This window comes from Tuber melanosporum, assembly GCF_000151645.1.
Source record: "Tuber melanosporum whole genome shotgun sequence assembly, scaffold_149, strain Mel28".
In the NCBI taxonomy this organism is placed as follows: domain Eukaryota; kingdom Fungi; phylum Ascomycota; class Pezizomycetes; order Pezizales; family Tuberaceae; genus Tuber; species Tuber melanosporum.
The window spans coordinates 215795-269096 of NW_003298807.1; the positions used below are offsets into that span (position 1 = coordinate 215795).

At 48.6% G+C, this 53302-nt stretch overlaps 12 protein-coding genes; 5 read left to right on the plus strand and 7 right to left on the minus strand.

Annotated features, from left to right (window-relative positions):
- Nucleotides 1-14150: 14150 nt before the first annotated feature.
- GSTUM_00002951001 (uncharacterized protein) lies at nucleotides 14151-15579 on the minus strand (the record flags this gene model as incomplete). XM_002836510.2 has 2 exons in its annotated part: nucleotides 14151-15397; nucleotides 15470-15579. The coding sequence occupies 2 exons, from the start codon at nucleotides 15577-15579 to the stop codon at nucleotides 14236-14238; spliced, it is 1272 nt and encodes a 423-aa protein (XP_002836556.1). The 3' UTR covers nucleotides 14151-14235.
- Nucleotides 15580-15864: 285 nt separating this feature from the next.
- GSTUM_00002952001 (uncharacterized protein) lies at nucleotides 15865-17903 on the minus strand. XM_002836511.2 has 7 exons: nucleotides 17824-17903; nucleotides 17466-17753; nucleotides 17205-17383; nucleotides 16827-17151; nucleotides 16627-16770; nucleotides 16355-16573; nucleotides 15865-16302 (listed from the first exon to the last, which is right to left on the minus strand). The coding sequence occupies exons 2-7, from the start codon at nucleotides 17683-17685 to the stop codon at nucleotides 16148-16150; spliced, it is 1242 nt and encodes a 413-aa protein (XP_002836557.1). The 5' UTR covers nucleotides 17686-17753; nucleotides 17824-17903; the 3' UTR covers nucleotides 15865-16147.
- Nucleotides 17904-21235: 3332 nt separating this feature from the next.
- On the minus strand, nucleotides 21236-23907 carry GSTUM_00002953001 (uncharacterized protein; the record flags this gene model as incomplete). XM_002836512.2 has 6 exons in its annotated part: nucleotides 23182-23907; nucleotides 22719-23091; nucleotides 22423-22664; nucleotides 22268-22366; nucleotides 21415-22217; nucleotides 21236-21353 (listed from the first exon to the last, which is right to left on the minus strand). Exons 1-6 carry the CDS (start codon nucleotides 23620-23622, stop codon nucleotides 21236-21238), a joined length of 2076 nt encoding a protein of 691 aa, XP_002836558.1. The 5' UTR covers nucleotides 23623-23907.
- Nucleotides 23908-24450: 543 nt separating this feature from the next.
- GSTUM_00002954001 (uncharacterized protein) lies at nucleotides 24451-25483 on the plus strand. XM_002836513.2 has 2 exons: nucleotides 24451-24733; nucleotides 24956-25483. Exons 1-2 carry the CDS (start codon nucleotides 24717-24719, stop codon nucleotides 25296-25298), a joined length of 360 nt encoding a protein of 119 aa, XP_002836559.1. The 5' UTR covers nucleotides 24451-24716; the 3' UTR covers nucleotides 25299-25483.
- Nucleotides 25484-25771: 288 nt separating this feature from the next.
- GSTUM_00002955001 (uncharacterized protein) lies at nucleotides 25772-31287 on the minus strand. XM_002836514.2 has 5 exons: nucleotides 31124-31287; nucleotides 30453-30924; nucleotides 30134-30386; nucleotides 29902-30072; nucleotides 25772-29850 (listed from the first exon to the last, which is right to left on the minus strand). The coding sequence occupies exons 2-5, from the start codon at nucleotides 30801-30803 to the stop codon at nucleotides 26693-26695; spliced, it is 3933 nt and encodes a 1310-aa protein (XP_002836560.1). The 5' UTR covers nucleotides 30804-30924; nucleotides 31124-31287; the 3' UTR covers nucleotides 25772-26692.
- Nucleotides 31288-31943: 656 nt separating this feature from the next.
- GSTUM_00002957001 (uncharacterized protein) lies at nucleotides 31944-32933 on the minus strand. XM_002836515.2 has 6 exons: nucleotides 32763-32933; nucleotides 32495-32561; nucleotides 32331-32411; nucleotides 32223-32269; nucleotides 32144-32173; nucleotides 31944-32088 (listed from the first exon to the last, which is right to left on the minus strand). Exons 1-6 carry the CDS (start codon nucleotides 32827-32829, stop codon nucleotides 32063-32065), a joined length of 318 nt encoding a protein of 105 aa, XP_002836561.1. The 5' UTR covers nucleotides 32830-32933; the 3' UTR covers nucleotides 31944-32062.
- Nucleotides 32934-33072: 139 nt separating this feature from the next.
- GSTUM_00002958001 (uncharacterized protein) lies at nucleotides 33073-34404 on the plus strand. XM_002836516.2 has 5 exons: nucleotides 33073-33403; nucleotides 33479-33672; nucleotides 33729-33842; nucleotides 33894-33964; nucleotides 34016-34404. Exons 1-5 carry the CDS (start codon nucleotides 33192-33194, stop codon nucleotides 34052-34054), a joined length of 630 nt encoding a protein of 209 aa, XP_002836562.1. The 5' UTR covers nucleotides 33073-33191; the 3' UTR covers nucleotides 34055-34404.
- A 30-nt stretch (nucleotides 34405-34434) lies between these two features.
- On the minus strand, nucleotides 34435-36616 carry GSTUM_00002959001 (uncharacterized protein; the record flags this gene model as incomplete). XM_002836517.2 has 7 exons in its annotated part: nucleotides 36328-36616; nucleotides 36136-36234; nucleotides 35876-36007; nucleotides 35524-35696; nucleotides 35294-35394; nucleotides 35200-35241; nucleotides 34435-35150 (listed from the first exon to the last, which is right to left on the minus strand). Exons 1-7 carry the CDS (start codon nucleotides 36364-36366, stop codon nucleotides 34435-34437), a joined length of 1302 nt encoding a protein of 433 aa, XP_002836563.1. The 5' UTR covers nucleotides 36367-36616.
- A 133-nt stretch (nucleotides 36617-36749) lies between these two features.
- On the plus strand, nucleotides 36750-38598 carry GSTUM_00002960001 (uncharacterized protein; the record flags this gene model as incomplete). XM_002836518.2 has 5 exons in its annotated part: nucleotides 36750-36914; nucleotides 36944-37090; nucleotides 37155-37240; nucleotides 37479-37674; nucleotides 37897-38598. 5 exons carry the CDS (start codon nucleotides 36750-36752, stop codon nucleotides 38341-38343), a joined length of 1041 nt encoding a protein of 346 aa, XP_002836564.1. The 3' UTR covers nucleotides 38344-38598.
- Nucleotides 38599-38871: 273 nt separating this feature from the next.
- Nucleotides 38872-40285, plus strand: GSTUM_00002961001 (uncharacterized protein). XM_002836519.2 has 4 exons: nucleotides 38872-39110; nucleotides 39178-39641; nucleotides 39695-39933; nucleotides 39997-40285. The coding sequence occupies exons 1-4, from the start codon at nucleotides 38941-38943 to the stop codon at nucleotides 40138-40140; spliced, it is 1017 nt and encodes a 338-aa protein (XP_002836565.1). The 5' UTR covers nucleotides 38872-38940; the 3' UTR covers nucleotides 40141-40285.
- A 4921-nt stretch (nucleotides 40286-45206) lies between these two features.
- Nucleotides 45207-47956, minus strand: GSTUM_00002962001 (uncharacterized protein). XM_002836520.2 has 6 exons: nucleotides 47139-47956; nucleotides 47054-47077; nucleotides 46644-46994; nucleotides 46335-46381; nucleotides 46202-46281; nucleotides 45207-46150 (listed from the first exon to the last, which is right to left on the minus strand). The coding sequence occupies exons 1-6, from the start codon at nucleotides 47340-47342 to the stop codon at nucleotides 45648-45650; spliced, it is 1209 nt and encodes a 402-aa protein (XP_002836566.1). The 5' UTR covers nucleotides 47343-47956; the 3' UTR covers nucleotides 45207-45647.
- Nucleotides 47957-48547: 591 nt separating this feature from the next.
- Nucleotides 48548-50947, plus strand: GSTUM_00002963001 (uncharacterized protein; the record flags this gene model as incomplete). XM_002836521.2 has 4 exons in its annotated part: nucleotides 48548-49477; nucleotides 49550-49716; nucleotides 49778-50184; nucleotides 50240-50947. The coding sequence occupies exons 1-4, from the start codon at nucleotides 48633-48635 to the stop codon at nucleotides 50945-50947; spliced, it is 2127 nt and encodes a 708-aa protein (XP_002836567.1). The 5' UTR covers nucleotides 48548-48632.
- Nucleotides 50948-53302: the final 2355 nt, after the last annotated feature.

Below are 53302 nucleotides of genomic sequence, written 5' to 3' on the forward strand. Positions count from 1 at the left end.
AAAAAAAGAAGAACCTGCGGAAACCATTAATGGAAGCCAAACTCGAAGCTAAGGGAAAAGCCTTTCAAGAAGGAAACAGATCCGGAATGCTTCAGGACGGTCCGGCCAAGGACCACCAAACACCCCATACCGGCTTTGTCCAACGAAAACGGCGAAGTGGTAGGGGAACACGGGGACATCGCTCAAGAAATCCACACGGCCCTGTACGGAGGAGAGAGGAGACGGGCCAGGGAGCAAATAAACAACGAACCCGGGCCACTACAAGTAGAGACCCTAGATGCCGCCATCAAACAATCACCGAACGGAGCGGCAAGTGGACCAGACAACATCACCACCAGGCTCGTTAAATGCCTTAGGAAAATACGAGAGCCCCTATTCCTAAGAATGATGAATCGGGCATGGAGAGAAGGAATCCCAGATAGCTGTTAGGTCAGTACCGCCGTAGCAGATGGGGTAGGGGTAGGGGTGATGGTGTTGGACTGTCTAGCCCTTAGCCTTATTTCCCCGGTAAGCCGTTCCTCCATTGCTTGCATCTGTTCCTGGAACTTCTTCTCCAACTGATGGATGAAGCCAACCATGATGCCAACGGTGACGGAGCGTTCTAGTTCCTCTTTTTCTTTTGGTGTGAGCTCGACTTCCGTCGATTCATATAGGGAGGAGGGGGTGGTGGTGTGGCGGTTTTGGGTACGCGAGGAGCTCGGGTCGTTTGTCATGTTGCCTGTTAGGGTCCCCGGGATTTCTCTTGTTGTGGTCAGGGGAGAAGAGAATCGTACCTGCCTTGGCGCATTCTGGGGGGCCGAGCTCTCTGGCACTTCGCTTGGTCCGTGGGCGTGTTGGCTGTCTCCCAGTCCGGTTTGGTCTGTGTTTTTCCCGTTTCCCAGGGACATTGCTACGTCTTGTGTGTCTTGCGTCTCGGTTACTCCGATGTCTTGAGACTGGTCCATGGGTTCATTTATTTCGCCCAGTGGCGGGGAGGAGGCCAGTACCTGCGGTATCTGAGATACTGGTACAGGGCTTTCTTGTGACGGGTGGTAGGAGGAAGCTGCTGCTGCCAGGAAAGCTAAGGCGTCGGTGTCGGCTGCGTTTACCGCTTCATTGCCGAAGATTTTCTGGAGTGTGGTCCTGAAACCTGGGAGCTCCGATTGGGGTGCCGCTATGGTAGGGGCTTTCGTGTTTCCCGTGAGGAGGACATAGCATGCATTCGTGCATCCTAGTTCCTGTCTGACCTCGGGGAAGGTACTTCCCCTGGCCACGATTCTGTTTCCCACGTTGATTAAGGTGTTGGGACAGCCTCTCTGGTGCCTGATGGTGGCAAACATGGGGAGGGTCGAGTTGAGGGAAACTCCTTGAGGGGAGCCAGGCGGGAGGAGGCTGGGGGAGTTGACCCTTGGGCTTTTGGTGGGGCTTCTGGGTCCCCCCAGGGGAGAGGGAGAGTGGGGAAGATGTGGTAGGGCCGGGGACGAGGGTTGGGAGGTCATGGTGAGTGAGTAGGATGGTCTTATGGCCAGTGTCCTAAACTCTCAGAGGAAATGAAGCCTTAGAATGGAGGGCTGTGATTGGCCACACCACCTAAGGGAGGAGTATCGTGAGTGAGGGGGTGGAGTAGTTCTTTGAGTGAAAATTCTGGTTGTACCGGATAGAAAGATGATGTGTACACAAACAAAAATAAACTTGGTGTGGTTGCAGGAATGCCCCGCTAACTGTACCGGAATTTCCGAAATTTTTCTCGCTCCGTGTGTGTGTGTGTGTGTGTGAAGAGAGTGCAATAAGTTAACACCAGCCTTGAAGGGGTATATATATATAAAAGAACAGATAATCTAAGTCGTTTTCGAAAGGAGAGAGAGATGGATAGAGAAATGACTACGCCGGTGATGAGAAAAGGACGTCCCCCCCAGCCCTTTCCCCCCGATTCAGCTGTGTGGACTCGAGCTCGCCTTGTAATGTACGGTATGCATATTGCATCTCCGAGCAGCTAATTGAAACACACCCCACCCTCGTCGCAGTCCTGTTCGGCCGAGGTTGCAAGACGCGAGTGATTCCTTGTGATTGAGATTGGAGCTTTGGTAGCTTATTTATATATCGGATGGGTTCAGTTGACGCTCGAAAGATATCGTTGGTATCGTACCCCCCTTCTAGTGGATTATGTGGCGGTACCAAGAAATCCGCATACATCTAACGATTAGTAGCTGGGTTTGCTACTATAAAAGCGGTCTTCAATCTTCCTTCCTTCCTTCCACCCCTTGTCGAGGACCCATTTCCAAATCCACTCCCTACAATACCGTTCACAATAAATAACCAGTGTGGGAAATGTGCGCTAGGAAATTGATCGATCAGTTCTTGACCACACCCCCGCAGGTAGGTAGGTAGGTAGGTAGGTAGGTAGGTAGGTATTTACGATAGGTATTTCACTTCACGGAATGCAATCAGTACTAGGAATGTTATATATACCCTACTTGATCGAGGTAGGATTTTTCAATAATAACGCGTCGAGAGCCCCAGAATGGAAAGAGGAAAATGACATCGTCATCATCGTCCGGCGACAGACAGGACGTCTTCGTGTGGATGGCACAATAATAACTTATAGCTTATATAGAAATATCCGTGATGGGAAATACAGTATTTGCCGTCAGGGGGGGGGGGGGATGAAGGAGGGAAGGGTATTAATACGTCTGGAGAGCGCCGGGGCGTCGGCGCATCGACGAGAGTTCATGATTTTCGATATCCACACCGCTTGGGATGAGCTCGGTTCAATTGCTGTGTGGTAACTCGGACAGCCTGTCGCGCTGTCGGGGGATTGTGCTTCCGGCTCCGTCCTATGATGGGTTGAAACCCCTTAGGACCTGTGGTCTATTGTATCGTACAGGCAGATATTATGATACTGATATCAGATAGCTGGATAAAGTCACGTTGTGACAGACCAGCCAGCCAAAAAAAACTTGCAAAACACGATACTGGTATCATAATATTTGGAATGTGGGTTAGTACGATAGCTTATATCATACTCCACATAACTCTTCAGGGAGCCGGGGTGACAAACTCGCAGAGAGGTGGGTGTTCCTTAGCGAAGATGGGTCGCAAGCCAGTATAGGAAAGTATGATAGTATCACGCACCTGAAAAAAAAAGGAAGAAAAAGAAAAAGAAAAAAGAAAGGCACACTTTATGTCATTGCGCTACTGTCTAAGCTGTTGGTGCTATATATACATACACTATGCCGGGACAGTGAATCCAAGTGGTCGGCCCGTCCGGGTTTGGGTACTGCCAGACTGGCCTAGGCTACGGAGTCAATGGATGGCATAGCCAGACTACAAGTACAAAAAAGTGGCTTTTCAAAACTAAAGCCCGGCCTGGCTTGGGCATCCGAGCTACCGCAAGGCCCCATCCGGCGGCTGCCGACAACCTCGACCGGATTGACTCAAGATTTTCAACGCCATGGCCGGACTGGCCGCTTGGGATCTCTAGTATGCCCTTGCATGTCTATGATACTGGAATGGAAAGATGCAGACTAGTTAGCACGCACCCTGCTCGTCTGCTGCGGGTGAACAGTTATCGAATGGGTCTCTTTTCATGGAGTCTCCCTTGCTGTGATGCTCACTCCTCCGATGGGATTTGGATCTGGCAACCGTTTCGTCGTGGATAGTCCAGCATGTGGGTAAACCGGTGATGGCTCTGGGCACGGTAACGGTGGTAATTGGATATCCCCGCGCCCGAGTTATAAAACATCTAGCAGTTGAGAGTTATGTGGGTGATCCTGAGCCTGCCCACGTTTTATCATGATGGGGACAATCATTTCCAGGAGAAACTCGATATCCCGAGAATCATGAAAATAAATACAATCATATATCTGTGCAAAAAAGCCAAGAATTCCACCCCTCCATAACAAATGAAAAGCTGAAATGCCAGTACTAATGCCAAATCTATCAAAGCACCACCCAATCGGGCCTAATGTACAAGATGGCATTGAAGAAAGAAAGAAAGAAAAAAATACAATCTCGAAGCAGCTCAATCACTCCTGCTTCTCCCCATGCTCTTCTCCTCAAACTCCTCATCGGGCCAACTCCTAGGCTTCTCCCTGCCTCTATTGTTCAGCTTCTTTACCTCATGAAGAATGAGCTTCATGTCCTTCATGCTCTCCTCTAGATTTCCGATTCTTGATAGGACCATTCGCCCTAGCATAAGGTCTGCTACGCCACTCCTAGCACCTGTCGCCATGGCCATCTGCGTTGCAAAACTTGAGGGAAGTTGAGGTTCTTCCGGGTGTTGAGCTAGATCCAGAATTGGTGATGGCGATCTTACGTGTTCGTCGTTCGGTACCATCAGGTGTAATCCTTCTAGGTTTGGGAGCGACTGTAAAAACTTTCTCGGTGTGGTGATTACTCTTGCGCGTGTTGCAGTCTGCGGCCTTGATGAGCGAGGTGAATGCTTTTTCCCAGATGATGCATTATCCATGGCCCATACTGCTGTGCGCTCACTGCTCTGGCGCGAAAGCCGAACAGGGCTAACCCTTTCCAATTCATCTTCTGATGATTGGACGATCGCAGGGTTGAAGGCATTTTTTATGGTCTGTGAAGAATTCGTTCGAACGTGGTTACGGGAGGCAAATTGCTTTCTCAGTGCTTGTTGGGTGAGTTTAGTGAAGGAAGGGTCTTTGGGAAGGCCCGGTGTGCTCTCAGTCGACGCGCCTTTTGTTGGTGTATTTTCCTTGTCCGTTTCCTGTTCCGAGCTTGGCGCTTCGTAGTCGTTGCCCTCTGTATCGTTGGTGATTTCCTCCTCGTCCTCTTCGTCACGAGAGTTCGCTTCATCATCTCCATCGTTGCCATCGGTTCTAATTATACCCAATGGCTCGGGCTTGGCATGGCCCTCCTCGAAGGCTCCTAAGCCTTCCATTTCCCCTGTGTTGGTGAACTCCTCAGGATCTGAGATCACCGATCTAGTCGGTTTTCTCAGGGCGGCATTTCTCTGTAAGTCTTCGATGGTTCCATAACTATCTCTCTTTGTGAACCTGGCAAGGCCAGATCTTCCCTTCGCCATAGTTCTGGTGCGGATATTATTAAATCCATCCTCGAATTCTGTTGGCGGAGATCCCGTTGGTGATACTACCCCTTTCATCCACGAAGTTACAACACCACCGGGCACGTCCATCTTTCTCCCACTGCGGATCGACAACTCTCCCTTGTACGGTCTCCGGAACACCTCATCCAATGCTCTGTCTTGATGATGGCTCGCGACTGAACCGGCGCGAATCCTGCGAGATACTGAGTTAAACATACCCTGATCGAGCGGATCGAATGATTCCTGGACAGTCCTTCGCGTGCGCTTCTTGGAAAATACATCCGAATGCTCGAAGATAGAGTTCCCAAGGATAGTTCGCTCATATAGAAATATGAGTAATAGAATCGGGAAATGAGTGATTTTGATAACCGTCCGGTTCAACCGGACAAACTGACGGAACGGCATGACATGGCGTAAAGGATGAAGGACCCAGCCGAGAAGGTTCAGAGGCGCCGTGTATGAAAATAGGCTATCGGATTTCACCAACGATAGTGTGTTTACGGCGACAAGAAACTGGTGCTCTGCTTCAAGATTAGTTTTTGCCGGACGCAAGGATAGGGTCTCAATTACCTTCTTGTGAATTAGCAGCCACTGCCGCAAACGAGTTCGTTAGAACCGTAATTAAAATCGTCACGATCAAAAAGTGACAGATGATCAGAAAAGCCGAGAGAAGAGCTTTTCCAAGGAGCTGCACAAACATTAGCACATCTGCTAGCCCTAGGAAAAAGTCACGGAATGATAGCGTACGTTATACGATTCCCATGACTCCCAAGCCTAGATCCAGAGATCAGTTTTATATGTCCAACAAGGTCGATCTAAGATCATACGTACTGCAGGTGTAAATCCCATCAAGATCTGGAAGAGCGCATAACTATGGATGGGCGAGTGATTAGTTGTGACTTGCAAGCACTCATCACTGGTGATCACTCACCAGATTTCCCTCGCAGAATAGGAGTCTCTAGCAAATGAAGTGAAGGCAACGAAGAACCCCGAACAAGAAATCAAAATCAACACCAGCAACGACACCATGTCTACTGCCATGATCTTGAAAGCGATAATGAGCTGGCTGAAATATCGGTAGTGATCTCTGTTGTACCAACGTCCATTAGCATTGAACTCTTCATAACGAGACACTAGATCGATGCTCCCGCATCCCCAGGGGGCCTTACAATACTGAGAAAATCCTGGGGAATAGGAAAACGGCACATGAGGCCAAGATATCGTAACTCCAGCCCGTCATGTAGTTTCCTTTCCCAGGGATAATAATTCCAAGAAACCGCAAAACATAGAACCTATCGATGTGTTAGTCTTCGAAGTCTCGGGTGGATTTTGTTGTCTACGAACGCTGTAAACAGGAGGTATATTCCCATGTCGAATGAATTCCAGAGTGACATAAAATACAGTGAAACACCAGCTTCGGTAAAGCCAGCAATCTCGTCCTATTGACATTTAGAACCCGGATCGTTATGAGTCTCCCTCGTGAAACCTACCATCATGAATCCAAACGACCAAACCCAGAACACAGCCTCCAGTATAGTGATTTCGTACGACCTGTTAACCAAAACCATCACATACCTTAAAACGAACGTTAGCATTTGAAGGGCAAGTGACCCCATACCAGGGGTAGTCTCACAGGAGTAGTAAAATTGCAAGTGAGAAAGTCGATGTGATATGCTTGTATCTCGGGACTCTTAATCTTGAGAGTTTGAACAAGCTCGCATCGCATGCGTCATAGACCGTCGCAGCCCTCCTAAATGACATTAATTGTGTCAATCCGCCAGGTGAGGGCCATCGCTTGTCTTGTTTTATTCTATGTGCCTGGTCCAATGCGGAATGAAAGACTATATTGCCGGTCCAGATTGCTTCAAGCTGTTTCATGACCAACGGGTGCGAGAGAAACTTTTTGGCCTATAAAGGTTGAACCCATTAGCGCCTCCAGAGTCACTTGGGCTAATTCTAGGGGCAATCCTCATGGGTAGCCAAGAATCTGCCAAAAAAACAAGAAAAAAACCTGGGGACCGTACCTGAGCACGGACTGCGATTTCTAATGCCGAGATCCTGCTTGCTCGTTGAAGTCTAATAGGTGCTGGCGCAAAGCTGATATGACCAACAGCAGTTGGAACCTCCGGAGCCGCCGGAGGTGGCATACCCTGGAGAGGGTAAAAGTCGTAGCTCAAAGCATCAATCTAATTCAGACATTAGCACCTATTTTTCAAACCAATTAAGGCCTTCTCTAGGGCCTCACCAACTCTCTGTTTGTGAAATCCTTCAATAGCTTTACTGCTAGAATCTCTGCCAGTAATGCCCTGGTTTTCGAGACAGCAGCTATCCCGGGGTTTTCATATGCCTCCTTCGAGAACTGGAGGCAATTCGCCATAAGACTGTACAGAATACCTTTCGAAAGCCTATTTGGTCCACGCATAAGAGAGCTTAGGATCGGTTTTACCAGAAAGCTTGAGACCTGCGGGGAGCGCAATTGATCCCATGTTAAGCTGGTATCAACCCGGGAAATAATATCCGAACGGATACTATGAACCAGAGTATAGACTGGTATTGAGTCTACAGAATCCCGTTATTATCAAGGCCAAAAAACTGCGGAACAAGGGGTAAGGGCAAATTCCTCATACCAAGCTGAGCAGCAGAGAATATGGGAAGCAAGGGATTATTTTCATTCTCCTCGTCCCCAGAAGACACTATCGACGAAGACTCGACAGAAACATCATCACTCCCGTTGTCATCATTATCACCACCGTCTCCCCGGTCAACAACGGTATGTCTCTGGAAGCAATCACTCCTCGTCTCGCCGTACGCTGACGAGAAAGGTGAATGCTCAATACGCCCCTTCTCCCCCGATCGTAAAAGTGAGGATAACATCGCTGCTGGATCGAGATCAATCATTCAGACCAGTCAGGGTTTGAAGTATGGGGGAGACAGGGAAAATCCCGCTCTTATCCAACACGATTTGTGCGGCTGCTTGGGATCCTTATCATGGCTGGAGGGGTGGCTATGGTAGCTGGGGGGAGGGGGGGGGGTAGGGGGGGTATCAAGGTAGGTGTGGGAAGATACCGTAGGGTAGTGAAAAAAAGAAAATGGCAATTGCCAGTGAGAGGTGGTCAGTAGAAAGGGAAGCGATTGATTGACCATATTTGTAGCCAGGGAAGATATCCACTAGTGGAATGGAGGAGGAAAGGAGGTGTTCTGGGGAGTCTCCCCGCCCCATCACAGAACAGCTATGGGTATGGATGGGCTACGCGTACGCTTGCTTGGTGTGGAGAGCATCTCGGTGTTATGCACTCAATAGTTGCTTTTCACCCCTCAAATGGCTACGAGTAAGCGTAGTGGATGAATGAGTGAGTGAGTGTGAGTGTGGGATGAGTCGAGATGATAGTGATTTCGCCTCCTGCTGAATATCAAAAAAACAAAATAGGGTGCAAGGAAAAGGTAAAGTTTACTGCAAGCCAGTACTGCTGCAAGCTGCACCGGTGCTGTATCCTGTGGCTATCCTCCTGCAACCAGTACGAGTAAACGGCTCCTCTTCCGCTCCTCGCCCTCATCTCATCGTCAATCCCTGAGAATGGGTGGCGGATCCCTGATTGAAAAAAATTCCTACAAGTACCGTACGAGTAGTGGCCACCAATCCACCCACGCCTACATCCGCACCTGCATCGGACTGCTTTATCCAGGACTCTCGCTTGCTGGCTTCGCTCACCCTCGCAAACCCTTTCAACAAGGCAGGAACAACCCACCAAGCGCCTCAAAATCTCAAATATCAGCCCTATCGGAATTCTACGGGTTAATTGCTCGTTTGGCGGTGTGAAAGCTCGAGTCGTTATTGTGGGGATCGCCACCGCACAGTACCAGTTTGGAGGGTAACTTTGCATGAGAAGTTTTTTTATCAAGCTTCTAACTTGGGTCTTTTGACCGAATTGGTGGTGAACCGCGATGCTACTGCCGTTCCCCCTGCTTCTTGCTATCTGGTACTGCGTGTTTCTCCCGTTATTATTCCCACTCAGAATTGTGACGTCCTTCTCTCCCCGCTTTAGGACGAAAAGCACTCGCTGCTTACTCGCGAAGATCGCAGATTAGTGGGTAAAACCCCCGATTTGCAGAAAAACAAACCATTGTCAACTCTACGAGTAGTCTATCCGACCGAAACCATACGAGTACTCGTAGAGGGTCAGAGCATGTGGGGGGGGGAGGAGGCTCGTGCTAGCATAGGACAGTTTAGAAAAAGGCGGCTGGTTGCATTTGAAAGTGTCAAGTTCAAATCAGAATTACTTGGAGTATGGGGCAAAACACTCACTAAGAGCAGTTAATACCAGTAACCGGTATTGCGTCTCCCCCAATCACCCCGCCCCGTGGAATCTTTTCTTTAATTATTCTGCGGCATATATTGCGGAGTTCAATTGCCGCTGACCGTTTGTTTAACTCAACAACTACCCTTCGCTCGCAAGCAGAGTGACGGAAGCAAGGTTCGACCGGAGGTTAACCCTCACCCTTTACCCTCTCCCCCGTCACGAGAAGCTCGGTGTATCTCTATTCGAGTAGAGAGTTGACAAGCAAGGCTCATAGCACTATATCATACCGTAGTATATCCATCCTATTGCACGTTAAGGGGACGCGGTGGAGGGGCCAGCAGCTACTCGTGTCTCCGCGCATGGGTGCTGCAGGCCCGTAAAAAGGGCAAACGAATGCCAATTCTCAGCTCGGAGGCACGAGTAGTTGAGGCATAAAATAAGAGGAAACAAAAATAAAAATAATAAGGGCCAAGTTGGTTGAGGTGGCAATCCAACTACCCCCGCATACACAACACCACCCCCCTGCCTTTTTTTCAGAGCCGCAGAGAAACTTTGAGTTGTCATACCGTGTTGCTTGTTTGGGCCTTTTCCTACCCGGCCCTAGGTTTCGTGGATCGCTCGAACCCACTGTATTCCGCCAGTATTGCGGAAGTCGTACAGACACACCAGGCATACAGAAGATTTAGTCTAGGAGGTTACGGCACCCCTCCGACAAGGGTAGAAATACGGTATTCAACTCCACGAAAGACCATGAGAGCCCTCTCCACTTTCACCGTATTGAAGTGGCTCCAGCCGGGACTGTACTCGAGTACTTCTCGAAGGCTGTAGCGCTCCAAGACAAACAGCACAATCCACTGACTACTCGTACGACACCATACTCGAGTACGGTACCGGTATTGCCTACGCCGCCGTCGTTGCTCGTTAAAATAACTGCGACGGTATTTTAAGCTTACAATGCATCACCACACCCAGCCTGGTTCACAACCGGAGCAACGCCACTGGACTGGGGTTCTCATGGTCCGGAGAAAGAAAATCCCTTTTCTCCCTGTGGTTCCGTTATCAAAGATAAGTTGGTGACTAAAAGGTTTTCCAACGAGCGGAACACGGTCGGGTATGATTTATTTATTTACGGAAAACGTCCAACGACTGGCTTCTGGCCCTAATTTAAGATAAGGACTCGGGCTGGGAGAGAGAGACCTTCATATACACGCGTAGGTAGGAGTAATTCAAAAGCCCGGGGGATCCCCTAGGTTCTTGTCGAGTTTTTTTTCTTTCTTTCCCACAGCGTAGAACTGTCGTCACTGGGAGGGAGTACGAGTACTGGAGGAGCTCGACTCGGACATGGCAAGTGAACTGGAAAACTCTTTTTCCTCGGGCTCATACCACCACTCACGGGTGAGGAGCTACGAGTACGGTTTCTGGATTCACCAGCCATGCACGAGGACCAGCACTCGAATAATACTGGACTTGACATAAGCAACCGAATACGATAGTAGGAGTAGGAGTAGCGTTCAACAACCGCTTCCCTCCCCTTGCTCACCCCATCCGTCCCTTATTCCACCACCACCCCCAACATCCCCCCAAGCCAACCTAAGCCCTAAACACCGACAAACCCACCATGTAACCACCCAACCGCCATTCCCACCCAATAGCCAAACAAGACCCCACAACCTCACAATCACGCCAAACGCACCGTGACGCAGGAAAAAGTGCTTTTTAGCAAGGCGAAAGGAAATGTCATAAAAAAGAAGAAGAGAAAAGAGAAAAGAACACCCAACTTGCGTTACCCCAGATTCCTGTGTTCCTGAAGACCACATCAATACTCGAGTAAAAAGCAAAGAGGCCAATGGCGTGGTAATGGTTCTTTGTGGCTTGTCGGAACCGATTCCCTTTGGCCAGCTTGTTGTGGTTTGTACGCCGGTTTGCCAATGTGTAAGTTGGATGTGGGGAAAATGGCCTACTCGAGTAGTCGGTCAGGAACGGAATGGGGTTGTCTGATGGGGGGGTTGCCGTGCGCAGGTCTAGGCCACCGTGTTTACTGAGGAGAACTGCCTGGTCACTCTTATGTTGAAATAAGAAGCACCTGAGGTGAGACCTGCAAGTGCGCCAAATTCAGAGCCTCTGAAAGACTTCATCGCGACTAGAAAGAACTAGCATATCATATCAATCACGTCTGAGTGCGACTTGGGGACAAAACTGGGATAAGAAATATTATTTGAGCGTACTTACTAGCGCTAGGTGGTTCTCCCTAATTAATAGGGTACAGGTATTTGGCAGGGAGGGGAGGAGAGAGGTTGAAGCAGTCATGCAGTATCACTCGGATTATGGGATTGGCATTGGGGGTGGGGGGGTGGGGAATAATTAGTATTTCTAAAAGGGGGTTGGTTGCACGGCGAACAAATAAACACTCCACTCTACCGCACCACCGGACCACAAACAACTCACCCCCTCCCCCGCCCTTCCCGCAGGCGGGCAGGACAGGGCAGGCAGAACTAAAGACAGCCTTAAAAACTCCAGGTGGAGGAGGAAAAGAAGAAAGGAAAGGAAAGGATCACAAGGCACAATTCACCATCCATAAACCCCCGAAAGAAAGAAAGAAAGAAAGAAAGAAAAAAAACAGCTGATCATTCACTCACTTGTTTTAACTCCAGCATTCTTGTTTTTCATACCCGATTTATTGTTTCGACTCCACGTTGCGGGGGGGCTCACTTAAGCGATGCGCTAGCTAACATTTTTGTGCAACCTCCACACAATAATTTAGATGGATACAGTAGGTATTGTAGATAAGATAAATTGACGGATTCCTATTCCGGGGGGGTGGTGGATGGGCGGGTTCGTTATCTTTTTCGTTTTGTTTGGGGTTCGGGGTTTGGTGTAGGGTTAGGGTTTTGTATGTTTAAAGCCATCATAATATCTGGTATGATATCACACCGCCGTATCTCAAGGTACGATTTCAGAGTTTTTGCAAGAGGGAGCTGGGTAAAATGCCCAAGGGGGTGTCTAGCCTTTCTATCGTATCGTACTCGCGATCGCTCATCTATCATAGTGCCTTCGATGAACTAACTCTGCGGGGCAGAAAGTTCGTTTAATGTCTTATCGTACTCCTACCGGTATTGTAGAGAGACGACCGATATAATATCCCACAACGAGATTACCACTGACACAGATGTTTCACCTCCCTTCCCCTCCCTTCGTTCGACGATCTCATTTCGTAACTTGGACCAAGTCCCCGTCTATCGTGCGGGACCTGAGGTTCCAGCTGGCTAGGGTATTGGATAAGCACAACTAGACCGCTGAACATAAAGCTGCATACTGCTGCAAACACTAGCTCTGTATCATACATATAAGTGGAGGAACTTTATAGTCTAAACAGAGAGAGCACTCTGGACTCAACGGGGCCCAGATACCTCCTTTACTCCGGTTTTTGGAGGAGAAAAAAATACAAACTTTTGGAAATTTGGTTATGATACAAGTAAGGTGGATAGACCGATCCAAAGACCGTCAGCCAATCTTACCCAAGCGAGCGAGCGAGCAGGCGGTAAGATAAGATAGATTCAGCCTATACCGACCAACCCGTAAAAATTGACAGAATACATTCGCTGATCCTGATTCCTCCACCTCTTGCAAGGTTGTCCTCCGGGAGCTTAACTTATCTCGCGCGCGCACACCCCGCAGGCGTCTTCAGATGTTCTGTTGATCCGATGTCGTGGGGTTCTCTCAGAACTCTGATGCCCGGAAATTACTACAATAGACTATCTTTTATCTCTTTTTGCCGTTGCGTGCTCGTAGATTACTATAGTACTGTCTTGGTAGCCATGACTGGTCGCGAAATATGATATATCGTTCCCGCTCAAATCGGCGATTGCTTAATCTACAGCTCAATTGACCGAGCCCCGGCGGGGGGCCGTCACAGGCGGCAAGCGCAGTATCGTAGTTATTGTGTTCCAACGCCGAACAAAAGGATCCCACCGGATCAGCATTGAGATGGTATGATATGTCAGAATTCGATTATCCTCCTCTACACTTGGCTCTTCCATTCCTTTCCCGGTAGATTTCTTCTCTTCCGCCGGTGGCAAGGAGGGCGATATATCACGGAAAGAAAAAAGGCGCAACAGGAAAGTGCGCGCCATGCATCCCCCCACCTCTGACATCTCGAGAACCCACACGTGTGAATGGTGACCGCGCGTGTGTCACCGGAGCTGCTTCGTGAATTTCGCACGATGGGTATTTTATTCAAGAGTGGTATTATATATATATATATTGAAATATGATACCGTTCGTCCATCAGGCAACGACATACCGGTAGGGTAGTAGGGACAGTAGTGAGACGGAAAAGACGGCGTAAAAATCCACTCCCCTCCTGGTCCGGCGCAAAAGATCCGGCCGCGGCGTGCGGCCACAAGAGCGAAGGCGAAGGCGGAGCACGATAGATGGTCGTTCACGACAAGCCATCCGGGAATTCCCTAAACACACGAGTAGGCGGAATCACACGTGGTAATTGGAGAGTGATAACTTATGACGTATGTTGCGGGCTACGATATTGGCCAGGGTGTTGGCTTCCATACGTATTCGTTGGGAGGTTCGGGTTAGGAAGTATTGGGAGGATTGCCGCTGGGCGGAGGTGTTGGCTGAGAGCTTTTAAGGTCAACTTGTGGACTGGGTGGTGGTGGGGAGACCTTGTAATTGATGTTGTTTTTGGGTAGGTGTTCTAGAATTGGTTACTGCTTTTGCAGTGGAATGGTGTCGTGTTGTTATCACTCTTTGAATCGATTGAATTTCCTGATGCCGTTCTTGAAACCAAGTATTGTGGAATGATAGTATGGGCAATTAGCTTTTATATCGTATATCGTACATCGACCGCTTCCTGATCTATCCAGAGTTCCAAACCTATTTAAAGTCTTTATAACTCCACCTCTCACTAACCTTCTTGGCATACTTCCTCCTCTCAATGACCCTAGCTCTACACTCGACTACCCCCCTCTCCCTCAAACTGCGGAACCTATCCCTGAGCAGACTCCCCTCGGGCTTCAACGTCCTGAGCGAATCCGCCAGCTCCTCGGGCAACTGAACTTCCAAGGGCGCCTTCCCCATCCCAACCTTCCCGAACCTGTGCTTGCGCATGAGTTTCGGGTTCTTCTCATTGTCCTCCACATCCGTGACATCCTTACTCTTGGCATGGGCGAGGGCGCCAGTCCGATAGGCGTCTTTGGTGTACTTTCGTAGGAGTGATAACTCCGCCGCCTGTTCTTTTGCCAGTTTTGCTCGAAGGGTGGATAGCTCCTGAGCCTTTTGGCGGCGTTGTTTATTGCGCTGAGCCTGTGTTTTGCGTTCTGGTTGTTTCCTCTTGATAAACGGTGCTTCCCCATCGCTGTTGCTGTCGCTCTCGCTTTCACTAACGGGCTCGGGTTCTGGTATTGCCGCTAGAGCTTGTATTCGCTCACGCTCCTTAACTTCTTCCAGGCGCTTCTTCTCATCTTCCACAGCCTTTTCGCCCTCCGTGCGGAGAAGCGCATCCCATTTTTCGAATTCCGGGTTGTAGCTTATTCCCGCTTCCGGGAGGCGCACAGCTGGAACTGGTTTTCCGGTTTGGGCAAGAGATACGGGTGGTTGCTTTAGTGTCTTCGGCTCCTTCACCACTGCCGGCGCTTCCAGGAAGGTTAGCCCCTTGGCTCGGTACTTTTCCGCAATATTTTCCTCCGGCGCTATGGGTGTCGCCCAAGGGTCGTAATCTATCTTTAACTCTGGAGCATCTTTGTCGCGGGAGTTGTAATGGGATGAGGGGTTTGTAGCAATGGAGCGGAGACGATCGAGGTCTTTGTAGGAAACGCCATTGCTGCGACGCTTTTTAATGGGGAGGATGCCGGTGCCACGAATTGTAGATGTGGCCGTGGGGTGGGCCCGCTTTCGCCCCTCTATTGCTGGAAGAGCACTACGGGATGATAGGATCTCGTCGGATTTGAGCTTTTTAGTGAATGACTTTGCGATAGCGATGTCGCCAGTGGTGTCCAGGGTAAAGAGCTGGTCGTTGGTCTTTTCCTTAACAACTCCACTATGCAATCCATTCAGTAGTTGTAAAAAAAAAGATACTAGATGGACCAGGATGGAGTGGGAGGTGGATTACCCTTGAATTATCTCTTCGCGGAGACTCTCGAGGCCGGCACTAACATCGGTGATATCGACATTCTTGCGCCAGGCTTTTTTACCTTTTCGGGAGGGTTGTCTGCTGGTCATTGTAGGTTGTAGAGAGTCGAATGTAGATGAGTTAAGATTGCTGGCTGAGTTCCGAATGTAGAAGAAAAGAAAGGATGAAATTTTGGCCTGGTGGGGTTACCCTGCTAGCCGGTCACATGATTCACAAAATTATTTCCCCTGGAGGTGCAATACTAGCACCGACAAGGCAACGTCTTTCTCTTGGAACATTGGTACCCGAAAGTCCCATAAGCCATGCCGTATTTCACACAGATCCGCCACTCATATCGGTATCACCAAAAACCAGAATAAACTCCGAGTAATGCTACATGATCTTGCCACTAATTAGCCATATGAATCTCTAAGGTACAACCCGACAACAAACTCCCGTTCCCCTCTGACCATCCCGATCATTGAAAGTCTAGCAAAATGTAAACTTGAAAATGTACAAAAATCAAACCAAATGCAGCAACAAGAGGCAAACTTCCAATTCCACCGAAGTCCACCTCCACCTGGCAGTTCCACAGGATATAACAAAAAGAGAAAAGTAGGAGCCGGTGATAATGGGTATAAGATTGGCAAATAAGCGCACGGTATTGAGTGATGCGGATTACTTTTTGAAAAAGTAAGAGTTGATACTCCCTTGCCCAGTCACAGGTCCTGCGTTTTTCTTTTTACTCTTTGGAGCAGTCTTGGGCTTCGGCTTAGGCTTTGGCGCAGGCTCCTCTTCTGAAAAGGATTCCCACGCAGGTTCAAACTTTGTGACTAAAGAAGTGTCAGTTTGTATGGAATAGCGGATAATAAAACATATACTTACCGAGATACCCATCCTCATCCTTAACTTGGATCTTTTTGTTGACCTTTCTCCTCCCGCGTCTTCTCCCGCCTTCGGTGACAGCGTTCACAACACTGCCAGTAGGGAGTTCGACAGGCTTGCTTTCTGGGGGCGTTTCAACTTCTTGAATTTCTTCCGCTTCTTCTTCCTCTTCCTCACTCACTTCTTCCTTTACTCTCCTTTTAGGCTTGGGTTTGATATCTGCCAACTGTTAGTACCTCCCAGACAATCAAGTTAGCAAGCGCAAAACATACCTTCATCATCATCACTCATCTCCATCATTTTAGTAAGTTCATCGTATTTCTCTCTTCTCTTTCTGGCATCTTCAGCAGCATCTCTAAGAAGAGTAAGTTCAGAATCACTCTCTTCTTCACTATCAAGATCCATTCTGACTGAGACTAAAATCACCAATTAGCATCCACCACGGCAATCGTAAAATGTGAGTATAACACACCTTCCTCAGTTTTAGGACTATGCGCGGTTGAAGAAGGATTGGATTCTGCCTTCTTGTTGGAAGCATTACTCCATGAAGTAAACAGATTAGAAGGTCCCTGTCTCTTCTGCGCAGCTTTAGTTGTCGATTGAGAACGCTTCATCTGAGCAGGAGCAGGCTTCTTCTCTATTTTGGTCTCAGGTTCATGTTTCGCCTTAGTCTTCGTATCCGGGTTCGACTTGGCTTCAGCTTTTTCCTTCGTTCCAGCCTTCTCATTGGCCTTCGACGCTGTCGGGATAGCCATGGCGTGCGGTCTAACTGGGGGTCTGATGGGTCTTGGGGCTTTCTATAACTTAGTTAGCACAAATCCCGTGCCAGCAACAGGGCTAAGAGGCTCACGATCGCCAGATGATTAACTATCATGCCGTAGACTCTCCCCGCAGCCTGTTCATCCTCGTAAACGAATTCCGAGCGAACCCTCTCAGAGCAAGCTGACAACACACACAAATCTCTAATCCTACTCGGTCCAAGACTATAAACATGAACGGTCTTGATATTTTCAATTTCGGCTTTAACTTCTGAAATCCCCTCACGTTAGCTACTTATTCGCTCCCCCAAACCATCATCAGGAAAAACAAAAAAAAGTCCAAGAAAACAAACCTTCGAGTCTCTCCTCACCAACCAACCTGACAATCTTCTGATACCTAAACTTCTCCTTATTTTCCCGCGGCGTAATCTCAAAGGGGCTCCCGCTCATATCCTCATCCTCGTCCTCATCACCCCCGGCCTCTTCAATGACCTTCAGCTCGCCGGTGATGATGTAGGTAGCATAGATACTCTCATTATTCTTCTTATGACACCTGTGAAACTCGTAGAGCATCTGCTTCGCGACGTTGACATGTATTTCGAGTTTGCGCGCTAGGATGCGGTAAGTGACCTTCGAATTTTCTGTATCGTTAGCACAACGCGCCCCGAAATTTAGTCGGAAAAGAAATAAAATTGAATAAGTAAACCTTACAATCTCATGTTCATCAAAGATGGAAGATTCCAGGTATTTCTTGAAGTTGCCCATTGTCAGTTCTTTAGTCTCGGGGGTCGAGGAAGTAAAGATGATAAAGGCGTTGTTGGCGGGTTAGTTGAAAGTTTGACGAGGTAAATTGAAATCTGAGTTGACGCGAGGGAGAATGCCAAGATATGGTTCACCGATTCTGAGCCTCTCAGGTGATGTCCTCACGCGTTGCGGGGCTACCGCGCCCCCCCCCCGACCACTCTCACTCGACTGAAATTTGATGGTGGAAATATACTACAGTAGAAACTCCGTTAATTCCAGCGTCGGGAGTGACTTGGGTGTGGAATTAAAGGGAACATGGAAAGAAGGGGGGATATTGGCATAGGAAACCCGTCTCAAGGGCCGAGTGATATCGTGTGACTGTGAGGCGGGTGAACCTACATATAGTTGCATGTATGGAGAATACATCGGGGGAGTACAATTCTGGATACCGCAATTAATAGCCAAAACCCCACACTAGTTTTAGTAGCGAAGTGTGACGTGGTGTTCCTTTGTGTAATAGATTCTTGGAGTCTGTACTTTCCGTATCCTCTCTATTTCCTAGAGTGTTTCTAACACCGTTAGAGCACCTATATTGATTGCTTTATCCTCCAAAGGCTTCCGAATTAGTTCCCGGGTTACTGTCAATCCCTCCTCCTTCAATTCCTCGTCTGAACCTAGCACCTGCGAGGCTGGTCTGCTGTGCTCCCTTCCCCTTCCTGGACAGCTATGTACCGTACTCACTCTCAGCATGATTGACCATGACAACCAATTCTTGATCAGCCAACTCTCTAGTAATCCATCACTCAGATTCCGAACCAAGGGGACTGTAATCAGGTATAGGATCTGTATGCGTAATTCGCTGAAATACCGTTCAAGTGACTGTGCTAGTCTCTCTATCTAGGTACTTGTTCTTTTTATTAACCTAGTTTTTTGTGCTACTTTTTTTCTAACAGAGAGTCTTCAGATAGAACCTCCATACACCAAATAGTGCAAATCTACGAGCCCAAGAGTTAGTGAAGTGTTGAACGCTCTGGTAGCGGTACACATCAGAGGTTCCACTGTATCATACCTATTCTACGTCTTGGAATAACAGGTAAATTATCCCAACCGCAAGAGCCAGAAAAGAGTCTTACGATAGTACTCGTACATCCCCACTTCAATATCGTCATGTAATACCAGTAATGAGTTCTAAACCCACATAAACTACCACATCGGTTCACATCTGAAAAAGCTAGCCTTTATCCATGACACCAGTATGATATTTGCCAAGTGGAAACCCAGGAACCCCTACCGCTCAACTAGGTCACCTCCATGCAGGTACCATAGACACAAATTCCCAATTTCTACGAAACCCACTCACAGCGAGCACTGCAAGATATCCCCACACACCCCCAAATCAGATTGATAGTGTTTCAACTCGCAGGGAAGGGGAAATATGATAATTATTATCATACGCATTTAAGTTTTCCTTGGGAGAGGTATTTGGCAGAGAAAAACGTACCTACCAAGGTGCCCACCAAAAACCCAACTCCGCAAAAAAAAAAAATTCCTACTCGCAATCATACTTGTACCATACTAAAACTTTCCTTTACAATCTACGTCGGTGCAATTCCACCACAGAATCACGATCTATGGCAAACTGAAAGGATCCCCCAATTATCACTCGATCGACAAGTCTTCAGAAGCATGTTCACACACAGTACCAGGGGCACGATACACTGCCGTACAGTGCAGTGCCGTGGCATTCCATAACCCCACCTGTAACATCTATTAAGAATGCATGTAGAACTTGGAAAGGGGGGAAGAAAAAATGGATGGAGGGGGGGATGTAAGAAGGTTAACCTAGCACTGTATCTTAGAAAATGCTTTACTATACTCTGGGGGGGGTTCCTTAACACCCGGAGGATAATGGATAGGCCAGCGATCCCAATTATCTGATCAATCTCTCACGTTGCCTGAAAGAAATCCCGTAGACTATTCCATTCTACAATGCCCCAAGAGTCAAACCACCAACCCCAACTCCTTGAACTTTCACCCAATTGCACAAGTGAGAATCAAGCTCCGGAGGGAACTTTCACCATCCCAGCGAACTCATACAGAATTGTGCTGTGATATTTTCAATTCCGACTCGCGACTTTCCATTTGTTATTAATACCGTATTACTGTGACTCACTCTTGGGACATCATATCATACCTCCAAAAGACCTCCAGTTTCCACAAGTTCTAGACCCAAACCAGCAGGGCAGCTGGCAAGGATCTCGCTACCGTAGTTTCCAATTTTCAGCGGCCCCACAATTGTCCAGAGGGAAAACTTGGGGTAAAAAGGCCTTCTCTGCCGGTGTTGTACAGTGCTGTACTGTACCTTACAGCTGCAATTTAAATTATCGTTTACTGTCGGACCTCTTCCGGGGTAGGCAGTTTTCTCGGTGTGAGTTTTGGCGGAGCGGTTACCGGTACGAGTACTCGAGTACCGGTAGTCTATCTGGGGGCATGGAAGGTATAATATAAAATAGGGTTACCTTCGTTCACGGGATTTTGCCCCTGGGAGGGTCACAACCAACGGGATGTGGGGAATAATTTGTTTTTTTTTTTCTATCAATCGGTCTGGAAAAGTAGGGGGAATTTATCGCCATTGCTTGCTCCTTGTCTTGATAATTCTTCTCTCTCGTTTCTGTGGTAGTGGGTTCTAGAGCCATTCTGAATACCACAATTCCATCGATGGATTTTCGTGACGAACACCGGTAAACAGTGTAGCATGATTGCGAATGTCTGTGTTGATCACCATGAGTCGTTCCACGCACCTCACAGTTATGGTATTAGCATTGTAGAATACTGTAAACCACCCTATAATGCGAACCCTGATCTTGGTCATCTACAATATGATACCATCCTGGACAACATGATGCATCTATCGCAAGCAATGAAGGAAATTCAGTGCCATCGCAACTCAGGGTATGCTCAAATATCAAGTCCGAATTCAATACAAAACCCTAGCATCAAGAAATAGCATAGAAACAGTACAGTACAACTCCAACACAGTGCCAACACAGAACAAAAAATCACTTACAAAGTTACATTTTCTATCCGACAGCACTATGTGCAAGACTATGCTCCAACTTACAACCATAACAGGAAAGGAAATATTCAAACATAGGAGATGAGTAGACGCTGGCACATTTTGATGATGAAAAAGTAAACTATTCACTGATAAATAAGCGAGAGGCGCAGAATGTAGCAGAGGTATCAGCGATAGCTAATATTGGTACACTTCAGCCATACTGTAAGAAGAAATAGGGAACGGGGGAAAAAGAAATGGTCACAGATATGTTGGTATAGTACGCTTAAAAGTTCATCAAGTCTATCAGACGTTAGCAGGTCATTAGACGCACAGGAAAGGGAACTTTATCTCACCTCTGCCAAACAGCGCCCTCTTCCCCCAGTCCATAGCGAGTAGCATTCTCGTTCGGAGGCTGACGCTCTGAGCGAAATAGACAGATCTGGAGATCCCGGTTAGCTACCCACCGGATATCCGAAAGCTGGCGCGGCATGAGGGCTTACCTCCAGAGATACACGAAAATCAGTCCCCCACCAATGGACAACCCATTGAGGTCGAATACAGCTGCATTTCCTATATAAGCCAGACTTCCAAAATGTTTATACTCAAAGCCCTTGTATACCGCCTCATCCAGGTCTCCGTCGGTAACATTGTTCACGGCCAATCCGGGGGCAGCTTGCGCCAACTTGTTGAATTTGCGTGCTAGGTACTGCCCCTGCTGGTGTGCCCGTTGAGCTGTAGCAGGCAAACTCGTAAGTTTGCTGTCAATCTGGCTTAGTAACTCTTTGAGCTCGTCAAAGTCTAAAGTTCCGGATTTATCCACATCGTACTGCTCGAACAAGCGGTCCAGTCGTCTAAGATGATCGGTAGCCTGAGGAAACTTCTTCCTGACTCTTGTGGCCACATTCCTCCACATTCCAAAGTCCAAGGCCAGCTTCTCCGGGTCCGCACCCTTCTCCCAAGCGATTTGCCTCAAAAAGTGTGTTATGTGACTAGCAATATTATTTTGGACAGTGGAGCAATCTCCAATAGCGTAGACGTCTCCTAGAGGTGTTCCAAGTAATCTGAGATGCGAGTCGGTCTCTAGTGCATGCTTATTACGTTGTAACTCAAGCTGGCTGGCGATGTGCTCAGCAAAGTCCGTCTGGGCAACGCCGGTTGACCACAGGCACATGCCGAACGGAAGTTCCTTGGTGATAACCTTTCCGCTCCCCTTTTCTTTCTGAGTGAATATAACCCTGTCATTTTCGATTCTTGAGACTCGGGCATTGGTCAAAACATCGACTTGATCACGGGCGAATCGCTCCTACACAAGCTATTAGCAATTATATCGCGAAATTCTTCTGAATAAAGTACCTCTGCATATCTCGACAATGCCTCGTCATATGTGTTCAGGATATGGCTACGGGATTGTACGACATGAACGGACACCTCGTTCCGGAGAATTTTCGGATACTGGACAGCGTCTAGATTAGTCCTGTTAGAGAGCTGCGTATCCGGGAGCGACATACCACGAGAGTGAGGTCTTCATTCAGCATATCGAAAAGTTCCGCCGCAAACTCCACTCCGGTAGGCCCGCCCCCGCAAATCACAAACGACAGCAATTTCCTCCGTTCCTCATCGGTAGTAGATGGCAAGCAGGCTCTCTCGAAGCACTCAATAACCTTCGACCTAATCTTCCTGGCATCCGCGACATTCTTTAAAAACTCCACATTCTCCAAGCCCTCGACTCCATGTGTCCGAGTTTTGGATCCTGTCTCCATCAGCACGGGGACCCCAATTCCTAGAAACTCCTTACGCTACTCACCGACACCAATGACTAGCTTATCGTAAGGCAAATAAAATCTCCTCACCTCCCCACTAGGCAGCGTCTGGGAAACCTCCACTAACTTTGCCGAGAAGTCCACCCCCTCCGCATTAGCTTTAAGAAAGTGACCCTTCACCCTACTCGTGATTCTCCGAATCGGCTCAACCAAGGACCTGAGCTCCAACGTTCCAACAGTAGCGCTCGGCAGCAAAGGTGTGTACAGAAAGTAATTGCTCGGCGAAACGACAGTGATATGGTAATTATCCGGATTTATATTCTTCAACAGAGAAACTGATCCCCAGCCGCATCCCAGAACAACCAACCTGGGCTTATCTCTCTGCTTGAGCATTTCTTCACCGTCTTCGTCGTCCACCTAAGTCAGCTCCCAGGTGTCAGCTTTTCCGTCATTTTATCATACCCGCTCACTCATGAAGGGCGGTGGATGGGCAAAACGGGATAATACCAACACCTCCGCAATTGGCAAATTCTTAGGACCGCCCCTCCTGGGATTCAACGCCAATTCTGATACTCCAATGTCGTACTTCTCCGCCTCCTCTTTATAAGTGCTAGCATCGTAAATGAAAAATGCGACAACCAATCCCGTCGCCGTCAACCCGGCAAACCCACAGAATGCCGAGGCTTTGTAGACAAATCTTACTACTTTACTGCGTTTAGGTGTTTTTGAGCCATTGGAGGGGGCTATCGTTGCCGATGCCCGGGAATGCGGTGTGGGTAGAGGGCTGCTCCGTGCGGGGATGGTTCTTAACGAGGCATTGGATAATGGGGATGGTGACGCGCGCCGGGTATTTAGTTTTTGAAGGGTGCGGAGGAGGGGCGATGGCTTGAAGATTTGGCGGGTAAGTGGGTTTGTGTGAAAACTCGAGAGGACTCTCTGCCGGAGCATGGCTATGTAGGTGTTGGGGGCTAGTGATCGGGGGTATGGCTAGCTAATTCAAGGCAGAGGATAAGAATGAATGAGCTCGGAGGATGGAAGCTGCTGGTGGATAGGCAAATCCGAGGCAGTGAGGGGGGGGGATTGGAAGAGGGGGTAGACGGGCGTGTGGAGAGCAAAGCAATAGTAAAAACGAAATGAAGGACGAGAGGGGTATGATACAGAGAGTTAGCTGAGGAATTGAATAGGGAGGGAAGGAGGGAAGGAGGGAGGTGGAGGCAAAAGGGCACAATTTCTCGAATTCTCTTCTCAGCTCAGCTTGTCTTGTAATCAACTTCTCACGCCTGATGCGGTGGTGAATAAACTTTTCTGTTGCCTGTAAATTCAACTCATAGCCTTGCAAGCAATATTATACTGTAATCAACGGTATGATATTCCTCCACTTATTCCCTCACCCTTCCCTACCTGTCTCCCTTCTACTATGCAGCTTCCCCCATATTATCTCCCTGCCGGCAACTCGAGAGAAAGACCGATGGACGCAGCCTCTGGAACGGTTTCAGGAGCTTAGTCCGATCTAATTGAAGTAGGGGTTGGGCAGTGATATACAACTTCAATTTCTCCAAAGTGCATGCTGTATCTAAAGCTATCACAGCAAGAGCCATAGTAGTGCTGCAGGAGGGGAGTACGAGTAACTTAGTGTCAAGTCTGGCTCTGCAATTCTAGAGTACGAGTAGGATACCGGTATCATATTGTGATGTCACTACTACCCCAATAATGGGTCTGTGAGAGTCAGATCTCCTATGCTCGAGTCGGTTAGGATCGCTCCAGATCCTCAGTCACATCCAGGAGCCGCAGCGTTGCCAAGAACCCGCCATCTAGAATCTATGATAGATCTATCTTGAAACTCGAACTTTCTAACCTCCAACCTTGCTTCATCTTCCTACATACGTACCTACAGTACTGGTACCCTATTCCTTTCGTCTCCCGCAAAGCAATAGCCACGAGCACGAATCTCAACCCTTCGACTCTAACCCCCCCTATAATACTAAATCTCATACATCCTCCTAGTCCACCAAAAGGCCACCTCTACCCACTAACCTCTCAAGATGAACGCCCCAGATCGGTAAAAACGCTTCTCTCTCCCATCTCCCCTCCTCTACTCGTTATAGGCAACAAGTACCCGAACACTGGACTTTGAATCTTCTGGGTGCACTGATGCGCGCAAATGATTGATTATCACATTTATTTAATCCTGTGTTCGGATACTTTTGTCCATAACGAGTACCTCACGTTCCAAAACAGTACTCACCAATGACTAACAACCGCCCCCATCCCCCACCTCCAGCTTTGAGCTCTTCCTCCTCGGCGACGGCGAGACCAAAGTCTCCATGGAGCAGGACACACGCCAGCCCAACGCGGCCATCTTCACCTTCAACAAGGAGGACCACACACTGGGCAACCTGCTGCGCGCCACGCTCCTTCACAACGAGCACGTCGTATTCTCTGCGTACAAGGTGCCGCACCCGCTCTTCCCGAAGTTCGAGCTGCGCGTACAGACGGACGAGGAGACGACGCCGAAGGAGGCGCTACTAGCGGCCTGCCAGAGCCTCATTGGCGACCTACAGATGCTCAGTCAGAAATTGACGCGGGAGTGGGAACTTAATAAGATTGCGAGGGATACTAGTTAGCTGGATGGGTAGGTGGTTGAGGGTATTGGGGGAGGATTTCAAAGAGGATTATTATTCTCCGGAATTTGATTCATGAAGAATCGCGGGCGGGGGGTTTGGATTATTGGCGGTGGTGTGGTTATTTGTGCCTATCGTGTACTGTACAGAATGGATGTTTATGAACATGGGGAGTAATATTCTTTTTTGATTACCGAGCCCGGCGGACAATATGGAGTCGGAATTTTTGGCGCACATGAAAGGGTGCGAACTGTCTGTGGTGCTATAACTTCAATCCCCTTTCACAAATAGATATTCTCCGGGCCCAGGTAAATAGGGCACAGCACCACCTGGACAGCATCAGGCAGTTACTCGAGTACCGTAGTTAGGGTTTTATGCGCCCAACCATGATAATTATAATAATATTATCATACTTCCACAGCATGAGTTCTTTCACAATGTCATAACATCACCACAACCGCTAGCACCATCAGTGATAACTTTCATATCTGATTTTCATATGCGAAAAAAGCGCATACAGACCAGTCAATGACCAACCAACCAACCAGCCAGCCAGTCCTACAAATATCATATCACATAAAACCCCCGGCACATCCCATTCCATCCCGTTCCATCCCATCCCTCCATGACTACATAGCATAACCAGCGTCGTAAGCACCAAACCACAGCAACGATCATGCTCCCCGAATCCCCCTCATCCAAGCAGACAAGCACATAACGAGCGGTACCCACCCCTGCGTTAAAAAACAATAATGTATATAATATAAAAAAGGAAAACCCCCCGAAAAACACGAGATATGAGCAATATGGAATGACAATATCACAAAATAGCACCCGCCCGCCTGCCCACCGTCCCCTTAATCAATTCAGCCGGCCAGCCAACCAGCTACCGGTACACCACAACAGGAACTTGAGAGAGAGAGGGGTTTCACGCACAGCACAGCACAGCACAGCATACCGAAACCCTACAGACGCCAAGCTAAGCAGAAAACAGAATATGAATAGTGGAGAGAAACTGGAATAAGGAAGAAGCTTAAGAGATATGGAAGAAAAAAAAAAAAGAGAGAAAGAAAAAACCTTGGCTACAACTTAACCAAACAGGAAAAGAACCAGGGAAAGACGTCCTGTGTGATGGGTACAAGGAATGCGAAGAAGAAAAGACAAAACAAGAGACTCCCATGTCCAGCTAATCTACAATATTCGAGCTATCTTATGATGGCCAAACCGGGAGCTGATACGCACACTTCCCACCTTGGTCACCATTGCTTCGTATTCAGACAAGACATTCATCATCTATCAGCAACACCACGAGCCCTCACGCACACCGAGCAGCGGATAAAGCAAACAGGACAAAACATTAAACAGCCATGACCACCCTCGAATGCTCTTCAGTTACGTTACTGAACCGGATCTGCGACCCTCCTACCCACCCCACCACGCCCGATATGGCCGCCACCAGTATTCCCCCCTCCGTTATAACGGCTGTTCTTTGATCTCTGTTGAGAATATCCCTTCTTATTGCCTGTGCTACGCCTCCCATCACGGCTCAACACTTCGATGGATGCGCCTCCAGGGAGGTGAACAGGAATAAACCTTTTACCCTCCCCGTTGATGAAATCCTTTTGCCCGAATGGATTGAATATGTCGGTGGTCTGAAGCTGCCATTTCGAGGGAGGCCGCTTACTGTAAGGCTTTGGCAAGTTGGCGGCCGGAATTTTCTTCGAATGATTCGCATAAATAGCGGGGACGATATGAGGGAGTTTAACTGTAGGTGTAGAGCCAAAGTCACGCTCAAAAAGCTCGTGGAAAAATTCCTCGTTATCCGGCTTGGTGAGAATGGATTCCTCATAGACATCATGGCAATTACTACTACCCTCTTCACCATCTGACTGGGGTGGAAGCGAGACCGTCGCAGGCCTCGAAACAACTCTCTCCGGGGATCCATCGTATAGGGGTTTAGTTGTCGAGAAATCCCTTGATGCGGGCCCCTTTGGTGGTTGAGCTTGGAGGTTTGCTGTCTGCTGGGGGGGTGAATGTTTCTGGGTCATGCCCAGAATCTTCTGCTGCACGGCCTCAAAAGCCTGGACCCCCGAAAATTGTGGTGATTTGGGATGATTCGTCCTATGATATCCATTCATGTGCAGGGTGGGTGATACCCTTCCGTGCGGATGTTGATAATGCCCGTGACCAGAAGGGGGTAGTTGCACAACCCGGGAATTTATATCCCCATGAACTGGGTGCTCAGCGGACATTGGAGGTGGCGGGGAGCCTGGTGGACTAAGCGCCTTGGCAGGAGAGTGAGAGGATTTAGATTGAGTTCCCAAATGTTGGGCAATGAGATTGCCAGCCGCTGCCGGGAAGAATCGAGAGGCAGGCCGAGTCGCTGCTGGCCCAGTCGGGACGTTGGGAGCAGGACCCGTGGGATGACTAGATTCTACCCTGGTGTCTTCCATGCTAGTGCCTATAGTTGTAGCCAACAGCCCTCCAGGCAGTTTCTCAGCGGAGCTCGATTGCTCTCCCTCCTGAGAGGTTTCGGTTTTAACAACGAATTTGGATTCGGGTTCATCTCCATTTGTCTTTCTCCATGTCTCAACCAGCTTCGGTGGAACTATACCTGGTTTTTTTACGCCAGTGGCTGCTTCCTCTGCTTGTCTGGCGAGGTAGGCTTCTCGATCTTTTCTCCGTTGCTCAGCTTCATCCTCCAGGATTTTGCCGGGTAGAGCGTTCCAACGGCTAACAGCTTGAGCCCTGTCATACTGAGATAATCCACCACGGGAGAGTCCCGGGGAGGTCGGTGGGCCTCTGCTATTACGCCTATCATCCCTGGGATTCTGTGGATAAGCAGACGTAGGCGGCGGTGGTCTTGTCGAAAACCCAGAATATCCGTTATCGAACGTCCCGTTTCCAACACCATTCATGCCTTGAAACTTGGGTTTTTCGATAGGTCCCCAAGGATTGGGACCAGAGCCCTGGCTATTCTGTTGCGCACCGCCCCAACTGGTATACCTGTCATTGCCCGGAGACACGTGTTTCCATGGTTGATCCTTAGAATCCCTTATGGCGGGTATTGCAAAGCTCCTGTTTGGAGACCGATTTTGCATGGTATTCAAAGAGCGCCGACTTTGAGGTTGAGTAGGAAGATAGCTACGAGGATGCTCATATCGGTCCGATACGGGTCTGGCTTCGGCAGCCTTACGAGCTGCTTCTTCCTCTGCAGCCTTTTTCTCCGCATTGACTCTCTCTTCCTCAGCCTTTCTATCAGCCTCAGCCTTTTCCTCAGCCAATCTCGCCTCTTCTGCCGCTCGTAACTCAGCTTCTTTCTTCTCAAGAGCCTTTTTCTCTAATTCATCTAGTTTAACCTGAAGTCTCTCTTTCTTAGCGGCTTCTTCCTTTTCTTCCTCTTCCTGTCTGCGCTTCCTCGCGAGTTCACGACCTTCCTTCATAATCCGTTCCTGCTGAGCAACTAGATCTTCCATGGGAGTCTCTGGTATGGCTGGCTTAATTGGAACGGCTGCCAGAGAAGGGACTTCAATGTTAGAAGCTTGGTTAGAATTCTCGAATTTGGCGGGCAAGCTAGTTTGGTTATGATCTTGATGTGCATCTGTCGAGAAATGGCTTATGGGGCTAGGCCTTAAGGGAAATCTCCCATCTTCGGGGGTTGGGGGTTGTTCAAGCCCAAATTTGCTAAAAGACGGCCTCCTTCCAGTGCTCCCGCTACCACCGCTAACGTTCGATGATGTCCTTCTACGCCTATACTCATCGGGCCTATGGTGCATCATACTGCTTCGCTGTTGTTGGAAAGCTGGTGAAGGCTCGGCTGGGGGGGGTGGCCCAGTAGGGCGTTGCAAGACTGACGGTTTATCGACATTTCCTTCGGCTCTGGCTCTGGGGCCTTTGTTTCTAGATTCCTGTACGGGCTCAAGTTGACCAGTTTCAGAATTGTACAATTCCCGCTCTCTAGGCCCTTGGTTGTGATTTCCATCGCGCCAGGAGCGACCATAAACGTCTGCAGAAACTTCCTTCATTCCATGAGGCTGCCCTGAGGAGTGATTTGCGATAGACTCCGTTCCATAGTTGGAACGGCGAGGGGGCTCCATATCTCTTGATTGAGACACATTAGAAGCCAGAGACTGAACGGGAGCGGGAGGAACTTTTGCCCATGGTGATGCTCGGACGATGGGAGGAGGCGCCTTCTCAACTGGCTTAGAACTAAGTCTCTCAGTAATCAAGGTTTTGGGGCGGACTTCTTCCTTAGCAGTCGCAGGCAAAGGTGTCTTTGGCGGTGAGGTATCGGCAACATCAAGTGGCGCCTGTTCGACTTTTGCAGGGGGAGTCGGAGATGGGGCAATCGTAGGTGGGGTTGGCTCAACTGGGGCTAGCTTAAGAGCGTCCCCCCATTTCTCGGGGACTTCCGGCACCCAATCGTCATCGTCATCGTCAATATCAGCCCATTTCGCACCTGTACCTTCGGGGCCAAGTCTAGATGCCATATGAATGCCGTATTCTTTTTTAAGCTCTTCATCCGTAACATCTTTGGCCGGAGGTGGGGGAATTGCTACACAGAGTTAGTTATGACGCTCAAGGAGCAGAATCACTGAAAACTCACGTTGGTTCTTGTTCCAAACAGGCTGCGCCTGTTCGTTACGCTTTATACCAGTAGATAGAGAAGACCCTAGACCGGGTCTAGACGACTGCGAGGTCCCACCGGTCTTGACAAGCTTAAGTTTAGATACTGTATGGCCGCGAGGGGCAGGTTGGTGCGAAAACGCTAAGTTGCCTGCGCACAACACAAAGGAAATCAGTTTAAAAATGCCCTCCACGTCGCGAGAGGTATAGACCTTTGGTATTAGAAAGAACGGAGCTTAGTGGGTTGGGGGCGGGTCCACTGGTAGATGTCTGTTCCTTAAGAAAAGCCTTGTTCAGAGAAACTGGTTTGAATGTGGGTTTTTTGAGCGATGATTTTCTATCCAGAGGTCTGGAACCATCTGTCTTTGTAGGAGAAACACTTCCGGGTCGAGAACCAGGCGCGCCGATTGACTCCGTATCTACCTTCAACCCGGAATCGGTGGGACTGGTTCCATTCATGTGACCCTGCCAAAAGAGAATCATTAATTTCCAACCACGGCGACATGCACAATCAAGGTGAGGTGGGCTTACAATCGCATCCGAGTCCGCACCAACAGTTCCACTGCTAATACCACCCACTGAAGATGTTCCAATAGAAGGTTTATTGTCATTTTGGTGCGCAAGCACGTTATCGTTAATAAGCGTTCCGCTCGGAGCGGCGATCGGGGTAGATTTTGTGTTTGCATCAGCGTCGGTCGTCGAGGTCTCGACAACCGACTCCACTAAAGACTTTTCAACATTGCTGAGAATGTTCGAATCTGCCATAACAGTAAGAGGACCTGTAGGCATCAGCTTTGCGCAATACGAATACGAAATCCTAGAAGGGGGATTTTCGTAATAAGATGATACTAGAGAAGTGCATGTAAAAAGTTCCGAAGCCATGTTAATAGGTATGATTTTGAAGAAAAAAAGCTCCAACCTATTCAAATAGCTTGGACAGAGTCGCCAAAGTAAGTAGGCGCTATCAAAATGGATGTGCCACGAAGGGCCGCAGTAACTCGAACTATAAAGGGTAGGGTGAATAGGAATTAGCTTGGGGAACGCAAGTTGTGAGGTGCGTTTGGAAGTTTGCAGGAGAGGAGCGGTTGGTCAAAGTGGAAGGGGAGGGGGGGAACACTTGTAGAGGTGGTGGTGGTTGGGATGGGGAGAGAGTGGCCGACACAGCAAACTAGGGTTCGGAGCTTAGAACTAGGGTCACAAACCTTAACTATGAATAGTACGTGTAGACAGGCAGCTGCGTGGAACTATTACGAACTCGCCGGTATTGAATGAGGTAGTGATCAAGGAAATAGGGAGGAGTTTGAGGGGTTGATATTCTATTCTCCAGGAGAGGGAAAAGAGGGGGTATTATCTATGAAAGGTAAAGGGAAGAAGAGGGAGAATAATAGGAGGGAGGAGGAGGGGGAGAGGAGGAGATGGTGGGGAAGGGGCTGAAAGTGAGGCGACGATGGGGAAATGCGGTGATGTCGCTTGGGCGAAGGCAGACGGAGGGCGATCCTTAGGCCGGAGACGGGCGCCAAGATATTTAGCCAGGTAGGAACCAACAGACACAGAGCCGTAACATCGATGGCGGTTGATGGACTGGTGGATACAGGGACGTCAGATTAGAGAATTCCAGGCTCCAACAAATTCTTCCGGCTCTAATGAGTATAGAATCTGCCTACCAAGCTTCTCCATCCCCCCACATCTATCTCTTCACCACCCCACAATCTACCATATCTACCGGTAACTCTTCCACACTGTTTTTGGCACCGATCTTTCACTTTTCCTCAATCGGGACCACTGTCGGAACACAGTACCAGTTGCACACTCCCTGTTTCGTTTCAACCGTAACTGGAACCAACTAACGGTCCCAGTTGTCTGAACTCTTCAAGAAATAATTTATACAAAATAATAACAATACGAAATCTCTTTAAGGTATAATCTATCCTTTCACAAAGGATAAACTAAAAAACTACTACGTCTTCCATTCTTGTTTTTATTTACCGGGACGCTCACAATAATAGTACCATGGATCCAACACTGGTCTAGAGCTCTCTTCGTATTCCACTAATACGTGCCCAAACTACCGTTTTTTAAGTACAAAAGTAATCGCCCCTGAGCCTACAAGTGGATATGTTCTTATATGCGCCCTCCAGCAATTAATGAGCATTGTTCTTGTGGTGGCCTAATACAAATGTTAGTGGAAACTCGAATGACATATTGGGTGTAATGAGCCATACGGAGATGGAAGTAGTATGCCTGGCCATATCCTATCTATAAAACCAAATTCATTAGTCCCAGCTTTCATGTATTTTATACCAGGGTTGAGCTTGCCGCAATGAGAAACCCGATGACATGAACAATAGCTTGATGATCGTATCCATTAGTCCATATACACCGCAGAGGATTGAGACAACGATCACATACGCATGCCGCTTGGGTTCTTCCCAAAATACCTGGCCTGGTATCTCTCGAATGGGCCCGTGGGCTTCACCTCCGGCGCCGGACCTATGAACGGAACACCTTAGTACGAGGAGAGAAAAAATATGGAAGAGCTCCACATGTGACTTTATACGCTCACTGTTCCATACCTCTTGGGAGCTTGCCGTAGAAATCTACAACACGGGCCATTCGGGAGGCATCCTTCGCAGCTCCGATCTATTCCGGATGCGAAAACCACCAGTCAATTGGACCATTCCAACATTCAACCGTTTAAAAGGGTGATCGGCCCCTGCAGGTATTCTCAAAGGACGATGATAGGATGGAAAGGGGATAGAGGGACTCTTACACCCTATATAGACCGAATAGTTAGATAGGTAAACCAGGAGACTCCCGAAAGCACCGGGAAGAGGGGTAAACTCACCGATGGCGAGGCAACCTTCGGAGGGATGAGAGTAGAGATTCCACGGCGGAAAGCAAGAGACATGGTGGATATCGCGGGGTATAAATCGATCAAGTGGAGTGTTATTGCTGAAGATGTTTATCGAAAAAAAGAATCCGGGTGCAGGACAAAAATGTAATGGGAGATCCAGGAACCAATGTTGATGGTGGTTAGGGTTCGCCGCTTAACCACACACGCCCAGACGGATCCCGGGAACCGCTTAGTAAGCGCCTACGAGCGCCTACCCATGAGCACAACTTCCTGGACCGTGCGCTTCCCAAAGAAACCCGCAAAGCTTATCGAACGTCACCATTTCCCAAGTGTCAAACCGTCCTTCCCTTACCAGAAAATACTCCCCCCTGCACCTCCGCTCAAGACGCGCGCCCCTAGCTGATACTTTCCAAAAGATGCCATTCTTCCCTGCATCGCGGATGGTTCTCACTAGGCAAGCTTTGCTCCCTGTGTCCGAGTCGACCCTTTTTCTCCGTTCCAAGGGAACTACCGGTTCTCCCCCGCCGGAGAGCCCAAACAAGTCTGTGGCCACCACAACTCCCGCAGCAAACTCTGCAGTGGCATTCCCAAAAACCGGGTCGGAGGTACCCAGTGACTTCGCCACTAGGTGAGAAATGGCACAGCCCCCTCTTCTCGGTTGTGCCGTCGCAATTTTGCTAATTGATGACACGGTCACACATAGCGCATACTCCCCTATCAACGTCTTCCCCGCGCAGCGGAGCGAAAATGATGCGCTCGATGCTGCATCAATTTCTGGCGCTCCACTCGATCTGCAGGCAAGGATTGTAAAGATTTATAAACCTTCGAAGCCAGCCACCCAGTCTGGATATTGGAATGGAAGGCAATGGATGATGGACTGGGACGTCCTCCCTAAAGGTAGTGCCAGAAACCTGCAATCAATCAGCACGACTTGAGCGCTGACAGGGTTTTAGGCCATAGATGGGAGAACCCCCTGATGGGATGGCAGTCTAGCGGTGATTTCATGCAAGGAACACACATTTTCTTCAAGTCTAAAGAGGATGCTATTTCATTTGCTGAAAAACAAGGTACCCGGACTATGTGGAAATTTTCTGGACGTTCCACTGATGGGCTCATAGGTTATAAATGGTTCGTGAAGGAGCCCAATGAAAGGGCCTTTAGGGCTAAATCTTATTCTGCAAATTTCTTCGTATGTGTCGCTGCCCCCGCCCTTCTGACCACTGCTAATGGCGGGGCCTAGCATTCTCCTAAGAACCTCAAGATAATCCGAACCAAATAAATGTGACCTGTGGTTCATTTATCCACTAAAGCGCATCACCGTTGCTCAACATAGGGGTAATAGGCGGCCAGATTTGTATATAACCAATTTCTTGGTAGCAACTTAACTGTGTCTATTTGCTTCGTTGGTAGTCATGCGTTTGGCACTTAGAACTTCTTATATTTTTGAGAGTGGGGGTCATAAGATATGTGTTTTTGCATTGTTCATCTCAATACCGTGTAGGTACTTGTGTCACAAGGAAAATTTGCTTAGCTCGGAAGGCAGGGGGGAAATGATATTCAGATACAGAATACGGAGGATGGGCGTGGACTTCTACGACGACCCTAACATCAGACATAGCATAGGCCGGACCACTACTCAACAGGCGCCCACGGTCTGATCTAACTTCCAAAATACCTCTCGTCAATCCACCTTCTCTCAAATCCCTCCTGGATTTTCCCTACAATGATCTTTAGTTTTGGAAACACTTTCGTCAACCTCCTCAGCCCACCAAGACCAGCAAGATAAGTAACGAAGACAATCCTCTCCTCCTCAACGCCGTGATCCTTCAGCACTGTCATAGCCATCAAGGCCCCGGCCCCGGTCGCAACTTGCGGATCAAGTACTAGAACACTATCCTTGGCCAAACTCGAAGGCAGGTTCTGGTAATGCAACTCAGGCTCTCCAGTCCGAGCATTGGACTGGATAAGTAGTCTCCCAATCCTAGCGTCAGGAACCACCCTCTTGAGCCCAACTTCAAGAGTGCCTCCTGAGCGCAAGATAACGACAGCACTAACGTCTTTAGACAACTCCAATCCCGCATAGCTAATCCCCTGTGGGGTTTCGACCTCTTTAGACTTGAAAGCCAGATGATCTGACCCACGCTCGACCAGCAACGTTGCCAGGCGGTCGAAATAGAAGACGAAATCCTCGCGCGTGGTCTCTTCATCATGCAGGATTGTGTGCATCGCTCGGAGCTGTGGGGTGTCCTTTAGGACTTTGACGTTTGCCGGGAGGGGTTCGTCGGCATCGTGGCCTTGGCCGAGGGCCTGGAGGGTTTTGATGTGTTCGTTGGATTTGGTGAGGAGCGCTCTTTGGATGTGCTTCGTTATCATGTCTAGTTGGGGTTAGATTGGTCCATGGGCTGGGGAAGAGTGGTGGTGGACCTATTGCGATAGAGTTTTCGATCCCACGGGGGACCATGATGTCTATCTCTTCATTAATGGTGTGGTTTACTGGGGGCCATGCGCGAGCACTCACCCGCATTTCTCTTCTGCGGTTCGACATATAATTCGAAGTTTGGTTTAACGAAGGTTGTCCATTGCTTAATTGCCCCATGGATGCTAGTAGCGTTAGTTAGCCTATTCACGTGTCAACAGAAGGGCATTGGGAGATCTACTCTCTGCCACGGTACTTGATGTCTCGGGCCACTGCAGCAGTTTGCCTTTAGTAACTGTTATACTTTCATCGTAAACGGGGATGCCTAGAACCCACGTCTCCTAGCAAGGCAAACGTCTGCGTCCGTGTCGACAAATATCTTCATGTCCAACAATTCCAACACCCGAGGATCGTAAAGAGCAAAGATACCCTCTAAAATCAAGACATGGCAAGAGTAGATTGTCGTCGTCTGCTCAGCTCTCTGATGTTTTTCAAACGAATAGACCTAAAGTATTTCCAAAGCTCTCGCTTTAGTCCTACCTCCTACCGTGATACCTTGCCTATCTACATGCAGGACAAAAAGGATAACGTACGGGGATCTCCGCTTTTCTCCTGTTTGCTGTTCAGTTGGATGTGTTTTTGAGATTTGTATATTTTACAGGAAGAACGGGAGAGGGAAAAAACGCACCCCTGCTTTAGGTCCCCAAGCCTTTCTACCAATATGTCGAAATCAATAGAGTTTGGGGAGTCGAAGTCGTATTCATTCCTAAATGCCTGTGCGGATTGTTCCGGGTTCAGGGGCTTGTAGAAAGAGTCCTGTTGTAATCCCACATATCCTTAAAATCACGAACACTCTCTCTTATCCTTTCTCTGTAAATTGTAGGGAGATTTAAAAGTCCCCACTTCAGAGTAGGACGGGGTGATTTGTTGGAAAATATATTTACCATTGATAGAATAACCACCCATGGTAAGTTCAGAGCACTCACGATACGAACTGCAAGGGAGGTTTTCCCTGAACCGCTAGAGCCAGCAATACCAATAATCTATAGTTTGTTACAATGGTGGTTAGCTCATATATATGTATATTCCTCCATTGTGCTTAAGTAGTGTCTTAGACGGAAGGACTTTATACACACATGAGTATTTGCCCATGGGGGGTTATAATGAACGACCATGATGCGGGCTCACTTTGCAAACTCACCCCTTCCTCCAATTCGACGGGTTTGTGCAGAATGTGGGGGGGGGGGGCAGAGAGAAAAAGTCGACAAACGACCTGCTACGGGGGGATAATGAAAAGTAACAAAGTAATAAACGAACGTTATGATTGCTGTACTCTCCCGCGGGTGGTGTGGATATACGGTAGAGGAACTTTGCCTCTCCCCTTCCCTTTGTCTCTATCTCTCCCTAATTGCTTGCAGTCCTGCAGTTTGTGTGAGATTGCGTGGGTTTTGTGGTGGTGTTGAAGCACGCAACCGTCCAGGGGTTGGGTTTAAACTACCCTGTTTAATAACCTACCCACTTGTGTAGCCCGCATCACGTTGGGCTCGGTGCGTTCCCAATGAGGGACGTTCTTGGCGCTGTTCACATCCTTTTCCGCCTTATCGTCAATCAGATGGTGAAGACCATCTCTTTCCCCTTCCCTCTAAACTTTTTCTTCCTCACCGACGCCCTTCCTATTCCTCCGCCAGCCAGTACCGGTACTCTTTCACACAAACACGCCAACGTTAATCCGACCCGTCTCTCGTTTCTTAGTCTTACATCATCACAACTAATCCAACCCTTCCATTTTATCCTTTTCTTTCTTTCTTCCCTCCCCTCTCTTCCCTCCCTCTTCTTCCTCTCTTCCCTTTCCCTCAACATCCACCCGTTTGGGTGCCCCTCCGTTACCCGGTAAATATGGTGGGTTCCAAATTCTGAGGATGTTCAAACTCCCTATTTACTTATTGAAATCTTTGGTGCTTAGAGTCACTCAACTACTACCTCCTCGCGCAAGGCCCCTGGTGCGGCGGACTGGGAGAAGAAGGTGGATGAGGTCAAGGTGTCCAAAGCGTGGGTTCTGAATACACTTCTTTCTATTGTTTTCCCTCCACCCTCCCCACTAAACATACCGGACAAAATGATGCGATCTGTGCACAAGTTGGGAATCTCTCTGAAATTTCCATGTTAGAGAATATGTTAACTTGCCTTCTGATAATGTCCTTGCTTGCCGCTGGCGTTTCTTTTCCCCCTTACTTCTTATCCATGGGACGGAGCTTCAGGTTCAAGCGACTAATCCTTGGAATTATAGAGACCTTAACACCTTGGTCATGAATTATCTCATTATCGAGGGGTATAAATCAGCTGCTGTCAACTTCGCTCAGGAAGCGAATATGTCACCTCAGGTTGACCTTGATTCTATCCAAGAACGGGTTGATATTCGCCATGCAATCCATCACGGGGATATCCAGACTGCAATTGAAAGAATCAATGAGCTTCATCCAGATGTCAGTGAACCCCCCAACCCTGAATTCTCTGTTTCTTGCTTCATACATACTTTTTTTGCGATGATTACTTTCGGAATAGCTCACTGCATCTTCGGCTGGTGATGAAAAATGTGGTCAAAACTTCAGTCTTCAACATGAGCATATCTCGTTAGATTTGTTTTCGATTCTGACATTTATAAATCTACGGGTTTTGCGGCTTACTAATATTTCAAGTCGGCATAGCTTCTTGAGACGAACCTTCCTCTACATTTTTCACTCTTGAGACTTCAGCTTATCGAATTGATTCGAAACTGCACCCAATCCCCTGACGGTGACATCTCCGAAGCGTTGGCATTTGCTACAACTCATCTGGCGCCTCGAGCACCCGGCAATTCAAAATTCTTACAAGACCTTGAGCGCACAATGGCCCTTCTATGTTTCCCGATGGAAAACCTGGCTCCTCCCCTCGCAGAACTGATGGACCCAGCACTGCGAAGACAAGTAGCGGCTAAAGTCAACGAAGCGATTCTCGAAGTACAGGGCGTACCCAAGGAAGCCAAGATTCGCCGCCTGGTCAGATTGAGGGCATGGGCCGAGCAAAGGATGAGGGATGGTCATAGAGAAGTGCCTAATATGGACTTGGGGTTAGATGTTACATCACAGACATCTCATGATGCGATGGGAGTCTAATCGCCCCAGAATAATGACTTCAATGAAATGGGTATGGGAATACTGGTGTCCACTGATGTTTTTTTCCCTGTTTTTTCTTTTCCATTCTTTTTTTTTTTCTTTTTTTTTTTTTCTTTCTTTCCTCGCAGTGTTTTATGGAGTTGTGTGTGTTATCTACTATGGTGCTCTTCTCTTTCTCTCACGTCGGCATTGGGGTTGGAATGGCGTTCTCTACTGGTGCAATTGTAAACATGTTAGCTTAAACAAAAAACAATTGTAATGACTTTAACGACTTTTGCTGCTGAACATTACCAACTCAATTTATTATGCCGGTATCACACCTCTTTAACAGAAATAAGTTGAGAATAGGGGTAGAGGCCTAAACTGTTGATCACGATATCACACTCGTGACTTGCAGGCAGAGACGATTGTCAACTGCCCCGATAAAAATACCGGTAGGTTAACTTGGCACTTCTTGGCACAACTAGCAGACCGGCCGCAACGGAGAAATTTCAGAGCCTCTTCAAAAGTCTCAACCCTTTCAGTCATCTCCAGCCCACTATGCCACTTCTCACACATCTCCGAACCACAAAGAGGCATACCATTTAATCACCGACTATGGCAACTACTGCGCTTTCAAGAAACTGGAAGCAGCTCCAAGAGACACTGAAAAAATCCTCCTCCACCACTCCCACCAATTCTTCAAAGCGCAAGTCTTCATCGATCGAAAGCCCCACCAGCAGCAGCAGCTCTACAATTACAAGGGCAAAAAAGGCAAAGCGAGCAAGGTGAGTCCAAACAGCACACCCCCCCGCACCCGACGTGCAAAGGCACGTGTCACCCTAACATACACAGAACCCCAAGCAGCACTGCCGCCAACCCCGCCAACCCACCCTTGATACCACGAGCTTCCAAACCAACCCCAACCTCAAAAGTATTGAAGATGTCCACTGCCGCCCCAAAACCAACCTCCTCGGCGCTGGCGCTCTGGGCGGAAGATAATGACATCTCCCCTGCGGATCTGCAAAAAGCATACAACCTACCATTGACCAGCACCACCCTTCCACCCCCCACCGGTTCGGCCATAGAGCCCGAGGCGTCGGGGTCGCCCTCGGCAACCGAACCCAAAAAATACATCTCACTCGATTGCGAAATGGTCGGCGTGGGTGGGCCTACGAACGAGCGCTCCGCGCTCGCCAGAGTCTCGATAGTCAACTACCATGGGCATATAATCCTAGATACGTTCGTGCGGCCGAAGGAGAGGGTTACGGACTGGAGGAGTTGGGTTAGTGGTGTTACGCCTGCGCATATGATTCACGGTACCTTCCCCGTTCTTCCTTGCCTGTTGCAACATAGCTAATGCCATGGTCAGCGAGGGAATTTGAAGACGTACAAAAAGAAGTATCGGCCATTCTTGCGGATAGGGTTCTTGTCGGGCATGCGGTCAAGTATGATCTTGAGGCGTTACTGTTGAGCCATCCGAGGAGGGACATCCGGGATACTAGTCGACATCCCGGATTCAGGAAGTTTAGTGCTGGACGTACGCCCAGATTGAAGAAGCTTGCCCTCGAAGTGCTGGGGATTGAGATTCAGGGCGGGGAGCATTCTAGTGTTTGTTTATCCTTTCCTCTCTCCCGATGGTGGCGGTAGGGGGGCTAATGGGTAGGTGGATAGGTCGAGGACGCACGAGCTTGCATGCTACTATACAGAAAATTCCGCGATGAGATTGAAAAATTGCATAAACCAAAGGCGCCAAAGGGTGCATCTGCCAAGTCAGGTGGGGGGAATGGGAAAAGGAAAAGGAAAAGGAAGGCTTAAGTATTATTTATATAATGGGCTTACCCAATGCCTTTCTGCCTTCTCGCCTGCTTGTATTAATACTGGGATTTTAACCAGTCGGTTCGCCCACAGTAGTAGTTTCTGCGCAACTATATGGTTCATAGCAATCTCAAATTCCATCATTAGACTTTTCTTTTCTTTTCTTTTCTTTTCTTCTCTTTCTTCCCCTTCTTGTTTTTTACCTACGGGGTAAGATCATACCAGTATCGCTTGGCAGCTATCGGTCAACAATAGCAACGAAAGAAATGAAAATGTGAAAAAGTAAAACATGTGAATCATAAAGAAGTGTCCTCATACTGTGAAGGTAATTTCATCCAGGATCTCGGCTTTGAACCCTTCCTCGCAGTGGACAAAGCATCAGTCTGCCAATCTGTAGGGGAAAAAAAATAAACCTCACCTCGGGCGCATACGCATGGGATCAGCGGTCTCCCCAGTTAGTTATCATTGCTATAATAAAGGTTATTGAACTATTGAAAACCTTAACGTCCTCCTCATACATCTCCGGGTATTCCCTTCCAAAATCGGAGACGATCCCCCCGGGGAAATATATATTCCGATAAAACTTTCTTTCTCGGTTAACGAGATCCGGGGGGTATTCATTGTCCTTTGTATATAACCCTCCTGTCTCTGCGAATGATCAGTCATGATCGAGGGGAATTCTGCGGGATCACAAATTGAACTATCATACAGTCTCCAACCGCACCGTACTGTAATTGCACCCTCGGGCATAGTGCCGTAATGCACTGGAACACAGCGATGCCACGGCCAACCCTGGGCGTTAAATTCATGATTTGGAAATACCTTTCCAAAAGATACTCCCCTCCACAGCAGCTTTGAGCATTTCTACGCTAACGACCTTATTGAACCTCCCCCACGGAGCGGGAACAGCAGCGTAATCGCAGAGTAGCACGATAATTCTGTCGGTCATGCCCGATCGCTTCTCAGCGAGGGACCTTCTGCTCCACGGATAGTGTTGTTAGGGTGGTAACCCGTAACCCCCCCCGACGACGGTATTACCATACATACACTAGTGAACACCCAGAGGGACTTTAGAATAAGAATAGTGAAGCAGCGTCCCTTCCATCAGACAAACACATATTCCCTCGCGGTGGGCCAAAGGTAGCAGCTACCCCCCTCCCCTCCTCCAGAACCCAGTTTCAGCTGTTGTTGAGAATGTATCACAACACCCACGACGGGTTCTCGCACATCCCTTGTAGAAGGTAGATAGCCAGCTAAGTCGAAAAATGTCCCTGCAAGGGTCATTCCAAAGGAACTCATTCTGGGGGAAATTTCCACACGGTAAGTTAGTTCGTCGGATACAGCGCCGTCTTAGAAGGGGGAGTGCGGATCTACCATACATTGGGAATCAATTCTAGGTGAGGGGGGAGGGATCATGATGTGTCACTCGTACAAATAGCTAATATAATTATGATACCTGCTTTTTTCTTTTTTTTCCTACAATTTCTCAAAGGGTATTATTATTTTAGTAATTGGCTACTCACAATTCTTTGTTTCGAACCTAGAGGAACTCCCCCCCCCCCACTCGAATAGGCGTTAGGCACCGTTGAGGACTAATGGCTTTACATGCATACAAAGTGGTCATGGGGTTTCTACTATGCCAGCTATTATATCATAGCCTGCTGACAGCTTGCGAAGTCAGAAAGTCACGCGGCGCCTACGAGTGTCTAGTTATTTGGTTATCTGGCTCTCTTCCATGTTACCGTAGCACGCACACCACGCCCGACAACTAGAGACGATAGACGCTTGGGTTTCGCCCGACTGAGTACCACACCCCAAGGGCACCAAACTCCGATATCAAAACTCAGCTCCTACAGAGAACGCGGGAGGGCAATCCGATTTCCTCCCAGGTTCCAGGCCTGCAGCTTCATCGTGCAGCAGCGCTCTCTAATGGCATTCCTGATCCTTATATGTGAATTTTTGTGGACCTGGTATGTATGATATATAGATATATATCGCTAGGTTTTTGTGGGCAGGTCTACTTGTAGGAGCGCAGGAGATTTTTCACCCCAGAGTCTGTGCTGATCCTTAGCCTCGGCCGTGCTATGCAGTACTGTGCACTGACGGTTGGAGCTCTGCTTTGGTAGTCAGGCCGGGTATCATGGCATCTGCTTATTGATTTCTTTGGCTCTCATCGGCTTCCGTATTTATAAGTGGTGACATGCTGTGCAAGTACTTGCAGACTCTATGCAGCTGCCATGCCAACTCCCCTACTATGCTATCGCTTTCTTGAAAGAATCCATAAACCAACGAGACATTTGACAGAAACCCAATTATGTCGCTTTTCTTTGGGTCCGCATCTGTTCCACGGCCCAACGGCCCCACAGCGTAAGGTCCGGGTGCAATGCTCTCCATCTCAGCAGGGTGGTGGGGGGTACACAAACGCCCTTTCAATGATCACTTAGACCGCTTTGTTCGGCACGATGTAGCCATCATAACTCAGATCCATCTAACCTTCCACCCCGCGCCACTAGGTACCCACGGTTAATCTCAGCTAACCTACTCCGGGTATCACACAGAACGGAAGCTCAGAAACGCACCGCATATTCCTCGCCGATTACAAGCTGGTGGGAAAGAACTTGGAGAAGCTCTACCGGTACTATACAAAAGCAGCAAAGATTTGCACCACCTATAGTACCTGGACGCTTCCTGAAATCCTACCGTTATACCACCATACCCGGAAAAGCTGGCATAAACTACTAACTTCGGATTCACAATACAATACCACAATCTGACTTCCTCCTTGTTGGTAAACCCCCATCTCGTGACGCTCGCATGATGTTCATACCGGCTCAAAAAGTCATGGTCTATCATACAGGGTGCAAGCTTTCCCCACAGTGAACCTCCCTGTTGAACCTTCTCCCCCTTCTACTGAGTTCTGAGAATAATCTTGCGTATGGGCACTCGCATTGGACAATTCCTCCATGCCAATACCTGACCAATCGCCAGCAAGAACCACTCCGCAAGAATTTTCTCGCCGATTGGAAAACCCCCTCGCGAGTACGATACTAACAAGCATCAGTCGTATCAGAAGTCACCCAGGTCCATTATATATAGCCCCCACTAGCCAGAACCGCCGTAGACCAACTTGCGGAATAGAGCAAAAAAAAAACCATCCTCCCCATCAATTCACTCCTGATAAGATCTTAAGATACGCCAAAACAGCGGTATATCGGAAAAGGAAGTTTTGATATGTCGATATACCGCTAACCTCGCGAAATCAGGGAGTTTGAAGACGATCAGGTAGATAACAGTGGTTGGCTCGGATCGGATTGAATTGGGAAAAAGGTTCAATAGGAACGCTACTAACTTACCCAGCCCTTCTATGATAATACCAACCAACCAGCCAACAGCACCCCCTCCCAGCGATGATATTCTACTCGTACAGTGCCCGGACACGGAGGCAGTAAAAACCGAGCAAGGCTGGAACAATAACAAGGAAACCTCGGGAACCGCGTACTTGTGCAGGGGATGACATGTTGGAAAAGACGGGGGGAGTCAAGGAAGTTAAAATGCCAGAATATCAACTGCATCTCGATCATTGTGAAAGTCCAGAGCCGGCTGTTACCGCCCTCATTGAAAGACTTTTTCACAGTCCCGAATCTTGGATAGTAGTCCCCCATTCCCTACAACAAAGTGACCATACCAATTTCGCCTCCATACACATTCAATCTTTAACAAAAGAAAGGGAATCATCAGTCCCATACCAACCTCTCAGCACAGTAACTTCCTTGCGAACGACAGAGCCATTTTACTCGTACATCCATCCCCGAGCACAAGCACAAGTGTATAGTATATAAACGCGGTAAATTTATTATATATACAAGCATTACCCCGGAAACGGGTCGGACCGATCGTACGGTTACTGTAGATCATTTCCCACCGGCGCAGTACTCGAGTGCGTGAATCCCGGCCGGATCTGCACTGCAACTGCGAACCGCCCCGCCCCTCGCGCAAGAGAGAGAGAGAGAGAGTTCGGGAAAGGTGAGTTCGATTGGAGTGACTTGTAGTCCTGTCCGGAAAGTGATAGTAATTCCTTGGTGGCTCAGCCCCGTGAATTATATCAAACTTGATGATTACTACACTGCACAAATAAATTGGGAAATAAGCTCGAGTAAATGTCGTGGTAAAATATAGATAGGTATAACTTTATATAAAAAAATTTAATAGATACTTAGACTTATCAAAATTTAATAGTATATTATTATCATTAAGCGGTAAACATTTTAGTAAATTCTAAAATTAACAAAACTAGATTGTTAGCTTCCCAACTTTTAGGCTTACTTAATAATGTTCATGCTGACAGCTAAGGCGACCCTGTCTATAAGTTACTAACTATATTTTATTTTATTTTAACGCAACCTAGTACGAGTACAGTACAGGTATCCTTCTCTCAACTTAATTTTTCCTATTTCACCCACTAACTAACCAACTATTTAACTGGTCGGTAACAGCATAGTCTCCGCTTTGTTGCAAAACCCCCATTGCAATTGTAGAGATATCATTACCTTCTTGATAGTACTGTGCTGGGTAGTTAGGTTTTTCAGTTCTTTTTCCTAGTGGTTAAGTTACAACCGGCGGATGAGTTATGACGCCGCGTGTGCGGTACTGTACTTGTACTCGTACGGGTACCTCGTTTGGTGCACCTTCAGGTCTGATAAGTTGTTGGATTGCATGGGCTGTATGGCATTTTACATACAAGAGAGGATCAACATAATTTCCCCACTCAGTTGCATGGCTTTTGTATATACGCACAAGTTAACCAACCGCAGTACAGTATCATACCAGCAAATGAAAAAAACGTGCACAGCCCATTCACACAAAACGCCGTGGCTCGTGTCTGCCCAATACCCTCTCTAGTCCTCCTCGCACTCGAACAGGACATGCAGCCGGTGCCTCGGCCATTTCGAACCCTCATTAGCCACGCCGGACACCCGATAGGTCAGCGGAACCTCATCACCACAAACGCCTCATCGCAGGACTTCCGATAAATCAATCAGTCAATCAATCACGTAGCACGGATACGATGGTGTGATGAATCCTTATTATATTGTTACAATGATCAACCAGAAATACTTCCCTTCCATCTATAGTTTCTATATACTTCACCTATGGGATAGCTCAGGAAAGGAAGAAACCTAAACCACCCCATCAAGTGATATTAATACATGCAAAGAAATAAATAAATCGAAGCAACCAATCTATGCTACCAGCACCGTTTTTTGTGTAAAAAAGGAAAAAAGAAAGAAAAAAAAGAAATTGATACAAAAGGAAGATAAGAGCGATAGCCAGCGATTCCCCCCAAAAAAGAAGGAAAAAAACCCCATCCCAGCACCCAAACGCTCATATGCCTTCCGTAAGCTAGGAAATAAGTGGTAGAAAGGTAATGAAATTATAAACCCCGATGTGGTAAGAGAAAAGCTCCATGAGCAAGACAGGGAAATTGTCAAGGAAAGTGATGTTGTTTATTAGACGGCCGAAGGCATCCTCCAGCTAACCAGGTCTTCCCTAGCCCTCAACTCGTCCACCTCATAGGCGCTACGAGCACTCCCCGAGCTACGGCTGCTCCGCTTTCGCTCAACCTTCGGTCCCGTAAGGTTACTCATTATGCTGAGAGTATCGCCATCCTTTCTCCTTCGGGCATCCCTGGTGTTGGTATGGCGCTGCATTGCCGCCTGGTTTGTTGAACTGGCTCCACTAGCGGCACCTGCACTCACAACACTCAGAGAATCACTGTCGCTGCCTTTACTGCTCCTGCTCAAATCGCTCTCATACCGAACAGATTTCGCTTTGCCGGCTCTACCGCGCTCAGATCTAGGGGTCCAACCATCACCGCCGGCGAATATATCTTCGATACACTCTTCGGGATGAAGTTCGCCCGCTTGAAGCTGCCAGGATGCCGCAAGGGTACAGCGATACATATCTTGAATTGCACTTGTTTCCCGTTTCTGAGATGTCGCAACTGTTGCATCTGTCGCATGTTAGTTTCACTGGAAACGTGGGGTTTGTGTGTGTCACCGACTTCCGGGATCTTCTTGGTTTTGCGATTCCCCAATAATGCCTGCAATGCCACCGAATACTTGTGCACCTCTTAGCATAGGGCTAAATTAAATTGTCAGCCGCGTCCATTCGCCGAGATCCTCCAGGAAACTAACGATTCAAAGTTCGGATCTCCACCGGTTTGCTCCAGAGAGATTGAAACCTGTGGTCAGAGTCAGAGAATGGCTTTACGCAAAACTAGCCGCGAACCCATGGGACAGTCTGAAACAGCAGAGTTCGCAACATGGTGGCGTGTCACTTTTCCATGGTTGTAATCGAGCTCTCGCTGGTAGATGAAAGGAAAAAAGGGAAATCATGCGAAAACCTTGCCAGTAGCCGAGTGATTTCAACAAATAGCAAAGTCACTCATCCACCCGGTGGCGAACCCTGCTGTTCCAGACCGGCCCGGGAATAGAAATACCCACCTTCAGCGTCGAGTTGATCTTACTGTCCTGCATCAGGTACCTCCTCGTCTCCTTATTCACACGAGTGTACTCAGCCAAGTTGAGGGTAACAGAGCCGAGAGCTATTCGTTCGCGAGCGCCAGCATATTCCTGTATTACTTCGAAAACTATAGGTAGCTCCTGTAGCATACCACTCCGATCGACAGTCATGCGAACATTGGAGCAGACCTGCTCGTAGCACCAATTGACTTTATGCTCCTTAATGCCCTCTTTATTTGTTCGACCGCGGAAGTCTGCGCGAGCTGTCCCACCGATGTGCCATTTAACGTATGCCTGACCGGAAACGAGAGGGACATTATTGAGATCATGAATCTAGTTTGCCGGTAATTAGCTAGGTAGCTCATGGCTAGAGAAACAAGAAGCTTTCTTACTTCTAGAGTGAGGTCAAACCTAGGCTATAAGCCTTAGTTAGCATAAATCTTACCAGAAGCGAGGCAGAAACAAGGTGTATCGTACGCGGCGGTTCTTGGGAACTATCAGGCCATCAAAGGATAGGTCCCTGGTCAGCAAACCTCGCCGTAGGGAGGAGGAGGAGGACGAAGTGGAAGAAAAAGTAGACGAAGGAGTAGGCTGCGGCATTGGGAAGGTGGTTGTTTGCTCAGTGGAGGTGGCGCGGGGGAATAGAATGGAATAAGCGGAAGGCATACCAAGGGATTGCATACCTCCGCCCGGAATTTGTCAGGCAATGGAAGACGAGGGGGAGCGGATAAGACGTGTGTGGGAGGATCAGCGAGTCATGACATATAAAGCAAATCCGGTAGGGCGGTCCGTAAGTATGTAGGAATATGTATGGTAATGTATAGGAGGGGGGGTACTGGAGTATTGTTTATGGAGATGTGGGTGAGTGTGTGAGTGCCCCCCGAGTGAGTAAAGAGGGAATCCGGGATTTTTGGAGGGCGCGAAGATTGCCAAATCCGACGGATGAGGGCGGATAAGGAGGGAGGGGATAATACCGGTGCTCGAGTAGTAAGAAAAAGAGAAAGAGGAGGGAAGAGGGGGTTAAAGCGTTAGGTGGGGACAGGAGATACTCCAGTAGTTTAGCTGTGAGGGGGGGGGGGCGGGAAAGGTATGACGGGAGAGAAAACGGTGAATTGTAGTTGGTTGGCAGGATTTACTTTTTGTTAGCAATAGGAAGCTACGAGGACTACCGGTACAAGTATGTTGCACTTGGAAAAAGGGAAAGGGAAAGAAAGGGAAAGGGAAAGGGAAAGGAAAAAGAAAAGAATGGATGGAATGTATGATATTTCCAAAACTCAATCAAGTATGTATTCTGTGAAATAAGAGTGCAGGGATGGTGAGAACCAAAGGAAACGGAAGATTGGGGCACAAGTAGGGGGGCTGACAAAAGTCGGGCACCTCCATCAGGAGCTCTGCCATTTTACATGTATGATATACTAAACCATATCGGGAATTTCGAGTGATAACTAGTGAGTATTTTTTGGTGACGGCAAAAAGTCATGACCACCCAACCCAACTCCCAATGGAAAAGTGGCGATTACCGCTCGCCGGATAGGTAAGCGGTATCATAGCTATGATAGGATAGATTTACGATACAGTATTAAGAACAACACGCTGGGTGAGGGCTTGTGTTGCCGGGCCCCGCGTAGCAGCCCTTACACACGGGCACGGTGCTCGATTAGATTATGTGGAGGATAAACGAAAATGTGAGAAACAAAAGAGGTAAAGAGATACACCCGTACAGTACTCGTACTCCAGTACGGCATGGTTATCATAATTTACAGTAGAGTGCAGAAAATGAGATGTTGTTATTTTGTGTGGCACCAACCCTGACCAGTGATCACATACCCTCCCTTCCCTCAAACCCGCCAAGCTGGGATCCTAATTTGAGCCTCAACCCGTTCGACACAGAATACAACCTCAGTTCATCGTCCCCCCTTCTCATCATATCACCACATCCCTCCGGCTGAACTGATTGTCCAGTTGGAAATCATGTCTTCCGCCTTTCCCTCTCTGAGAACTCGTCCAACGCTACCGGCTGTTGGTGTGTCCAGGGCAACATCGGTTTACCTCCGCTCTTCCTCCATCGCCCCGGTTCACAGCTCAGTCACATCCCTCAATTCATTGTTCAACCAGGCAAGCCTCAGTTCCCCTAGGTCGCCCGAAGACGAGGACTGCAAAGGCTTGGTATGCCGCGCGTTCGTCCCATACGTGGCCGTGCATGTATCCGACGACACAAACGAGCTTGCCCGGGAAAAGGGTTTTGTGGATTTTAAAGACATGCTGCGCCCCTATGGTGAAAGCATACAGGGGAGGATAACCATCCGCGACTCCCAGGGCATCAGCACAATGCACGACGACTACGGTGTCCGCTTCGTGTCCCTGACCGACGTGGCCGGTTCTGGGGAAAAATGGGAGTCCGGGGCCTCCAGGGCCATGAACGGCTCCTCGGAAAAGGCCGCTGGCAGTGGGAGCCGTGTCTTTCAAGGCGGGAGTGTGGAGGAAGTGGAGGATCTGGTCAATCTGCATATGGAGAGGGCTGAGGAGCTTAACGAGACATCCCTGCCTTCCGACGGCGACACTACGGCCTTCAACCAGTCTTTCTACATGCTGTATTTAAGGCGGATATTGTCGGCACTTCCCCTGTCGCCTCATGAGACTTTTTCGCATCCGGTCGCTTGTGTCATAGCCATTTCGTCTAGAAATGCTAATCCTATAGACAGTTTACGAAATCTCTATAATTCGGGAAACCATCTTCCTTTACCAGATTATCTCAGTACCGATTATCTACGGTACTATGTATTGGTTCATGACGAAGACCGGGATGACATCAAAAAGTCAGTAGGCTACTCTTATCTCCAATTGAGATTTCCAATCGAGAGGTTGAGATGAAGCTTATGAAGCCTTAGATCTACCCTATTATTCGATCAAATGAAAAAACATTTCGGATTGCATTGCCACCTGCTAAGATTAAGGTCCGGTGGTGCTTCGGTTATATCCGACGATGATGCAGTCGTTGTCCCAAAAAGTCAATGGATATCTGCTGCTGAAGAGCTTCACGAAATCCGTTCAAGGGGTAATTCCTATGGCCCAAACACCGAAAGAAAGATCCATAATCGCTAACGGACCCGTGCCAGACTACGACGACGAACAGCCAACCACCTGCTTACCAGACTCAGATGCAACCGGCATCCAGACCATGGTCCGTGAAATGACCCAAGTGAGCGTAATACCATTCATGGAGCGCTGTATAGCAACCTGGAATGACCAGGTCGCGTCCCGAAGACGCGGAATCAGCGGACGCTTCCTCTCCATGTCAAAGCGATACTTCAGCGCCTCATCTTCCAGAAACTCCACCTCTTCATCATCAAATTACGATGCTCTGAATCAATCATACCCCCCCAGCTCCCCCGAAGCCCAGATGCGAAAATTAGCAGATTATGCCTTCATGGTGCGGGACTGGCGACTGGCACACAGCATATACGAGCTTCTAAGAACAGACTTCAATAATGATAAAGCCTGGAAGTACCACGCCGGAGCACAGGTATTCCACCCACCTAAAAAAAAAATAGGAGCCTCCAACTAATAATCTCCCACAGGAAATGGCCGCAATAAGCCTAATCCTAACAGGCACGGGCCTAACCTCCAAGGTCCGCGCGGACACCATCGCCCCAATGCTAGACCTAAGTTGCTATTCCTACCTCTCCCGCTGCTCGGCAACCTACCACGCGCTGCGCTGCCTCCTGGTCGCCGTAGAACTCCTGCGCATCCGCGGCGGCGGCGCCGCCGATGAAGCCGCGACCTGGGCCATCCGCGCGCGCGACATGAACGCGCAGGGCACGATCGGCCACGCACTGATAACAGAGCGCGTCGGCGCGTGCTACACCATCCGCGAAGGGATCGGCAGCGGCGCCTGGGGCGCTAGGAAGCGCAAGGCCGCTATGTGGAAGATGCTCGCGGCCGGGGAGTGGCTGGAGGTTGCGAAGCTGGCGCAGTCCAGGAGGTGCCTGGACACTGCGCTGCCCATGTACGAGAGTAGTCGCTTTCTGCACGTCCACGGCTTTATGGAGCACTTGAAGCAGCAGGCTGGGTACACCCCCCTGCTGGTGGACTTGCAAGATGGCAGGGGGAGAAGGGGCAGGGAGAAGGGTGAAGAGGATGATAGCGATGAGGAGGAAGGAGTCGAAATTCAGAGCGAGACGCTGCACACTGGGCTCAAGCGCAAGAGTTTGATTGTTGGCAGGGAGGTGGATAGGGAGGTTGAGAACGAGGCGGGGAGTGGGTTGGATAGGTTTGTAGATAGTTAAGAGGGTGGGGTTTTTTGTTTGTTTATTTCTTTTTTTTTCTTTTTTCTTCACTTGCATGTCTTCTCGTTCTACGGTATTACAGGGGGGGCGCTTGGGAAATGGCATTTCTTTGTACTACTGATGGCGTTTAATGGTAGAATTACCCGGTGTACATTCGCGTTGTATGGATGAACGGTTCGATTGGGAAGATAAAATGTGGGTCTAGTGGAATGGGAATGTGATAAATGCGAGTGACAAAATATCTGGACTGCATCGGAAACATGATGATCAAATGGAAAGGTATCTTATTATCATACCTATGGTTTTACCATTACCCGTGTATGATATTTTCCCCGGAATCTCATACCTCTTTTACGAGTGATGACACATGAAGAACTCACTCGCTCTAATAACCACTGAGGGAATTGAAACATGCAATTAAATTAGTCCTAAATTGAATTATGAAACCCCTACTGCAAAGAAACAGCTGCGATGGCGCCATGAAAGTGTGACTCTTGTCCATAAGCAAAAATAATCAAGTCAAGTTAACTATTAGTAAAAAGGGTTAGTGAAACAAATAAAGTTACTGTACAGTACCCGCAAAATTGAAACAAAGGAGATGATCTTTTAACTAACGGCATATGATAGCGCATCGTAAGTAAGTAATTAATCAAGTTAGTATCGCAAACAACTCACTCGGAATCCCCATCATACCCCCTCGAGTGATCGAAATGGATCCCAGGTCCGGACATCCTGTCCAACGCTTCCAAAACACCCGCAGCATGGGTATCAAAAACTTCGTCCGAGAAGGAAAATTCATCGGTAACAGCTGCGTCACTATAGCCATCACCGTCGTGACTATCGTCGGAAAAACGGCTATAATTGCGTTCCTCGACAGGCTCCTCCGAAATCGTAGCTAGCGGAGGTGCATTACTCTCCTTTTTCCTAATCACTAATGGTGCTATCATTTGAACCGGGGTGTATACTAACCCGTGCGAAGAATCCATCGGATTTCCCCCAGACACCAAGGGTGCGGGTGCAACGCGCTCTTCATAGCTGCGTGTTGACCGAGCGGAAACGAGGGAGGATGAAGATGCGCTGGAGTGGAAGGAGCTCTGTTGAAGGTGTCTTCCGAAGAGCGCTTCTGTTCTCGCGGATATCATGCTCAACTTTGTTGTTGAGGAGGAGGAAGAGGTTGATGTGTCAGAGCTGAGATGCGGTGGTGGCGTTGGCGAACTACGGGAAGGGGGACGAATGTTAGGATCTAGGAGCGGACGGCGGGGGTAACCGCCGAGTGATCCGCCACGGCGACGATAAGTGTTATCCGGAGGTGGAGTGAACTTGGAACTATGACCGGCGGCTGCGGAAACCTTCGGAGGGCGGCCACCAAGGGGAAATTGGATGGGTTTTGAGGAAGAAGGGGATGTTTCCGCGCTTTTGCCGCCGTTGTACTTGTCAGCGAGGTAGCTGGAGTAGCCCCCGTGAACGTTTAAGGTTGAGGGACCGGAGCTATCCAAGGTATGTCGCCTTTTCCGTGCACCTTTGCCCCCCTTCTTCTCTTTCTTCCCAGCCTTCCGCTGGGTCCCGGACCCCTGGGCAGCACCCCACTGGCCCTTAGAAGAGGGGCGTCCTCCGTCTGCTGCGGGACCGCTCGAACTTTCCATAAGGCTTAAGGCCCTGGATCCAGGGCGCTCAGCCCAATCACCCCGAGAGTACCTATCCGGATCATTAAAATCCTTCTGCAAAGTCAATCTATGCACCACCTTCTTCTCCTCCCCACCTTCTCTCCCCCACCCACCACAGCCCCCCACTGCCTCACCTTTAAAGCTCAACCTCTTCTTTACCTTCTGAAAAACCTTCTTCCCCTCCTTCACAATTCCCTTCACCCCCCCTCCCCCTCTCCCCTCAACCGAGCTATCATCTCCATAGTCAGAAAAATGACTCTCAGGCTCTGGCCTCGCCTTTGGCACTGGCCCTGGGATGATCTTGGCCTCATGCAGGATCCTGTCCAGCTCCGTGCTCATGTCTTTCAGCGTCGCAAGATTATTCCCAATCTGCCTCTGAGCACTGCCGAACCCTTGACGCTTCGCATCGTAGGCTGCTCGAGTAGACTGTATGTTCTCGATAGCCTGTCTGGCCGTCTGAACATATGGGTCTGCGATCCTCCTGTCGTTGGGACGCCAGGCGAAGAGCTTGTGGTTGATTATCTCAACGGCACGTTCGGCTTGGTCTAGTTCCTCTTGGAATGGCATTGCTTGTTTTTATGCTGAGTGGATGGCTGGTTGGTTAACTGATAGAATGTGCTGAAGGCTTGCTATAACTGTGCTGGTACTAGATGAATAGAGGGTTGTGATTTGAACTGCTGCTAGGAGAAGG

Coding starts and splice junctions, on each gene's coding strand:
- GSTUM_00002952001 (XM_002836511.2), bottom strand. CDS start 17,685: ATGCTCTACGAGTTTCACAGGTGTCATAAGAAGAATAATGAGAGTATC. Junction 16,771..16,826: donor TAGTCCTAAAACTGAGGAAG/GTGTGTTATACT, acceptor TGGTGATTTTAG/TCTCAGTCAGAATGGATCTT. Junction 16,303..16,354: donor GGATGAGGATGGGTATCTCG/GTAAGTATATGT, acceptor ACACTTCTTTAG/TCACAAAGTTTGAACCTGCG.
- GSTUM_00002955001 (XM_002836514.2), bottom strand. CDS start 30,803: ATGGCTTCGGAACTTTTTACATGCACTTCTCTAGTATCATCTTATTAC. Junction 30,387..30,452: donor GTGCGGACTCGGATGCGATT/GTAAGCCCACCT, acceptor CTCTTTTGGCAG/GGTCACATGAATGGAACCAG. Junction 29,851..29,901: donor TGTTTGGAACAAGAACCAAC/GTGAGTTTTCAG, acceptor AACTCTGTGTAG/CAATTCCCCCACCTCCGGCC.
- GSTUM_00002957001 (XM_002836515.2), bottom strand. CDS start 32,829: ATGTCTCTTGCTTTCCGCCGTGGAATCTCTACTCTCATCCCTCCGAAG. Junction 32,412..32,494: donor CTACGGCAAGCTCCCAAGAG/GTATGGAACAGT, acceptor TTCCGTTCATAG/GTCCGGCGCCGGAGGTGAAG. Junction 32,089..32,143: donor GGCATACTACTTCCATCTCC/GTATGGCTCATT, acceptor CATTTGTATTAG/GCCACCACAAGAACAATGCT.
- GSTUM_00002958001 (XM_002836516.2), top strand. CDS start 33,192: ATGCCATTCTTCCCTGCATCGCGGATGGTTCTCACTAGGCAAGCTTTG. Junction 33,404..33,478: donor CCCAGTGACTTCGCCACTAG/GTGAGAAATGGC, acceptor GGTCACACATAG/CGCATACTCCCCTATCAACG. Junction 33,965..34,015: donor CTTATTCTGCAAATTTCTTC/GTATGTGTCGCT, acceptor GGCGGGGCCTAG/CATTCTCCTAAGAACCTCAA.
- GSTUM_00002961001 (XM_002836519.2), top strand. CDS start 38,941: ATGGCAACTACTGCGCTTTCAAGAAACTGGAAGCAGCTCCAAGAGACA. Junction 39,111..39,177: donor AAAAAGGCAAAGCGAGCAAG/GTGAGTCCAAAC, acceptor TAACATACACAG/AACCCCAAGCAGCACTGCCG. Junction 39,934..39,996: donor AGGGCGGGGAGCATTCTAGT/GTTTGTTTATCC, acceptor GTAGGTGGATAG/GTCGAGGACGCACGAGCTTG.
- GSTUM_00002962001 (XM_002836520.2), bottom strand. CDS start 47,342: ATGCAATCCCTTGGTATGCCTTCCGCTTATTCCATTCTATTCCCCCGC. Junction 47,078..47,138: donor TAGTTCCCAAGAACCGCCGC/GTACGATACACC, acceptor TAAGGCTTATAG/CCTAGGTTTGACCTCACTCT. Junction 46,995..47,053: donor GGTTTGACCTCACTCTAGAA/GTAAGAAAGCTT, acceptor CCGGCAAACTAG/ATTCATGATCTCAATAATGT.